At 41.4% G+C, this 66,450-nt stretch overlaps 5 protein-coding genes and 1 long non-coding RNA gene across 6 annotated transcripts in view; 1 reads left to right on the top strand and 5 right to left on the bottom strand.

The window, feature by feature from the left end:
- Positions 1-6,016: 6,016 nt before the first annotated feature.
- On the bottom strand, positions 6,017-19,135 carry LOC147336611 (uncharacterized). The gene is made up of 16 exons (XM_086286205.1): positions 18,612-19,135; positions 17,798-17,918; positions 17,552-17,714; positions 17,240-17,432; positions 15,817-15,918; positions 14,866-14,937; positions 14,626-14,697; positions 13,377-13,472; positions 12,421-12,492; positions 12,151-12,252; positions 11,836-11,941; positions 10,076-10,146; positions 8,010-9,975; positions 7,553-7,711; positions 7,418-7,474; positions 6,017-6,988 (listed from the first exon to the last, which is right to left on the bottom strand). Exons 1-16 carry the CDS (start codon positions 18,648-18,650, stop codon positions 6,741-6,743), a joined length of 3,639 nt encoding a protein of 1,212 aa, XP_086142331.1. The 5' UTR covers positions 18,651-19,135; the 3' UTR covers positions 6,017-6,740.
- A 931-nt stretch (positions 19,136-20,066) lies between these two features.
- LOC147336610 (uncharacterized) lies at positions 20,067-26,685 on the bottom strand. The gene is made up of 7 exons (XM_086285525.1): positions 26,539-26,685; positions 25,677-25,773; positions 25,527-25,588; positions 24,260-24,374; positions 23,965-24,026; positions 20,875-20,940; positions 20,067-20,559 (listed from the first exon to the last, which is right to left on the bottom strand). Exons 1-6 carry the CDS (start codon positions 26,656-26,658, stop codon positions 20,914-20,916), a joined length of 483 nt encoding a protein of 160 aa, XP_086141651.1. The 5' UTR covers positions 26,659-26,685; the 3' UTR covers positions 20,067-20,559; positions 20,875-20,913.
- A 2,320-nt stretch (positions 26,686-29,005) lies between these two features.
- LOC147336609 (uncharacterized) lies at positions 29,006-30,493 on the bottom strand. Its single transcript, XR_015128310.1, has 3 exons — positions 30,406-30,493; positions 30,031-30,343; positions 29,006-29,071 (listed from the first exon to the last, which is right to left on the bottom strand). It is a non-coding gene; the product is annotated as an uncharacterized LOC147336609 (long non-coding RNA).
- A 6,157-nt stretch (positions 30,494-36,650) lies between these two features.
- Positions 36,651-38,344, top strand: LOC147336608 (uncharacterized). The gene is made up of 6 exons (XM_086285519.1): positions 36,651-36,742; positions 36,843-36,957; positions 37,319-37,420; positions 37,619-37,786; positions 37,912-38,067; positions 38,289-38,344. The coding sequence occupies exons 1-6, from the start codon at positions 36,662-36,664 to the stop codon at positions 38,342-38,344; spliced, it is 678 nt and encodes a 225-aa protein (XP_086141645.1). The 5' UTR covers positions 36,651-36,661.
- A 5,843-nt stretch (positions 38,345-44,187) lies between these two features.
- LOC147336607 (NACHT, LRR and PYD domains-containing protein 12-like) lies at positions 44,188-60,492 on the bottom strand. Its single transcript, XM_086285515.1, has 7 exons — positions 60,420-60,492; positions 58,512-60,303; positions 56,827-57,003; positions 55,179-55,355; positions 52,845-53,021; positions 50,300-50,473; positions 44,188-46,194 (listed from the first exon to the last, which is right to left on the bottom strand). The coding sequence occupies exons 2-7, from the start codon at positions 60,101-60,103 to the stop codon at positions 46,185-46,187; spliced, it is 2,307 nt and encodes a 768-aa protein (XP_086141641.1). The 5' UTR covers positions 60,104-60,303; positions 60,420-60,492; the 3' UTR covers positions 44,188-46,184.
- Positions 60,493-65,465: 4,973 nt separating this feature from the next.
- The window catches only part of LOC147336606 (uncharacterized), a 3,498-nt gene continuing 2,513 nt past the window's right edge, over positions 65,466-66,450 (bottom strand). Inside the window, exons 2-4 of the mRNA XM_086285528.1 lie at positions 65,952-66,083; positions 65,690-65,839; positions 65,466-65,583 (exon numbers count right to left, since the gene is read on the bottom strand). Of these exons, the coding sequence (XP_086141654.1) occupies positions 65,466-65,583; positions 65,690-65,839; positions 65,952-66,040 (357 nt within the window). The 5' untranslated portion in view covers positions 66,041-66,083. The remainder of the gene's footprint in view (positions 65,584-65,689; positions 65,840-65,951; positions 66,084-66,450) is intronic.

Here is a 66,450-nt window from a genome sequence, read left to right as displayed (position 1 = left end):
CCATCAACCAATCTGGAGGATTCTTGCTACCGTTATTAGGGGCTGCCATACCCTTCATCACCAGTCTTATAGCAAACAGGTGAAAATGGAGCACACACAGAAAATGTTTTTGGTCCCGCAGCATCAGTTGGACATGTTAAACCATCAGCAGCAACAACATACAGGCTCCGTCAGACATGTAGAGCAAAACGAGCGAGACAAAGCTATGGTTGAAGTGCTGCAGCTGCAGATTTGGATGTGTATGAGAGGCTAAAAAGTATTCTGCCATTCTTCAGAGATACCGTTCACTTGTGAAACAAGGCATGAGTGAAAAAAATGTGCTAACACTATCTTTGCCTTCTGAAACCGGTCAGGATGCATCTGACCGCCAAAACAATGTTGGTGGCGACAGACAAAAAGACATGTTTGGGATGAGATTTTGTCCTATATGGCAAAAAGGAGCAGAAAAAATGCAGAGCTTATTTTAACAGCGCTCACTCGTGCATCGGGAGTTTCTTGGAATGATAGGGGTGAGATTATTATTGACAACCAGAGAATCAGAGGTTCGCATCTCTATGATTTGATCCAAAGTGCAACAGCAACACGTAGAGCAACAGATGTTTCATGGCCTGCAGGGTGGTCGACATTTTTAAAAACACTCACCCGCTTAAATGTTCCTCTGTCTGCTTTTCCTAATGCTGAGGTGAGGAGGACTATTAGCCAATATAAAGGCGACACTGGCGACCCGAGTGTTGAAACAAATGGTTTGCACAAGAAGCGGTCACTGAGTGATCAAAGCTTATTTACCACACATAAAAAATTAAGGCAGAGTAGAAGCGGGTGGATCGATTTTTAATGAATTTTAAAATTATGTTTGTTTTTCTTATTCTTGAAAAAAAGATCATTTAGCCTCGCATTTGTTTCCCTTTTTATATACTACTACTTATGTGTGTTTTTCTTATTTATGTCTATATTGTTTTGTTAAACAGATGACAGTTTTACCCTTTTTACTACTTTTTGAACTCTGTGCTGATGTTTAAAGATTGTATTTTTACTAAATAATGTTTTTAGCAATTAGGTGAAAATAAATATCAGATGAAACGATATTCTCTTCTGTTATCTTTTATTATTTGTTACTTGAATCAGTATCCGCGCTGCACACAATCAAAGTTATTTTCAAAACATGCAGAAACAGGTCTTATTTTGTTAACAAAATGACAAACCATTGCATCGTTACAAACAAGGTTATCACTGTACATATTAATTAGTCTTGAATAAGACGCTCCTTTTTGGACATGATATAGAAAAAACACACAGTGTTGTCCGCAGGTTACCGAAAAGTCCTTCTGAACCTGTCTCCCAGAATACAATATCCGAGCGGTGTTTTTAAAAGAAAAAGTTTTATCTCGGGTGAAAACGTATCAGGTGAGTTACCGAAGCTGTCAAAAAAGTACCCTTGCTTGTCTTTTGTGATATTGAACGCCAACCAGTGCTTCCCAGGTAAGTCTGATGGATCTGTATTCACAATGCCCATGCATGGATATCTGATGGGCTTTGTTGGCAGCTGGTCACATGCTAAGACGCCTAGAAGATGAGCCCTGTTACTAATCCTTTTAACAACGCTGGTTAGTTCTATTGTATTCATTTTGAATCTTTAGTAGTCGTCCAGCAGCACTTGTCTCATATTAGATATTTGGATGACTGAATCAAATACAGAGTAACACACCAGGTTCGTTGTTCGGGGTAGCGGATTTCTGAAACGGGTTTCCAGCCTCACGTTCCCTGTTTGAACTAACGATACATTCCCTGAATGTCCTTCATCAGCTTCCAGATTGAAACAGAATAATGTGTAGCCAAAGTCCTCACGTGTTATGGCCAATGGTCTATCCTTTAAATGTCTTCCAGTGGTTTGTATCAGCTGATAAAATTCTCTGGTGTAGTGTTTTCTCTGAAAATTTGGCTGGAATTGTTTGGCCGGATACGACTGTCCATCAGCGTATAAACACATGAATTCTATATCACAGTTTAAAATTAAATGGATTACGTGTAAAAGAACCAGGATAAGCTTCGTTATCCACGAAGGCAATGATGACAAATTTAGGCAACCTGCCCATAAATAAATTAGTTGATATTCTTGCCCCAGCAGGTGTGGAGAAGGTCTTTAAAGAAACTCTGCCTACAGCATATTTTGCATTTGCATGATGCAGCGCCTTGCCGTGTGCCAGCCTGACACTTGGTGAGACACTGATTCTTTTCACAAATAAGCTGGCAGAGACAATTTTAACTTTATACGCGGTGTTAGCTCCAGTCATGAGAGCAAATTCGTCTTTAGAGCGCACAAATTTCAGCGACAGATCGATTCCATTAAGTAATAATTTTTCTTGAAAAAACAGGTCTGCGTGTACTGGAACAATCAATTCAACAATACTGCTATTCGCTGTATAAGTACCTCTGGTCACCAGACCCTGGCTCTCCCCTTCTATACATGCATCATTCATGTGTGAGGCTGTGTCTGTACAGAATAAAGCGCTGCTGAACTGTGTGTCTAAAGTCTGCTTATTATAATTGATAAGACATTCTATTATGCCTCTGTATGGATACGTGTTGGATGATTGGCTCATCAAGCGATCCCCCAAATTTACATCTACCTGACTAAATAAGGTGCAACCTGGATAATTAACAAGTCCCACGTTTGCATCCCTGCCTAAGTTTGTGCCGTCAGCATCTGTGATTCTTACTCGTGTGTAGATATAGGAATCGTTTAGATCCAGGTAATCCTCTCCGGACGATGAGATGTAAAACTCGATTGGACCTCTGTCTGTGATTGCAGAAACTGGTGGAATTTCAATAAAGGTCGTTTTCTCTATGGACGTTTGTGTGTATGGGACAGTAAAAAGATTGAGCTCTGTTTTTAGACATTCTCTGATTGGTTGTGTAACAGAGCCATTTAGAAGATGTCACATGCTGTAGTTTTTGAACGACTGGTTCTGGGTCTTTTCACTCCGCGTGGTTGTCTCCGTTTGGTGGCTTTCCTGGCAGGTTTTGTCGTTTTACGATTTGTAGGCGGCGGCGTATCACACATGCGTGCAGTGGGAGGGGTCTTAGAAGGTTTGGGTGTATACACATACAAGCTGTTGCCATCCTGCTTAGTAGATGTTGGCTTGGTTATGTTGGATATCACATCAGACACTATGCCTGATGCTGCTGTTTTTAGGTGGGGTTTGACTATGCTGACTCCTTTTTTAAACAACAGTACAGCAATTCTAAACAGGCTGCTGAACAAACCTCCCAGACCTGCGCCATACTGGTCCCAATATAACCATTCAATTCGCCACCAGCCTGATTTAAATAACATCTTACATATTTTGCTTCATCTGTGTTGTAGACAGACATCCTTATTTTTAAAAAATGGTGTCTTATGGGTCAGAAGTGGAGCTTGACAAACACCTTCCCGTATAAAAAGGGTATGTGTTGATTTTGGTCGTCTTTCAAATCAATTTCTATGTCATCGATTAAGGATTTCGAGACTGGTGTGTAGTGTGGGCTGTCAAATTGAAGAATGGCTCCCCGACGGTCATCGTCTGTTATATTTATTGCTCTTAATAGCCGCGCATGGGCGTCACCCACAAGCTGGTAATCAACGATATCTGCATAAATAAAAATGTTCTATTTTCCGCCGTATACGTCTGCAGGATGTGGTGCGTATGTGTTTTTATAATGAAGTACAAACGGGTCTTCTGATTTGAATCCTAAGATTCCTGCCAGTCTCCCTCTAAATGTGAGAACTGTGCCCCGAGGGCCCATAACACTAACATAGTTACTAACTTCACTGTATTGTGTTTTAATGTCGGTAGTGGCTTGATGTTGCTGACATTTAAAATTTAATTCTTTTATTATCTGCGCCACAGATGCATAATGCCCCACAGACAGCTCAATCACGGTTATGGACAATGCTCCATTTTTGACTGGATCATACATTTAAAAAAAAAGCCTGCATTGTTGTTGTTCGTTTTATCCATTCCTTCCTTCCTTCCTTCCTTCTTTCCTTCCTCAGTCTTTGTCTAGTGCAGAATGAAAGTATGCAGAGCTGCGGCGTCTCTGTTAATCACACTTCAACGATGTCTTTTTCAGGGATCCATGAATTCAAATGAGAAGGCCAACCGAGCCATTTGACCAGCGCTAACTTTTTTCGGTCCTCTTTTTTTCTGCCAAGTATTTTCTCTATTTTAAACCTTTTGTTTTTGTCAATAGTCACCTGCTGTGTATTCATAAATTACACCTTTCACTGCAGCTCCTGTGAGATCCTCCAGTTTGTATACGGGAGGGTCTCTTCCTAAACGCTCCTTTATGGTAAAGTACTCGTCTGTGTAGGTCTGATGGTAACCCTTTCAGAATATGCCTCGTAGTTTAGATATTCTCACTGTATCGCCCACATTAAATTTAAAAGTCACCGGTTTTTGGGGTTTCATTTTGTACAGGGTGTTAAAGACTGCTTTCTCATTATCTTTGCACACCTCGGTGGGGGTCATTTTGATAGAGCTGTGATAAGACATGTTATAGGACTGTACAAGATCTTGGATCACATTAACATATCTTGGCGAGTTAACTGATGTTAAGTATTTCCACATTTTCCCCTTTAAGGTGCGGTTAAAACGCTCTACCACACATGATTTCATTTCACTAAAGGTTGAAAAATGTGTGATGTTATGCTGCTCCATTAGTTTTTTAAATGTTTATTATAAAATTCCTTCCCTAAATCTGTTTGGAGTTTTTCAGGCACACGGCCCTCTCCCAGAATATCACCAAAAGCCTCAGCAAATGCCTGTCCTGTCTTGGTTTCAAGGCACCTAACCCATGCATACTTAGAAAACACATCTATGCATGTCAATAAGTACCTAACATTATCATTATCCGCAGAATATTCACGCATGTCCACCAAACCAGCTTGAAACTGTTTGTCAATCCCGTTAACCAAAACTCTATTTCTGTATCCTTGCATTTCTGTGTCCTCTATCCTTGCAGGTTTATGAAGAGTATATGTGTCATCTCCTTTTAAAAACGCTCCACGTCAGGTAATGACGGCTTTAAGCCTGTTGCCTCACTGACAGCGATACGGAGCTTCTTTACACTTCCTAAACCCCCTGGGTGTGCAGGGTTGTGATATATTTTTCTCAGCGTGTTTTCCATAATCACTTTGACCAAACACAAATACAAATGACCAGAAAAAAGTGTTAGCATACGTTTTTATTTAATTTTCTGTGTAGTGCACAGTAAGGTTTTTATAACAGATGTACATTAAATCTTGTGTCTCCCAGACCAGTAGTTTCCAATCATGTGGAGCAGCGCTGATTTAACTCCGCGGGTGTGATGATTGGTATTTAGCAGGTATCCGACATTCTCATCAGTGGTGCAAACAATGTGCGGCACTGATCTCAGTTCACACAGAAGACGCTCTGCAGTGCTGATGATTTGTGCTTTAGCCTCACTGACACTGTATGAGCAAACAAACAGACGGATGGCTGGGATGAATCGGGGCGTCCGGAGCTTTTCCATCACCTCATCATAGTAGGTCTCGAAGAAAAACACAGGCAGCTCAAACAGGCAACTGTGTTGTAACTGGCTGGGGTGACCGGATTGGCATCCATAACATATCTCCTGCACGTACTCATTCAGTGCCATCGACAGCAGGTGGAAGGTTGCGAGTTTAATGTTGAGTTCCGTTTCCTCAGACGGGTGTGATCCTGCAGAGTCCTGTGAGCATCCTGGAGAGGGGGGCGGAGTCGGTGGGGTCTGGTGTTAGAGTGAATTGTTAAATGTTTGTCATTTTTATGTTTACCATTTGTACATTGTTTTAACTCTGATGAAAGAAATTCCACTGTCCTTCCCCCCAGATTCTCGAGGATCAAGGTGGGGGGCTGTAGTCTTTTATCACAGACACATCCTTGTGCTTCTTTTGATGTAACCTTCCTGCGTTTACGACCCTTTGGTCAGCAGGAGGTCTGACTGACACACACACACACACACACACACACACACGGGTCTATGTGGTATGGCGGGACTATACTACGTCAATCCGCCCGGTGGTGGTTTAAGTGGACTACCCTTTTGAAAGGACTTAGAGCCAAGGGAGCGAGGTTAAAGTGTTCGAAAAAATCTGAAAAAAATTTGGGTCACTTCAGACCTCATACACTCCCTATAGAAGTCTAGATACACTGATACACACCAACCAGACTCTATTGTGTTTTCTGGAGACATTGTCCACTTGACAACAATGTGTTTTATGAGGTCCAAAAAAAACAATATTGGGTCTTTAAAGGGACAATGATGTAATATGTAAATAGCTCATCATTACCATGAATACACATCTGACAGGACACAGGATTACTGGAACATCATTTTATTAGTGTTCTTGGATCTGAACATTAATTTTAACCATAAATAAAAAAAGAAATCTATGGACAAAAATGCCCACACTTCCCACAGAAATATAAAAATATAGAAAACAGAAAAATTAAAAACATTTAAAATGAATTTTAATAGTTTAAAGGTAAATATTAAGGGGAGAAAATATGCATTTATAATTTTTTATTTTAAATATAACCCGTCAAAAAAAACCCTAAATAAATTAAATGTAAAAATTATGAAATACAAACTACTTCTGTATTTAACAAGAACTTTTTTTTCTTTAAACAGAACATCAGTGTTAACAACAATTGGCAATCTGACCAAGATGTAAAACCACAGCTCTCTAAACAGTTATTTTAGTTCATTTTTTTCTGCCTTTTTGCAGTTAATCCTCTGTTTCTTACAAAATCTCTTATGTTTTGAACTGTTCTTCCTGCCAACACCGGATCTTCTACCAATTTGCAATGACTGCATTCATTTTTGGTGGCTAGTTTCCCTTCGTTTATGTGGTCTTTAAAATGCCTCATCACTGCAGCAACCTCAGCCTTGGACCACATGTTTTTGGGAGCTCTTCGGGAATTGTGGGATTGAGCAGCATTTTTCTCTGGAAGATATATAAAGTAGTAGTAGTTAAAACAAACAAAAAACCAAACAAAAAAAACAAAAAACATTTGGTGGTTAAAAGAATGGATGCTACCCTGTACTAACTTCTGAAATGTGTTGCTACCATCAATATCAAAACGAGCTAAAATTCTCTTTGAAAATTTATCAAATTTCTAAAATGAGACATTTAGTGTTCCGCTGTGAATAAAAGACTGAATAAAAAGTTGAATAAAAGTCTCTTGATGCATGCTCAATCATCCAGGTAAGTAAATCCCAAAACGTTGATTCTGTTAATCTGGACGTAGCGTTTTCAGTGGGAGAAACATTTTGTCACTCATCCAAGTGACTTTTTGCCACCACTCTGCAGTTTGCCATATGTTGCAAAGTGATGAAACAATAATAAGCTTAGAGAACCAACTGCACCCCTTACCTTCAGAGGGAGCAGCAGTCTCACTTGCTGCAGGCATTGTGAGTGGTCCTTCATCTGCTGATTACACAATTTGATTAAGTTTTAATATTTGTAACAAACATTTTATCCACAGAAACCAAGCTAGTGGTAACTTACCACAATCTACAGTGTCTTGGAGCTGCGCTGTGTTTGTGGAATCAGCTACTGCATGTACAGGCTCACTGGTGCCACACGCCAACATTGTGAGTGCTGTGTCATCATCATCTGATTCACTCTCACTGTCCTTTGTTTCAGCATCACTTAATGCAATTTCATCTGAGAAATTGTGGGAAAACCCCCCCAAAAAACCAAACACAAACCCCCCAAAAACCTCACATTAACAACGAGATATGACAAAATACAGAACAAATACTGGAAATTATAGTACATAGTTTTACTATTTAAGGCCACCACTCTGCAGTTTGCCAAATGTTGCAAAGTGATGAAACAATAGACTTCAAGAACCTTAAATCATGGACATTTAACAGAATGGTCTGTGCTTTTAGGTTTTAATTCGGTTGATAAAGCATAATATTCAACTACTGCCCTAATATTTGCTCCTTTCAATACAAACCTTCTATTTTGATCTCATCCAGTGATTTCCCCTGGATCTGGGAAAGTTGTCCTTTTTCCAGTGTTAAAAGCAGTTTGGAAATCTTGGCCAGCTGTGTTGTGGGAACTGGTAATCTGTAGAATTCGCGGTGAACGCGGATATCATGACCCAGGAAATCTGCAACCTGATCAAGTTCGTTGTTTTTCAAATTAAGGACTTGTGAGAGTGTGGCAACATGTTTTCTGAGCTGTGTCGATCTTAGATACTCAGGCTGCTTTGCTCCACACTGGTGTGCATGAACACGCAAGGAGTCCATTCCTCTGTAATGACTCATTGATCGGGGTCTTGCAAAGAGGTAGATATTAGTGGCACAAATACCACAGTCAGGCCTCCTACTAACCAGTAGTGACAGAGCATCCAGCATGCTTGGTGTTAGCAGAACTGGAACATTTCTGTCCCTTTTTCCCATTATTTCTATTCTACAGAAATAGTTACAGAGTCTCTGTTCCATTTCTGAGAGCCCCATGGCAACATCTGTGTGGAGTGCTGTTTTGTCTCTTTCAAGAAAACTTTTGAGGCGCATCTTTGAAACCTCTCCAGAACGTCTTCGGTTGAACACAATGATTTGTGAGAGTGTAACTTGTGCAAGTTGGGCATAATTCTGAGCTGTGGCTTTGTTCTCCAAGCTGCAAAAGGCACTTTCTGCAGATTTTTGAAGGTAGTGATGGAGAATCCGAACATCTTCTGTAAAGGGCAATGTTGATGGCTTGTTAAACTTTGCCTCACTCAATGTGTTCAAGGCACGGTGAGACACCATCTCAGACCATTTGGAGACATACAACTTCTTGAACGCATCAGTGGACTTGATTAGGGCTTCATCCTCTGTCATGAGGGCACGACAATGGATAATGTCAGACATTTTATGCAGTGTATGTCCCAGTTTCAGCGCAAGGCTTGGAGTTTTGTATGACAGTGTCTCTTCATCAAAACCTGAAACTTTCTTTACTGCTTGCACAACTCTCTGGAAATTAGCAGGCTTAATAGCTTCTTCCATGTTATGCACTGAGAATTCTGTGCGCAGACACAACAACAAACGTCCCGCTTCACGAAGCTTCTGTCGTATATAATCATACTTTGTAGGGTCTTGTCCATGTTTATTGTAGAGGGACTGGGCAAACTGAATAACAGTAAAGTCATTTCGCACAGCTGAGGCAATCTCATCTTGTTTCATAACAGCAAGAACCTTCCAGACTCCACTTGACACCTGCGGATAACACTGAGACTCCAGAGTTAAAGCCAGGCCGAGTACTTTGGTTCTTCCAGGTTCTTTATCCGTGTCATCTTTTGGTTTGTTAGGACATCTGCGGACATGTCTCCAAAGATCCTTGCGAACATACATCCCTTGACAATAAAAGCAATGAGCAAACTTTCCCTCTACTGCTTTAATCTTGGGTCTTCTCTTCACTTTCAGTGGTCCCACTCCACCATGCAAAACTGCAGCATTATGCTTAAAATTTCCCTTATTTCTCAATTTCTCTAACAGACTTTTACGCTCGTTTGAGTCTCTAGGCAGGGAAAATGCATGCACAACATCAGGAGCCGTTTTGTGCGTTTTCAGGTGGCGGGAAATTTTAGCTTGTGGTTTGCCACAAAAATAGCAGTAATTTCTTTTACTTAAAGTCATTTTTTCTGATTCAGTTTCGCAAAGCTCACTTTTATCTTGTGGCTTGTCCTTTGTCAAGTTGTGGATTAAATTCGTTGAATCTGATTGTTCATGCGCTTTGGAGATGTCATCTTGGCATAGCAGACCTTTTGATGTGCTTGGCAATAATGAGATGTCTTCATCTGAATCTTCATCATATGACTCTGAATCTGGCACATATTCTTCTTCTGATATGCTGTGGTTGCCATCATCATCGCTTGATATTTGATCCAGAACTGAATGTGGCAATCCATCCTCCCCTGAATATTCAGAAATTTCTTCTTTCTGGAATGTAAGAACAAAAGTTTTTTTAATTGATCAATACTTTAGACAGGTAAAAAATAAACTGAAAAAAAGTCAAGCCAAATATGAATGGGATACACACCTGTGTTGACTGGTGGCAATTCTGATTTGCCAATTTTGCAAGGCAAGATTTGTGCCAGACCCCTAAACAAACTGAAACACATTTTGATAGACTTAATTTAGCTTTGCAGTTCTATTTAAGTGAAGTAGTTTTTTGTCAAAGCATTGCAGTAATGTCAAATGCTGAAAAAACAAAAAAAAACAAAACTGTTCACATTAAGGATATTTTAATGACTACACATACACTGCTAATCCCCCTCCCCCCCCCAAAAAAGGACATCCCAGATGTGAATGAAGGAATTATTCTTATTAAATACTTTGTTCTTTAGGTAGTTGAGTGGCATGAAAGTGTGTAGTTGAATGTGTGTGGCCTCCAGATGCCTGTACGACTTCCCTACAATGCCTGGGCATGCTCGGGATGAGGTGGCGGATGGTCTCCTGAAGGATCTCCTCCAAGACCTGGACTAAAGCATCTGCCAACCCCTGGACAGTTTGTGGTGGATGGAGTGAGACATGATGTCCCAGATGTGCTCAATTGGATTCAGGTCTGGGGAACAGGCGGGCCAGTCCATAGCATCAATGCCTTTGTCATGGAGGAACTGCTGACATACTCCAGCCACATGAGGCCCAGTGTCGTCTCGCATTAGGTGGACCCCAGGGCCAAATGCACCAGCATGTGGTCTCACAAAGGGTCCGAGGACCTCATCTTGTTACCCAATGACAGTCAGGCTCTCTGGCAGGCACAGAAATGCCACCCCTCACCATTACTGACCCACTGCCAATATGATCATGCTGGAGGATGTTGCAGGCAGCAGAACATTCCCCACGGCATCTCCAGACTGTCACGTGCTCAGTTTGAACCTCCTTTCAGCTGTGAGGAGCATAGGGTGCCCGTGCTGAAGTTGCCAAACTTTGTGTTTTCTGGCAAATGCCAAACATCCTGCATGGTGTTGGACTGCAAGCTCAATCCCCACCTGTGGATGCTGGACCCTCAAGTCACCCTCATGAAGTCAGTTTCTGACCATTTGAGCAGACAGATGCACATTTGTGGCCTGTTTGAGGTCATTTTGCAGGGCTCCTCTTGTTCCTCCTTGCACAAAGGTGGAGGTAGCGGTCCTGCTGCTGGGTTGTTGCCCTCCTATGGCCTACTCCACATCCAGGTAGCACCTCCATGCTCTGGACACTACACTAACAGACACAGCAAACCTTCTTGCCACAGCTCACATTGATGTGCTACGCTAGATGAGCTGCACTACCTGAGCCCCTTGTGTGGGTTGTAGACTGTCTCATGCTACCACTAAAATGAAATCACCGCCAGCATTCAAAAGTGACCATAACATCAGCCAGAAAGCATAGGTGCTGAGAAGTGGTCTGTGGTCACCACCTGCAGAACCAGTCCTTTATTATGGTGAATTGACTATAATTTCCACTTGTTGTCTACTCTATTTGCAAAACAGCATGTGAAACTGGTTGTCAGTGTTACTTCCTAAGTGAACAGTTTGATTTCACAGAAGTGTGACTGACTTGGAGTAACATCGCATTGTTTAAGTGTTCCCTTTATTATTTTGAGCAGTTTATGTTATGGAATGGGGAATTGAGGACAATCCCAAGTATACCATTTTTACAAGGTCCTGCACCAATGAGGTAATACTGCATTTCTTTAATTAGACGTGACCACCCATTAATTAAAAAGGGAGCAGTGTTCATTTCAGCACGTCTTAACTTGTTGAACTCTATTAATGCTTTTTACTATACACTGTACCTATTCACTAAATGTCTCACCTTTGCACTTAAAGCCAAGCCACTTGAGGGAGGAAACCGGTCCCACACACTGAATGCACTTGTCCAAAGATGATATTGTTGTGCACACCAGACGATGATTGTGACACTGTTAGCAAAATATTGCAACATTTATTTGTTTTGGACAGTTGGAAAGGTGTGTTTTCAATTCAGTTGCAGATATCAACTAATAAACTTCGTCCATGTAAATCACATCACACCCAGGTGACTGCCAAACACACACACACACAGCATCCATAAAGAATGATGATAGATTAAATTATTAGTTCATTAAGTGGTACACTGGATTATATTTACCCTTTCAGGCTCTGGATGTTTCAGGTCCAGATCATTGTTTGGAAAGCTGTTTGGTTGCGGCTTTAGGCAGCTCACAGTCTTCTGAATCTGGCTGGTCTCAGTCTTCGTGTGTAACAGATAGAGAATGAAGACAAAAGAACAGTAATCTGACAGTTACTAAAAATGCATCACTCAAGAGGATGAATAGACCATTTCACTATTGGCAAATAGCGTAAGGTACACATCGTGCATGAGAAACATTCATTAAAATCTGTCCTAGGTCAATGTTACCTCTTCAAAATCTTGCACTGAAGAAGAATGCATGGCTTCTGAGCCTTGCTGAGGCATTTCTTCATCAAGATCCTGCAACAAAGAAAAGATGGCACAAAGATTAGACCAAGTGCTCTTCTTGCAACTGTACTGGGCAGTCCTGTGCTTCTGTCTTTAATTTGCATGTGTGTGTGTGTGTGTGTGTGTGGGGGGGGGGGGGGGGGGGGGGGGGGGCTTTCCACTCAAGAAATGTTTTCTTCTGAAAAAAATACTGGCTACAATAGTTAACAACTGATTCCTTTGCAATCATCCATCCTCTTCCACTTATCCTTATCAGGATTGTGGGGTAGCAGTTTTGGGGCCTATACCAGCTACCATAGGGCAGTACAACCTGGACAGATCACCAGTCTAACATGGAAGGACAAGCATTTGCATTCACACCAAAGGGCAGTTTTGAATCACCAGTTAACCTAACCCCATAAGCTACATCTTTGGACTGTGGGAAGAAGCCAGAGTACACAGCGAGAGAGCCCATGCACTACCAGCAGTAAAAAGTGCCTAAAACAAGTTAAGTTGTATAGTACTATCTATCTTAATGTTCAAGCCTGAGTTTCAAACCACATAGAAACAAAGCACATGTAGTCAGTTCTGCATGCTGTAGGTCAAACTGTCAAGAAATACGAGAAGACCCCTCCTAAAACCAGAGTGATGTCACCATGAATCAAACTTTGACAGAGTCTCCCAATAACAGTGTGGTCCTCCTAAGTCACATTTGGGTGGTTAACACACACACACACACACACTCAGATGTTATCCAGACTTGCACTTTGAAACAATGAAAAGGACCTACAAGCCACAGTCCATGTAAATCACATCACACCCAGGTGACTGCCAAACACACACACACACAGCATCCATAAAGAATGATGATAGATTAAATTATTAGTTCATTAAGTGGTACACTGGATTATATTTACCCTTTCAGGCTCTGGATGTTTCAGGTCCAGATCATTGTTTGGAAAGCTGTTTGGTTGCGGCTTTAGGCAGCTCACAGTCTTCTGAATCTGGCTGGTCTCAGTCTTCGTGTGTAACAGATAGAGAATGAAGACAAAAGAACAGTAATCTGACAGTTACTAAAAATGCATCACTCAAGAGGATGAATAGACCATTTCACTATCGGCAAATAGCGTAAGGTACACATCGTGCATGAGAAACATTCATTAAAATCTGTCCTAGGTCAATGTTACCTCTTCAAAATCTTGCTGAGGCATTTCTTCATCAAGATCCTGCAACAAAGAAAAGATGGCACAAAGTTTAGACCAAGTGCTCTTCTTGCAACTGTACTGGGCAGTCCTGTGCTTCTGTCTTTAATTTGCATGTGTGTGTGTGTGTGTGTGTGTGTGTGTGTGTGTGTGTGTGTGGGGGGGGGGGGGGGGGGGGGCTTTCCACTCAAGAAATGTTTTCTTCTGAAAAAAATACTGGCTACAATAGTTAACAACTGATTCCTTTGCAATCATCCATCCTCTTCCACTTATCCTTATCAGGATTGTGGGGTAGCAGTTTTGGGGCCTATACCAGCTACCATAGGGCAGTACAACCTGGACAGATCACCAGTCTAACATGGAAGGACAAGCATTTGCATTCACACCAAAGGGCAGTTTTGAATCACCAGTTAACCTAACCCCATAAGCTACATCTTTGGACTGTGGGAAGAAGCCAGAGTACACAGCCAGAGAGAGCCCATGCACTACCAGCAGTAAAAAGTGCCTAAAACAAGTTAAGTTGTATAGTACTATCTATCTTAATGTTCAAGCCTGAGTTTCAAAAAATTTCAACATAGAAACAAAGCACATGCAGTCAGCTCTGCATGCTGTAGGTCAAACTGTCAAGACATACGAGAAGACCCCTCCTAAAACCAGAGTGATGTCACCATGAAGCAAACTTTGACGGAGTCCCCCAATAACAGTGTGGTCCTCCTAAGTCACATTTGGGTGGTTAACACACACACACACACACACACACACACTCAGATGTTATCCAGACTTGCACTTTGAAACAATGAAAAGGACCTACAAGCCACGGTCCATGTAAATCACATCACACCCAGGTGACTGCCAAACACACACACACACAGCATCCATAAAGAATGATGATAGATTAATTAGTTCATTAAGTGGTACACTGGATTATATTTACCCTTTCAGGCTCTGGATGTTTCAGGTCCAGATCATTGTTTGGAAAGCTGTTTGGTTGCGGCTTTAGGCAGCTCACAGTCTTCTGAATCTGGCTGGTCTCAGTCTTCGTGTGTAACAGATAGAGAATGAAGACAAAAGAACAGTAATCTGACAGTTACTAAAAATGCATCACTCAAGAGGATGAATAGACCATTTCACTATCGGCAAATAGCGTAAGGTACACATCGTGCATGAGAAACATTCATTAAAATCTGTCCTAGGTCAATGTTACCTCTTCAAAATCTTGCACTGAAGAAGAATGCATGGCTTCTGAGCCTTGCTGAGGCATTTCTTCATCAAGATCCTGCAACAAAGAAAAGATGGCACAAAGATTAGACCAAGTGCTCTTCTTGCAACTGTACTGGGCAGTCCTGTGCTTCTGTCTTTAATTTGCATGTGTGTGTGTGTGTGTGTGGGGGGGGGGCTTTCCACTCAAGAAATGTTTTCTTCTGAAAAAAATACTGGCTACAATAATTAACAACTGATTCCTTTGCAATCATCCATCCTCTTCCACTTATCCTTATCAGGATTGTGGGGTAGCAGTTTTGGGGCCTATACCAGCTACCATAGGGCAGTACAACCTGGACAGATCGCCAGTCTAACATGGAAGGACAAGCATTTGCATTCACACCAAAGGGCAGTTTTGAATCACCAGTTAACCTAACCCCATAAGCTACATCTTTGGACTGTGGGAAGAAGCCAGAGTACACAGCCAGAGAGAGCCCATGCATTACAGCAGTAAAAAGTGCCTAAAACAAGTTAAGAAGTTGTATAGTACTATCTATCTTAATGTTCAAGCCTGAGTTTCAAAAAATTTCAACATAGAAACAAAGCACATGCAGTCAGCTCTGCATGCTGTAGGTCAAACTGTCAAGACATACGAGAAGACCCCTCCTAAAACCAGAGTGATGTCACCATGAAGCAAACTTTGACGGAGTCCCCCAATAACAGTGTGGTCCTCCTAAGTCACATTTGGGTGGTTAACACACACACACACACACACACACACACACACAGATGTTATCCAGACTTGCACTTTGAAACAATGAAAAGGACCTACAAGCCACGGTCCATGTAAATCACATCACACCCAGGTGACTGCCAAACACACACACACACAGCATCCATAAAGAATGATGATAGATTAATTAGTTCATTAAGTGGTACACTGGATTATATTTACCCTTTCAGGCTCTGGATGTTTCAGGTCCAGATCATTGTTTGGAAAGCTGTTTGGTTGCGGCTTTAGGCAGCTCACAGTCTTCTGAATCTGGCTGGTCTCCGTCTTCGTGTGTAACAGATAGAGAATGAATATACAGTGCATTTTTGAAGAGGCTTTTGAAACATTAAATAAACTGTATGAGAAAGATAAGTTTCAAGCTATTGTCTTTAAAATATTCACTGTCATGTATAGAGAATTTAAGGCCCTATGATTAAGAGACAAATAGTCAGTGTGATTTCTTTATTTTTTAAGCCATTGCTAAAGGAGTAAAACAATCACCTGTAGCAGCAACGAACTGTCACTAGGGCCCATTTATCTTCAAGGGACAAAATTTAAAATGAATCTAACTAAAGAGGCTACACAGCAAAATCTCCAGTGTTAAATTAACACTAGAGAGTGTCTATATGGGTCCACACAACACTGTTGAGTGTTGAATTAACACTTTTGACAGTGTTATATGTTTAAAAGTAACCTAGTCAGTTTTGAAGATTAACAAAGACTAACACTGAGCAGTGCTGATTTTCTAACACTGGAATATTTCTAACATTTTGAGTTATTTTCCAGTGTTAGAAAATCAGCACTGCTCAGTGTTAGCCATTGTTAATCTTCAAAACTGACTAGGTTACTTTTAAACATATAACACTGTCAAAAGTGTTAATTTAACACTCAACAGTGTTGTATTTAACACTCAGAGGTGTGGACCCTTATAGACACTCTCCAGTGTTAATTTAACACTGGAGATTTTGCTGTGTAGAATCACATTAAACATCAATCACTGTTAAAATTTAGAAACCGAAAGCCATTTTTTATTTCTGCATACCTGCTGATATTTTTTTAGTGCTTTTAGAGGGCTTTGATGTGGCAGCCATCACAATTGCCTGTTTTCCATTAGTACCTACCCCTGTTTTTCCAGTAGGTTATAGTACCATGTAGTTTTTCAGTAACTACTGCACCAAGGTTCCAAGTGATCCAAAGTGATCAGAAAATTTGACATAGACTGAATGCCACCAGGTGGCTGGTCAATGGTGTCACTCGATAAGTTATGAGTGCGCCTCCTTCGTGAAAATCCAAGCCATCATTTTTGAAACTCTGAAATGTTTGAAATAGCGACCAAAATTAACAGCGTGATCCCTGAATTGAACACTAAAGTATAGACTGAGCAGCAGGCATTTTGTCACCTTGACGTCCATGCTTGCTGTGGCATTTATATCACTGGATGCTCGGCTGCATTGCTATAGTTACCCCAGGCACAGTAGGTGATACTCAATTTCAGTGAAAAACTAGATGCCCTAAGTCACGTTAAGCCAATTTGAGTAGGTACAAATGTAAAAATGGCTTAGGGTATGCAATTTATCAGTTCCAAAAAGTACAATTGTAGAAATACCTTGCATCTCCAGAGCCAATCCGAGTCACCATAATTATAGTCTATTTCTTCGCCTGGACTTATGTCTCTGCTTGCAAATAAGCATAGATGGGGCTTTCCATTGATATTTAATATTTTCATCTTAGCACTTGGACTGATGTGGTTGTCGTTGACAAGTCTGCCTAATGACCCATCTTCTTGAGATGCATCCACACTGTGGGGTTAGGCAAAAAAGTATTAGCTTAACTAGTTAGTTAGGAAGCTTTTTTTTTTCATAAATCAAAAGCAATGTGTCATTTAATCTTAATCAAACTACACTGATATAATACGCACCACCAGAGTTTTCCATCAAACTTGAATTCAAACATGAACACCTTCAGGCTGTCATGATAAACTCTGTGTCTCCGCTCACATTCTTCTTTTGTTATGAGTTTACCTCTGTATTCCAAAAGAAAGTCTCCTTTTTGGAATGGAACAGTCGTGAAAATGCCCCGACCTGAATTGCAGAGGCATACCAAGTGAGTGACAAAAGACAAAGTGACAAACTCCAAATCTAATCCAAACTAAAGACCAACTTACCTTTGAAGGCATTTATGTAGTGGATATCAAGTCCCAGTTTGTCCCTTCCAGCAGAAACATGACAGACTGCATCCTCCCGTGGAGGAATGCGTCTCCTTCGCATGTTCTCCTGTACGATTGGCTGTATTACCAAAGCATATAAAGTATTACGATTATCGTCATCATTGTCATCATCATCAGTAGTAGCAGAACTAGCAGTAGTGTAGTTTACAGCATAAACACAGCTGACTTATTCATAGTGCTAATTTATGCCTTCTTTTAAAATGTTAAAGGCCTAGTACTCAAAATGGCGACATGTGACATTTCTGTAATGGCGACTGCAGAGAGTGATACAAGTACTGAGAAAGCTTAGGCATCAAAACTGTAAGAAGTTTTTTCTTCAGGCATATAAATAAATACACGACTAAATACACTTATACCCTTGCTTTTATTTTAGGGCTGTCAGCAGAATGACAGACATTGGACAAACTGCCCGAAATTAGCTAACAGCGACATCAGGGATTTTGACTCAGACTGCGCTGGTTTAATTGTTAATCGCGTTAGTCGCGATGTCGGCATTAACACGTTTAAGCCACAATAATGCTTTAACACCGAGTAAATCCTAACACGGGTTAGCCCGCTTTATCGCGTTGACGCGGTTAGTCGTCAGCCCTATTTTATTTACTCAATGACAAACGCTGGGGCCGTTTTACTTCTTCAAAGACTCACTAACAGTCCATAAAGCATAAATTAAACCAGTTTAATATAGGCCTGTGCACCTATAATTTCATATAGTATTAAAGTCATGGTGCATTTTACATTAAAAAAGGCTTACCTTTGTGTTTTTAATCCGTCTTCGTATTGCCGTCGACATACACTTGTTAAAGGGCACGCGCGCGAAAGTTGTGGCGCCGTTTCCTGTAGGTACCGCCTATATATATAGCCTACCAATCACAATGACTTCCGGCCGTGTGTATTGAAAATGTGTATTAAATTGCAGTACCTACACACATCCACTCTAACTCGAAACGTCGCTGTGCAATACACTGGAATACACAAAAATCAGGTGAGGGGTATAGGTGGACTTTTAAGAAAATCAGAAAATCTTTTAATTATAGTTTAATAAATGAATTTACACTACAGTTTAAGCAAATACAGGTCAAAAGATAAATAATGACCTCATAAGAAGTAGAAAAAATTATTATTTAGACACTTAAAAATGCATTTACAAGTCATGTTTTAGGGGGACACATGAATACACAGCAAAAAGTCGAAATGTCCCCGGAGCCCAGGTACAGCGCAGGTCAAATGTCAATCCATACCACATAGACGCACTCACACACACACACACACACACACACACACACACACACACACACACACACACACACACGTTTCTTGGGTTAGAGGGACAATTTCTGAAATTTTTGGCAAATCAGACTGGACATAGGGCTATGGGGACACCGGGTTCCAGAGGTGCTAGAGCTACAATATGCATATCAAAAATCATGAAAAAAAATCAGCAAACCTATACACAACTTAAAATGTAAACATTTTCTTTGCTCGACTGAGATATAAAAAAGGCTATTTTTTCAGACATTCTGGTGGTTTGTAGAGACTTTTCTGTAGCTCGGTCTATAAGGACAGTCTGGTGTACAAGGTCAGTGATGTCATCATACATATACACAAAGTATAGTCTGTTCTGAAGGGACACATGGTGTGTAAAGCCAGTCTACTGTACACACACACACACACTGATTAAATCTGGTTTAAAAGGACACATGGTGTGTAAAGCCAGTTCACTGTACATATACTCACACATGCACTAAGTATAACCTTCTTAGAAAAGAAGGTGTATTATAAGACTGTGACTGATACATCATTATAGTAAAATTGAATAAATTTGCTTAGGCTGCTGCCCCTGCGACCCGGCCTCGGATAAGCAGTTGAAGATGGATGGATGGATGAATAAATTAAAAAATAATAAAAAGACTATATTTTGGTTTTCTCTGATGAGCATTACAATCTGACATACAAGCTTACATAAAACACCACAGATCATATCTGTTGTGATCTACTAACAGGTGGTCAAAGTGTCATTAAAACAACTAGAAGCATAACACAACAGTGCTTGCATCAACTAGAACAAACTATGTATTATAGAGTTTTTCATTGTCCTGAAGAAACTGGCACTGAGTGGCTGACCAATAAAACAGCACCTTTGCACACCAGGGGTGAGTCGGGCTGACACCATGACTTATACATAAGACTTATATCAACACACAACACATTTGTTGAATTACTGAATTATATTTAATATAACCAACTCAATAATCAATTCCTTAAAAGGACAGCATTGTAACAATTATTGAAGGAAAATAAAAGTGAATCCTGGCATTAAAAGACTCAGGCTAACCACACATCAAAACAAAACACTGCCTGTGAGCACAGTGAAGTCAACTACATACTTTTTGAATGGAGAACACTAACCTTGAAATCAGGCCCAGAAAGGTAAAGGCTCAGACTGTCAAAAAGTGCATTTAGTGTTTAACATTTTTTTTTTTTTTTTTTAAAGGCCAGTCCTCTGTTGCGCACAAAATCTCAAATGTTTTGAATAGATCTCGTCTCCAAGATAGGTTGTTCCTTTTCTTTGCACTTCAGACACTGCTGGTTGGTGACAGTGATACCGTTTTCAATAAAAGGCTTCATATGTTTCATCACCGCTCCTATCTCCTCCTCAGACCATGGTCTCTTCACACACCGCCTTGATGAAACACGTAAACCTGTTCAATAAAACAAAACAAATTTGAAGTTTAAAAAGATCATGTGAGATGCACTTGTAGGTAGAGATGGTGTTCAAAACTGTGAAAACAAGCTGGTACTTGTCTAAACAAATTGTGTGTGATAATAAATAGACTGTAGACCTGATAAAATTTAAAGTTTGATTGTTTTCATTAACATGATAGTTCATCACACTGCTTGGTAAACACAAAATACATTCAGCTTCTTTATATGTTATATAATGTCTAACCACATGATGTTGGTGTTAACTGCACATAGTGCCTAGTGATGGACATGGCATCTGATTTATATCATACCTTTAGTAACTGAGTCAGGGACAGGAGGTGAACCAGAAGTCACACAGGCATCATTCCCCTGGTCATCTAAAAAATATTGCACAGTATAAATGTATGGGCTTAAAGAGGCTTTCTGCCTACCAATCAAACACCATGAGCACAGAGGGGACAATGACAGCCAGTTCTATTATACTAACTATACACATGGCAATGCTGCTGAACTGGATGAAGTCAACAATACCTTGGGTAATAAGTTTACTGGGAAATGATGTAGATTTTGCACAGGCCAAATCTTGCTTGGCCAAAACTGATGAAGCATCAAAATACTAGTCATAAAGCATTAGTGTCACAATTAGGAATGGAACAACTAACAATCGACCATGTAAAAATGTACTGATGGTTAGTAATATTGTTCTATACACAATCCCAGGTTATCGTAATCAGCATAGTAGTGTTAATAGTAAAGTCTGATTTCATTTTTGATGCAATGAAAAACAGAGATGCAAGTGGCATTAATGAAATAAGAGAGCATCGTTATCATACGTGATGTGCGCTGTTAAAATACATTACTGCATATTTCACTGGATTTGTCTCTGAACAAGACTAACTCACAGATCCCAGCTCATTACATAAGATATGTTGGGCAAACTTTGAGTACAGCATTGAAAATGTACCTTGAGCTGCAGTCTCGGAGAAGTGAGGCAAATCAGAAGAGAGATATATATATATATATATATATATATATATATATATATATATATATATATATATATATATATATAGCGAGTTCTCACACTTAGAAATCATGGAGGGCTCTGAAATTTTCATCATAGGTACATGTCCACTGTGAGAGACATAATCTAAAAGAAAATTCCGGCAATCACAATGTATGATTTTATAACAAGTTTTTTGTATATTTCTTTGTAAAATAAGTATTTGAACACTTGAGTCAAACTATATTAATATTGCCTTTGTTAACAATTGCAGCGGCCAAACAGTTCCTGTAGTTCTTCACCAGGTTTGCACACATTGCAGAAGGTCTTTTGACCCACTCCTCCACACAGATCTTCTGTAGATCTGTCATGTTTTGGGCCAACACAGACTTTTAACTCCATCCACAGATTTTCTATTGGACTGAGGTCTGGAGACTAGTGAGGCCACTCCAGAACCTTGAAATGCCTCTTACGGAGCCACTCTTTGGTTTTCCTGGCTGAGTGCTTCAGGTCTTTGTCTTGTTGAAAGACCCAGCCAGAACCCATCTTCAATGCTCTGACTGAGGGAAGGACGTTTTGGCCCAAAATCTCACAATCCATGTCCCCGTTTATCTTCTCCTTAATACAGTGCAGTCGTCCTGTCCCCTGTGCAGAAAAACAGCCCAGAGCATGATGTTTCCACCCTCATGCTTCACTGTAGGATGGTATTATTGGGATGAGACTCATCCTTCTTCTTCCTCCAAACCCCAACAATGGAGTTTAGACCAAAAAGTTTTATTTTGGTCTCATCTGACCACAGGACTTTCTCCCATGACTCTGGATCATCCAGATGGTCCCTGGCAAACTTCAGACGGGCCTGGACATGGGTTGGCTTAAGAAGGGGAACCTTCAGTGTGATGAATGATTTTAAACCATGACGTCTCAGTGTATTACTGATAGTAGCCTTGCCAACGGTGGTCCCAGCTCTCTTCAGGTCATTGACCAGCTCGTCCCGTGTAGTTCTGGGCTGATTCTTCACCTTTCTTAGCATCACTGACACCCCACGAGCTGAGATCTTACGTGGGGCTCCAGTCCGAGGAAGACATTAGCCTCTTCCATTCAGGGGCGCCTGCAGGAGTCTTGCAGAGGGTACGCACAGTCACCTGCACGCGCTCCATCGCGCACACGCACATGCGTGCACGCGCACTGTCGCGCACCGAGCTGCTTGGCAGTGGCTCTGGAGCCCTTTCCAGCTTTGTGAAGGTCTAAAGTTTTGTCTCTTGTGTCGTTGGAAAGCTCTTTGGTTTTACTCATGTTGCTGCAACACTTTTGACAGATTGTGGGGTGCACATGTGTCTTTATAAAAGCTAACGGCATCAAACAGGTGCTGCTAAATTAGAATCATGAGCAGAGTGTAGTTGGACTGTTTAAAAGCAGAATAACAGGTATTTGAGGGTCAGAAATCTGCATGATAAGCAAGTGTTCAAATACTTATTTTAAGCAGTAATATACAAAAATATTTTAATAAAATCACACATTATCATTTCCAGAATTTTCTTTTAGATTCTGTCTCTCACAGTGGACATGTACCAACGCTGAAAATTTCAGATCCCTCCATGATTTCTAAGTGGGAGAACTTGCAAAATAGCAAATACTTACTTTCCTCACTGTAAATGGTATTAACTACACAGCAAAGTACAAACAGAACTGCAATAACAACCAGAAGGGATGCTTGCGATCTTTAGCTGGGTATGACAAGTAGAACAAATATTGCAAACATCTGGCAGCTACAGTGGAAATGTATTTAATCCACTACGAGTGGTCTTTTCTAACCAGTGTCCCCTCAACCCATGTGTTTTTCTGAGTATGCCAAACACTGGAGATGAAACAGTGAAAGACTCAGTTTGAGCTCAGATGTCAGGACAGTGTTCTCACATACCTTGAGTTTGTCTGTGTCAGACACACACACATAGTTAAGCATTTTATGTTTCACCTTCAGTTAAATACAGTTCTAACTCTCACCCTAACTGCAAGGAAACAGAGTGATTAACCCTTACCTAGTTAAGTGAAGCCAAAGTAAGACAATACTAAGAAGCTAAAGTGACTGTGAGTAAAAGGTGCATGTATATGTCTGACACAGAAAAACCCAAGGTTTTCAAGGACACTGTCCATCAGCCTCATAATGACATCTGAGCTCAAACTGATGCTTTCACTGTTTCACCTCCAGTGTGTGGCCACTCAGTAAAACACACTTGTTAAGGGGACACTGTGGTTAGAAAAGACCTCCTGTTCTAAATAGAGGACATTTCCACCACCGCTGCCAGATGTTTGCTAAAATACTCAAAATGGAGTTTCATGTAAACACCATAACACTTCTAACCATTGGTCAATTTTAAAACAAAGGTCAATTTCAACTCACCTCACAAGCAGAGTCGTTAGGCACAGCTCTGGATGATTGTGGCACCTCTTTCGATTTGCTCTCTGTACAAGGGAACACAAGGAGATTCAGTGCTTGACTTTCGTTAAGTCAAAAAAACACATCTACGCATAACGCAATCAATTCACATCCCTGACTGTTACAATTCTACTCAAAATATCCATCAAGACACTATAGAATCATCAGAAATGTCCCAATACTGGCACATTTTTCATGCAGCAAACCTTCAGGCATGTCATGCATTGCCAGAAGTTAACAACATTTACTCAAAACTGACCACTGGTAAGTTCTTCTGAGAACGCTTGGGGTGACAACTCCTGATACTGGACACCAACTTCACCAATTAACTCTTTCAGAGAAGAAGTGCCACGCTGACCTCCAACAGAATGCACCTAAAGAGATGCAAAGATGAACAAGCATCAATGGTACAGTGTCCATCTGATCAAGAGGGACACTCTCAGTCAAACCTTAAAACACCCAAATGATGTTGAGAGGGAAATGCACTGTTAAATGATGACTACCTGTACTTACAATGATTTAAAGACTGTACATGCAGTATAATTGTAATCAATTGATAAACATGATCTTTACAAACCACACTATTTACCAAACTACACATTGATACAATCTTTAGTAAACAGATGAGTAGGGATGGGTATCGTTTAGGTTTTATCCGATACCGGTGCCAAATCGGTACTTTTGAAACGGTGCCGGTGCTCAAGCCGGTGCTCAAACCGGTGCTTAAAGAATGGAGAACACAAAATTGGTCCAAAAACCTCTCATGTTCAGCTGTTTATTTGTAAAAAGATAACAATGTTAGCCTTTTCTGCAGCTATGGGGCATATATGGTATCACTCTTAGCTGGAAGCAGTGCTTAAACAATGGAAAAAACACAAACTTTGTCCAAAAACCTCTCATGTTTAGCTGTTTCCCTCTTTTTCTTTGGTCATTTTAGCCTTTTTGGCCAGGGTGAAGGGAGCATCTGCCATCAAACAAGAAGACAGCCGCATGTAGCTATAATGATGTTTGCTAGTTCACCTTACATGCATTAATGTAATAACGTGGTTAGCCTACTCAACGTAAAATTACACACGAACAACATTAAGCTACTCACACAGAGAAGAACGGCTGCTGCTGCCATCAAATACGGCGCATTTCTGGGCTTTTAAAAAAAAACCCACTATGCGTCGCCAGGTGTTTCATCGGATTCGAGGTGTTACCTCCTTTGACAGTATCACAATATCAGCTTAAAGCACTTGTTGCTGCTGAGTTTGCATATTTTGCTGTGAAGTACAGCCAGACTTTTGACCGCTTCGCCTTGGGCATTTTTAATCTGTAGCTCTGCATAAAAGAACGTACGTACCTGGCCCCGCCTACTATCCTCGGAAACGTAAAATGATTGGCTAGAAGTGTATCACAGCTCAGGAAAAAAAGCACCGAAATGTGTGCTGCTTTTTGGTCTGGTTACTACCGTTTATGTCAGAACCGGTGCCATCATGGCACCAGACACCGGTACCCATCCCTACAGATGAATCCATGCTAACCTCATGCTCAGAGTTGTCTGCTGTAGGTCTAGATGACTGACACTCTGCTTTTAATTCTCTGTCTGTAGAAGAGAACACAAGACATGGAGGCATAGTGCTTTGCAAGACCCCAGGGTTTAACAGGTAGTGCTTACTCAAGCAGGGACTCACCTGTGAATGAGTCTGTAGAGATCACATGGTGCTCCACGTCATGGGCAATAGGCTCTGCAACACACTGTAGACCAGAAGGGATGCTTGCGATCTTTAGCTGGGTATGAAAAGTAGAACAAATATTGTAAACATCTGGCAGCTACAGTGGAAATGTATTTAATCCACTACGAGTGGTCTTTTCTAACCAGTGTCCCCTCAACCCATGTGTTTTTCTGAGTATGCCAAACACTGGAGATGAAACAGTGAAAGACTCAGTTTGAGCTCAGATGTCAGGACAGTGTTCTCACATACCTTGAGTTTGTCTGTGTCAGACACACACACATAGTTAAGCATTTTCTGTTTCACCTTCAGTTAAATACAGTTCTAACTCTCACCCTAACTGCAAGGAAACAGAGTGATTAACCCTTACCTAGTTAAGTGAAGCCAAAGTAAGACAATACTAAGAAGCTGAAGTGACTGTGAGTAAAAGGTGCATGTATATGCCTGACACAGAAAAACCCAAGGTTTTCAAGGACACTGTCCATCAGCCTCATAATGACATCTGAGCTCAAACTGATGCTTTCACTGTTTCACCTCCAGTGTGTGGCCACTCAGTAAAACACACTTGTGGAGGGGACACAAAACAGATAAGCTTGCAATCATCACTTGGGAAAGTCATACAAATTCAAGATTTAGTTAAACCAGATTGAATACCACCAAGAGGACATTTAAATATTGTGACTAGGGCTGAAACAACTAATCGATTAATCGACAACTAATCGATTATTGAAATAATCGTTAGTTGCAGCCCTAATTGTGACATCTAGATATGTATGTTTTAAACAACAATTCATAGGGGGAAAATTTTTTTTAAATGACCCACCTTTTTCCGCCAGGGCCATTCTTTCCCACCATAGTCATAAGTAATTTCACTTCCTGCCGCAATTTCCTTCAGTGCAAAAAGGCAGAGATGTGGCTTCCCTTCTGCTTCAATCAACTTCATTCTGCAATTTGGTGTCCTGTGTTCATCGTTTACTAGTCGCCCAAATGACACATCTTCAAGTGCTCCATCAATACTGCAAATTTGGAAACATACATTAAACAAACATTTATAGCGACATGCCTATGAACTATACTATAATTTTTAAGCACCAACACAAACACAACATCCAATACAAGTTTAGTTGTTAAATGCATAGTTGATAAGTTAAAGAGGGTCCATCAGTCAAGGACGCATTGCTTTCTGACTGAGATAAGTGTTTGCGCTTCTACTTGTGCTTAGAGCTTAAACGTGGTTTTGTTGTACTGTTGCGCTGACCTAGTAGGTGTGGCTGTGGCTGTGGCTGTTACTCTTCTCTTCTCTTCTCTTCTCTTCTCTTCTCTTCCTCCTTTTGCCCACTACCTGCTCTGTGCTGCTGCTTGCGCGTGGCCACTGATTAGACCTTGTGCAATCTACAGCTAAGCGCAGCCTGGTGTGCACTGCTCTGCCAGGTGAGTTGAATTAGAGCAATCAAGGGCGGGCGTGCCTAGTAGACCTTAAAATGCATGCAGCAGTCATTTGACCCGAGTGCGACATACTGAGAGGACAGCAAACCAAGCACAATCCACTTTCCACTGTGAGGAAGACTTTGAGTTAGACGGGCTATCGGTAAGCTCGGACTCATATTTGCTGCTTATATGTTTGGGAAATATGGAAGCTCAATTGTGGAAATGTATTTATGCTTTGGGAAATAGTTACTGCATTTAAGTTTAAAAAATTATATTGATATTAAAATAAATGTTTAAGTTTGAATAGATTGTTTATGTAGATAGTGTTTCCCACACATTTATGTTAATTAATACTAAAAGTAATTACCCCAAATCCTTGGTTAAATCTTAAAACTAGTGTAAATATGTTTGGTTTAATTTAAGGAAAATAATTCTTTGTAAAAGAAAATCCTTGGTTAAAGTCTTTATTAAAATATTTGTAAACTCTAAAATGTATACTTTAAAAATGTAATTGTTACAGAAAGTGTAAAAAATGCAAGGTAGACCAGTTTATTTCATCTTCGTTGTTTGAAATTACTCACCTCTGATTCAAAAACTAATGAATGTAAAACTAAAACTAGGATAAATGATAGTTTAGACAAAAGTGGCTTTACTGAAGTGTATATTTTTGTTATTTCATTTGTCTTCTGTATAATGCATTTAATTTATCTGAATGATTAATGACATGTTCTTTATTTGTGTTGAAAGGTTTTTCACCTATCCATCAAGCCATCTACCTACCTCACAGGCAGAACACTTGACATGTACTATTTTGGCATTGTACATATTATACAGTAGTTTTGGACACAGTAGAACAGTGCACGGGTCTCCGTGTCCACATGTGCCAAATGCGCACAGACACAGGGGCGCTCATTCAGCCCTGGCCATTTGAATTTTCTCTTATTATTTTCTCTATCTCTATATTATATTTTAAATCTTCACAGCAGCGTGAGAACACTGTCTTAGCTGTAAAATGTAGGCTTATATTATTACCCCTCTAACCCCGTACATTACGCCCGTGAGTGTGTATTAGAGAAGGCACACACAGGCTTAATACGGGGACTAACGGGCCCTCAGCATATGTGGGAGTCCCGTCAGTCCCCAGTACCGAGAGTTCCCGGGGACCACAGGGTCACCGGGAAATGACGGAGCCTTAGTAAGAATGAGATCCTGCTATTCCACGGGTCCGTCACTCCCCCTTCTATAGATTCTGGGGACTGACGGGGCCGGGTACTAGAGGTAAGGACTCGTTAAAGAGCAATATGAGATGTTTGCTTCAGAAATCCTGACCTTGCAATAGAAATGTAAACATTCAGTCATTTTGAATTTACCACAATGTCTTCTGCTTCCATATGAATTCAAACATGAAGCCTGAACATGCGCTGGGGTACAGGTTACGTCTGTGTTCAGCTTCAGTTGCATCAATAAGCTCCCCTCTATACTCGACCACAAAGTCTCCTTGTTTGAAATTGGCTAAAGTGAAGATGCCACGACCTGAAGAAACAACCATATTAGAGACACAGGTGTGGCAGGACTGCAAATAATCAATTCATTAAATATGTATATCTGTAAATAACAAGTATGCAATGTTGTGCTTTTTTCAATTCTACATATATAATAAAGAGAACATGTCAAAGTGCAGAAAACATAAATAGCCAGGCTCGCTAATAACTAAATTATTAAAATACCTTTAATTTTAATTTATATTGATGTTTGTACAGGTCACCACTGGTGATGCGTAACCCCTCAGTCTAGCCTGCAGTGTGTCGAAGTCACTCACCTTTAACTGAATTAATAAATTTAATTTCTAACATTGAATTCTTGTCTCTTCTTGCAAGGATGTGATTAATGGCATCCTGAAGGGGAGTAGTTCTCCATGACATGATTTGCTAAGGAAATAAGATAAAAATGTAAACAACATCAAAACGTCAAGCCTTTATGCTTACAAGGGCATTAGTAAAGCCTGAATGAGAAGCGCACCCCCCCCCCCCCCATGTTAGTGTACTATTAGTTTAAGGTTATTTTAGTTTGATGAGTGCTGGAGGGATTCTGATTAAAAGATAAATGGATGGAGGCAAGGCTGTATTTGTGCAGATTAACTTGACTGTGTTCCACCTGTGTTGATTAAGTCAAGTATCTGACATGCTCCACCCAATTTTTCTTATTTCACTAATAGCATGGATACTGAAACTGTTTCAATTGAGTTCTATGCTTTCATTACATTAACATAACAGACACAGACAAGGCTGATGTCTGAGTTGTTTTAACAGAAAGCATGCACTTGCAGATATTAAAGATACTTAAATGTCCTAATTTAACTAAAGCCTAACTCTGACTTAGCCTAAACCTGTCTGTCAAACTAAGCTTTAGATCTCTCAGGAATCATGTGCTTCATCAACACAACTATAAGAGAGCAAAACAAATGTGTTGTTTGGTTTTTTTTACAATATTTTATAAACAAATGTGTGCAGAGTGACATCAATACTGTCTCAATTAAATTTCATGAATCTAAAAAAGTTTATTTGTATTTGCCTTCCAATGTTTCCTTGGTATTTGGGCAAAGATCATCTTTTGATATCTTAAATAATCATCTCAGAACAGAACAGAGGAAAACAGCTCCAACTACCACAAAAAAGACAGGTGTGAGTACTACTGCTAGTACAACTGCATCTACTACAACTACTCCTACCATTAGTACAATAGGTAGTAGTTACTAGTTACAGAAGTAGTACTTATAGTAGTTGTAGTAGTAGCAGCCATTTTACATTAAACAAGTGTAGTGATCTTGTAGTGAAAAAGGCCTTCTTTCAAACTCAGTGAAACATCACACACTTGTGTAATTTCTTACCTTGAAACAAGTGATGAGATTAGGCCAGGGTAAAAAAAAACATCCCGGTGCTTGGGACAGTCCGGGAATCCCCGACCAGCGTGTTGCTGTGACCTCCGTGAACCGTTCCGCGTGCTCCGGCCCGCTCTGCCGTCCTCACCTCGTCGTGGTCCGGTCCCCGCGGTGCGCTCTCCGCCGTCCGCTCGTCGTGGTCCGGTCCCCGCGGTGCGCTCTCCGCTCGTCGTGGTCCGGTCCCCGCGGTGCGCTCTCCGCCATATGCTTTCCACCGTACCTCGTCGTTCCCTCACCTGCCGCCTCACCACGGCTGTGCCTACTTTGAAGCACTGTGTCTGTCAGAACGTCCGTCTTTTAAAAGTTTTATAATTACCTTCTTACCTTTTCTCCAAAGCGTGTCAAAACTCTGCCAAAATTGGGCGCTTCCTATTCATCCATCAATCAGTCGGTCTAAATCATTGATGTAAATATCAATGGTGTAAATGGGTAATGTTAAAATGCGCATGCGCAGCTTCCAATTTCGCGCCATGTGTATAATTTCCCGCGCTCGTGTATAATTTCCCGCGCTTGTGTGTGCGGCATGCAGGGACAACTCCAACCGACAGGGGTCAGTGGCGGACACACAAATATACAACATATGTCAAGTTTTTGGTTTACAAAGACTTTTGAGAAAAACACTTTTTGGGTATTAAAACATGCCCAGAAACCATTTTAAAAGGTCAATTTTATGAGGACAGCAAAATGTCCTCCTGTAACAGAGGGTCCTCATAGCTCTTTGATTTGTCTTGAAAATTGTCCTCCTAAAACAAAAAACACACACACACACACATTCTTACAGAAGTTCACACATATACATACAATGCCTTGTCTGGGCGTGGCTTTGTTCTGACGTGTTTTGTGTGAACGGTCTCTCAATAAAAGGCAGCAGGAGGAGGAGGATCTGGAGGTCATTTTCGTGGTGGCAATAATCGATCGATCGACTGTCATGTTTTCTTCATGATGAATAAGTCTCTAGAATTCGCGGGGCTTGTGGAAACACAGACCCAACATCTGGATTAGCAGTGCTGGAGGGGGAGACTCTGAGCGGTCCACAATATGGCAGATGTTGTCTGTAAAAGAAATCCACACATTGCATTTTTTAAAAATATCGAGTATAATGCCAACGTCTCTCACACAGAGACAACCTACCTTTTGTTTTTTCTTTTTTCTGTCCTCAGGGTTTTTGATGATTTTTGGCCTGAACATGGCAGAAGGTAAACCAATCTTCGGGCCATGTGCGAGCTGATCATATACAAGACGCTTCCTAATATTCTCATAAGAAGAGTTGACCTTGTCTCTCTTGATAGTCTTATCGACCTCATTAAACACCCGCTGCAGTGCTCTCCAGTCTGACCACTGAATGAAAAACAAATCCTTAAACCATGATAAACGTTCTTCAAGGGTGAGGGGGTATGGGTTCAACCTCCAGTTTTCAAGGCCCCAGAGTAAAACCTCTGTAACGTTGAGGTTTCACCCGGTGCAATTGTGGCTCTTGTAACCATAAATGGTAAGTTGCTCTTTTGTCACACAGTACATACACAATAGATGTGTTTGCAGGTTTTAGTGCAAATTGTACATTGCTACATTGTTTTGAATTACCCTCGGCCCGCAGTATATGTGGGCACCTGTCAAAGGTCATTTGGATTTACCAGACCGCTTTGAAAACAACATGAAATCTTCACAACACGAAAAAAAATGAATGTCTTTGTTGAGCCATGACTGGATTTCTCCTTATCCTTCCTAAAGGCCGTTATAACCTTGCACTGCCAGTGGTGAGCTGCACCAGCTGTGGCCTAATGTGGTCCCCCTCAGTTAAGGACTTCCAGGGTGGTGGATATTGGCCTGGCACCTTAAATTTCTGCACCCTGTTTTCAATGGATGTCTTTCAGTCTTTCTATGACATTAAGAAGCTGCAGCAGGGATGTCACTTAAGGCCTTTGTCAAAGTGCTGGATGAACGAACAGCCCATTTTGGAAGGGTGAGTTTCTAAATTTGTCAAGTTTAAGGAAATTGTGCAAATCAATGTTTATGATGACTGTCCTTGAATATTCTGTTGTTTGTCCTCTACTTAAAAGACTGGCCGAATATCAGCTGATGCCTTCAGTAAAAGTTTCTTGGAGTGGAGTGCTGTAAAGTGTGAGGTGGACAGGATGTGCAAGGAGCCATGCTTTAGCTGCCCTGCCTGCACTCCAGACATGCTCGCCCTCTCAGTTGATGGAAACCGCAAGCTTTATCGCTTTCAATCAAATGCAAGGTACGTTATGCATTGTGGACATAAATCAAATATGGATTTGTACAAAAATTGTATTTTGATGTTTCTTTTCAAACAACTGTCACCGTGTTCGTTCAGCACTTCAGAGCAGGGGAACTTTGAAGGTGTCTTCATTGAGAAAGATGAGGAAGTTGCTGAGTTTGTGAAATACATCCAGAGACACACAAATGATGTAAGATACACATATATATCAGTGCTGTCAGCGTTAATCTTGTTAAAATGACGTTAATGCCATAACCATATACTCATACGTGTGTGTGTGTGGATACATATTTGGATGGGTGGATATTTATTTTGTTTTTCTCTTGGTGTTGTCGTAATACTATTTACTTGACTTTATCTTAATGCATACTTCATTTTGTCACCATGAGTATTTAAAAAAATAAAAACATGGTTTTTATGAGGTGTTGTGTGAACGTAATTCTTTTGCATTAGTGTTAAAAAGTTTGTTCCTGATAGGGCACAATCACGTCGTGTCTTTGAGTGTGTAGGTCCCAGGGAAAGGGTTGTGTGGATCTTCATCTTGGACCGCAGCAAAGGAGTCGAGCAAAAAGTCCACTGGGAAGTTGGATGAAGAGGGCATGGAAAGAGCTGTTTGTTTGCTGTTAGTCCTCCTAGCTGCAATGAACATGTTTCGAGGGGAGATCTTTGCTTACCCCCTTTTTCTCCAGAGGAAGTTGGCAGCTAACGTCCCAGGACATATTATGTTCCTTTACTCCGATGTGGCCTGTAAATATTTCCCATATTTAACCAGCGTGGCTCAGCAGTATGGAACGCCAGGACTGCCATAATGAATTAATTAAATACACCATTAAATAATTAATTAAATGTGGCAATAATTAATTAAAATTGGAATTAATTAATTAAATAAATAGTTATGATATATGTAATTAATTAATTATTGACACATTTAATTAATTATTTATGTATTTCACGTTTTAATTAATTATTGACACATTTAATTAATTATTGACACATTTAATTAATTATTTAATGATATATTTATTTATTTCATTTTGGCAGTCCTGACGCCTGGCTCTCATCATGAAATAATTTTATCTGTCAGCCTCACCCATCAAACTCAGGGGGCGGGGTTAACGCTGATCGAGTCAAAACCATTGCTTTGGCCTGGTGGCCATTGTTTCTAGCACACAACAACCGGCATGTGGAAGCTAACAGAACTGAGCTTTGAAAAACCCTGTTTGTGTGTTACCAAATACCGTTTTAATATTTTTTTAGCCGAGAATGTAGTGGTTTAATCTTCATGTGTCTGGTCGGTTTGTCAAGATACAGCCTCTTTGCAAAAGTGTTTCGATGATTTCAGAGATGTCGTCCCAGTCTCACGGCAAAGCGTGGGATAGACCCGCTCGCCTCGCAAGCAATCCCACCGACAAAGCGCAGGCCCCGGTACACAGCTGTAGTAACCCCCGCTGACTTCTTTTACTGAGGTTATATTTATCGGTGTTTTATTTCCTGATGTTCTTATGTGTCCTACGTGTTTCAGTCGCCAATTCTGAATTATAACTAACATTAAAAACATGTTTAAGGTGGAGAGAGAGCAAATAAATCTGTTTAACATCTGATCTTTGGGTTTTTGTTCAGTAATCAGCGTGACCTGTGTATAAACGCATAAAAGAGATAACGTTGGTGTTTCCGTCATGTAGTAACTGCTGGCTTTAACTGTACAAAGGTTGTTCGACACTATGAAACACATAACACATACAGACTTCATGATGTTCGGCTAATATTTTTATTGTGAATATTAATCATGCTGACCTCGCTCTGTACACCACGCAGCGAGGTCAGCATATCCACGATATCCTCAGCTCCATGAGTTAACACAAAGTTTCCCAGCTGACTATCTAACTGCCAACTATTCCAGAGATGTGAAAATATACAGCATAAAGAAAAGTGTAAGAGACTCAGCAGCAGATTAGAATAACAGTTATACATTTAATAAATCACCAAATGAATCCAAGAAACGAGCAAACCTGTTCCGACAATTTGAATTTGTATTCCCTCAGCTGCAGACTCGCTGCTGTTTAAATGTTTGAAAAGGAAGATTAGATATAAAAAACGTCAAACATAGACTCAGTCTGCCTTCACATTTGATATGAGGCCAGCACGTATAGTGGCCTCAGCAGGCTATTACTGAAATACACGTGCTATATCTTAAACTATGATATAAACAGGGAGGTCCTATTAACATGTTTAGTTTTAAAGGACACCTTCCTGCCTTTAGTCTCATTCATGAGCAGTATTCGTTTTCTTCTAACATCCAGAAGTCTGCACAATGTGTTTCATAGTTTGTAACAAGCCTTTGACATGTAAACATAACATGACCGAAAAAGCAAAAAAAAAAAAAGAGAGAGAGAGAGAGAGAGAGAGAGAGAGAGAGAGAGAGTGTTGAGATAAGAAGAGAAAATGCTCTCAATTATGGAGACAGGCAAATGGTTCATTTATGTTTGATGTGTGTTTATTCCTCCCTAAATATCGTCGGTGAAGTTTGCCATGCACGTCAGATTTTCCTGCGCATTTTTATACCTCTGCCAACAGAGAGAGAAAAAAAATCACATTCTAACAGACAGCTGGTGCTTAGAATACAGTTGAATAACTATTAAAAAACAGATGATATTTAGATGATAGTTCAGTCTAACACATGTGCCAGTGAACCATTAAACGTCTGTGAAACTATGCAGTTATGAAACGTAACTTTAACCTCAGCCAAACCGATTTGCTCAGTTGTAAATAAAACAGCGAAGTAAACGTGACCCGACAGACAGAACCTGAGTGAATGAAGTCCAGCGTTTAACCACTGAGAGCTAAAACTCAGCTGAGGTTTCAAAGCTGTGTGCCGGTGATTGGACATCAGCCGCTGATAAAGCTGTTCGCCTATAAAGTGCTCTGTAAGGAAACAAGCTCCAGCAGCTCTGCGCTCGGGGAAAACACTATATTTACTTATCTTGTGCAGAAAAATGCGCTGACATTGCGTTATATCGAGCACCGGCTGCCCAGTTAAACTGTGACTATCACCAGGTAACTAGGCGTGTTTCTTGAATTAGCAGCAGGTGTTAAACAGCTGACAGATGAGGAGGAGGATGCATGCAGGTAAACTGAGGGTCTGCTGAGCTGATCGCTGGTTTCGTGAGAAAAATGTCAGCTCGTTCTTTATGTTACAGAAGCACAGAGACACAAGACCAGGCGGAAAGAGACGATCGTTCGGTGAAAATGAGAATCTGCGAATGCAACATGTGGAACACGGAGAGTGGAATATGTAAACAAACCGGTTAACGTAACCCCCTCGGTGCGCTCTGCATGCTAACTGTTAGCAGAGCTAGTGAAATCTCTGAAAACATCTGAGCACTTTTGCAAGCATGTTCTATGTTGACAACCTGACCAGACATACGGCGCGACATTCGCGGCTAAAACACTGTTAAAAGTGTAGCTGGTGACAGAAAAACGGGGTATTTTAAAACTACACCACCACCATTGCTGCCTGTGATTTGATCTGCATTCTGGGATAACTGGCTGCCCCAAGTCTACACAAGCAATCGATTTTCTAGGATCGACCTGTTTTGACTTACTTTGCACGGCAACCAATCAAATGTTAGAGAAGCTGCATGGGCAGCGTTAACCCCGCCCCCTGAGTTTGATGGGTGAGGCTGACAGATAAAATTATTTCATGACGAGAGCCAGGCGTCAGGACTGCCAAAATGAAATAAATAAATATATCATTAAATAATTAATTAAATGTGTCAATAATTAATTAAAACGTGAAATACATAAATAATTAATTAAATGTGTCAATAATTAATTAATTACATATATCATAACTATTTATTTAATTAATTAATTCCAATTTTAATTAATTATTGCCACATTTAATTAATTATTTAATGGTGTATTTAATTAATTCATTATGGCAGTCCTGGCGTTCCATACAGCAGTGCCCTGAGCTGAGGAATCTCTTGTCAATGCGTCCTTTTCTCTCCGTCATGCATGCTAAAGCTCACACTTGGATATGCGAGGTATACTGCAGCTTGTAGTCTTGGATACGTTTAAGACATTTTGTTATAAGGTTGAATGAATTCAGCAGTCATGTATTGTGACCTCCTTTCTATAGATCAAATGGGGAGGTGCGTTTCAGGATGGGGCCGGTTCTACAGTTGGAGAAGAGGTGGAACAAGTAAACAGTTTCCTGTCTAGGGCGGCCATCACAACGAAGTACACGTCTAAAGCAGGTGTGTGTCCGTGTGTGAGATTCCACTCAGTCTCCTGCTCATTCATTCTTATTTGTATACTAACTGAAATGCAGGGCGAACAGACATGTTGAGCCTCCTGGCTTTGGGCTGGAACAAAAGGAAAGTGGAACAACTGGGCCGCACTTTGAGCCAGAGATATCTAAAGGTCATTTTTTCAACACCCATTTTAATGTGTGTGTTAATGGGGGAAAACACCAGTACTCTAAAAATGTCCATATGAATGACATTTATTAATGTATTCTTAGATCATAAGGATCCTTAGAGAACAAGTGGAGAGCCTGAATGCGAGCAGAAATGAGCTGGGTGTGGATGACGACACGCTGCAGCAATGGGTGGCCGATGTGCAGCAATGGGCTGAAGGTGAGTCTCACTATAATGCACTCGTGTATAACAACAGGACCCACCATGGCCTCATTAAAGAACTTAGAGTTAAGATCTTTCTGACAGTGTCAACAAACAATGAAAAATAAGCTTGTAAAAGCAGAATTGATGGCAGAGTTGTTGCGTTTGATCAAATTGGATTGGACCTGGGTTGAAGTGATGTCGTACTAGTTGGTTTTATAAAGCTGAACACCAACATACTTGTTATCTCATGATAATGCAGCACATGAAGGCTCCAGATGTCTTATAATGAATATCATCAAGTCAGTGATTACAGAGTCCACTGTAGTTTGGTGACTGTTACTCATCCTGTGTTCTGATTAATATTCCTCTCACTTAGAAACGGATCAAACTGATGGCAGCCTTGGAGCGTTGCAGGCACGAGTAGAGGAGCTTGTCGTCATCATCAGAGTGCGAACACAAAGTCTTTACAGACAAAATGGTGTCACAGTTTCTTTGAAACGGACCGTTTGATGCTCAGTTTGTACAGCTCGTACAGCTACTTTGTAAACAGAATAAAATCAGATCCAGGTTTGTTTAAGCTGGATGTGATTTGTTCTAGCAAACGAATTGATGAGTGTAGATTAAAATGTAAATATATACATTATGTGAAGGTGTTCCTTTTTTTGATTATTTACAGATAGCAACAAGAGGCGACACAGAATTCACAAGGTCGTCTTAGATGAGAAGAAACGCTTGGCGGCTGCTGTTGACGACTACAACAAGCTCTCTGAACCAACAAAGCAAATCGTATCCAGTGATGCCCTCATGCAGACTGACGTTTGGCCCTGGCAGAGCACAAGTGAACGTAAGCTCTTGATTTCTAAATATCCTTTTTAAACAAACTCCCAGTATCTGAGCAGCAGTTGGATGTGTTGTTCTTGAACCATAATATGCTACTATGTTTTCCCATCTGATGCTGTTAAACTGTAGCTGCTGCTGACCTCCGGACAAAGAGAAAGGTCTTTGAGAAGGTGATGGCTGTGAGGCGCCTGAGAGAGGAGGAGATGATCCTTTGCAGGGAGATGCAGCATCACTGGACAGTGTTGCGAATGCGATCTGTGGTGTTGGGGACAATCTCCTCAGACTGTAAGCACATCTTTTATTTATTTATACATTTGGTGATGAATTGATTGAAAATAATAGCAGATGCTAAAGTCTTAGTGGATCTTTTACCTATATTTGGGTTGCTAGCTAACACTGCCTTCTCCCTTAAAAAAATAAGTTTAATTACATGATCCTAATTCCTTGTGTTTATGAGGTTTGTTTGTTTGTTTTACTTATATTTAATAGTTTTGTTGTTTTTACAGCCTCCCTTGTTGGCATGTCGGAGGATGCACAGAAAGGACTCCATAGCCTGGTTTAAAACAACAAAGTGAACTGAAAGCTGAAACGCTCAAAGTAAAGTACGTGTACAAGAGAATCCTCAGCCACCAACCACTCCTGGAAATGGACTCGGAGGAGGAGGAGGACGTTCCAGACGATGCTGCTGAGAGTGATTTGAGCACTTCTGATGAAGACTGATTGTGTCATCATTGATGTTATGTTTGCTAGAATAAAAAGTTAATCACATCTGTTTAATGTGATTTTTATAATGTCTGTTTCAGAAATTGCTTATCAACAGACATTTAACATGTTGAGAAGAAAAATGTAATTCCCTTGGTGCAGTTGTTTACCCTGAATCATTCTTTCCCATCTAATTTAATGACTAGTGCACATGTTCAGATACAATAACATAATTTAATTCATGGGATGCTTTCTGGGCATCCTCTTCACATTACTTAACATAGTGAGTTTATACTATGTTTAATGTGCATTTTCTTCATCAGTCTAGAACATAACATGTTAGCGCTCCCTGGTTCTTTTTGGAGACAGATCCTGAGACAGCAGGCAGCTTTGGAGAACTCATGCCAGCTGTGGTCATTAAGGAATACTTTGATTTAATATTGATTTCATGACAACTATCCTCAGGCACATATTCCTGGATATACACAATGACACGAGTAAACTCCCATTTTAGAATCATGGCCTTCTTCGATCTGACTTACTGCCTCAGACTTTGGACCTGTGTCCCCAAAACTACAGAGAATCCATGACACTGGGTAAGAGGCCTTGATCATGTTATAAGTGAGAGAGTTTGGTGTAACAGTGGTTGAACATGACAAATCAATCCACAACATACTGCCATTCCCCAGCTGTAACCTGCATATGCATCAAACCAAAACCCAGTACCACAGCCACATGATAGACATACAGATGAGGTTAAAGGTTAAATATTAACAATAAAAGTAATGTTACATATGCAATATGCACACAATAATGATGTGTAAACAAACAAGAATAATAGAAAAAAATGACAATTAAAAGAAAAAAATAATACCCTGTATATAAAAACCACATATGACCACGACTCCAAATGTGCAATTGTCACTGCATCTAAACATGACAGATGACATATTACAAACAGGTAGAAATGTATAATATACAACATGTTGTGAAGCTGGTACTGGTGCAGTTAGCTTTGCTTTAGGCTCCCATACACAGCACTGCTGACCCTAATCACCTCATACAAGATGTTACTTACTTTACGTGCAGTGCAGTATTGCTTTACCTTGTAATATGTTATAATAAGCAAGTCACTTCTATATTTATGAGCATGTAGACAATAATGTTGGCTGGTATGTAAAACTATGAGATATCGAGTGCTGGGAAGATATTATTGATGGATCAGATTCATGAGTGTTTTATGTACTTAAGCCACAGTTAGAGAGTGAAACAGAGACTGACACTGGTTAGAATTGTACAGTAATCATTTTATTTTGAACTTTTATGCTGAACTACAAACTGTGAACTGTGCGATCTCTGCCACCTGTGGTGCCTGGTTTACTGTGTGTAAAACTGCGCAGGTTCCCATGTGTCATCCCACACTTTGCCACTGTCAGGAGAAAAAACATAACAAACAACAACCACACACACAAAATAGGATCATTTAGGTTGTGACATATGACAATTTTTTAGGATGAAATATCTTCTATATTCACGTCATGCTTTATACACCTTCATTGTAATATAAATGAATCAAATCAAGTCAGAGAGTAATAATATATGAAGCAGACGTCAAGCAGGACCACAGCAGCAGCCACGATCCTTCAGAACCTGCTGGATGAGAGAGCACAGAAACTCCAGGGAAGAAGTTTAGTTAGTAACATGCATGAACTGCATTACTGAGACATGTGTGTTTACAGATGGTGGTGAGGGAGAGGGGGAGAGTTTTTAGTAAAAGGAGACGGGACTGCATCTTCAACCAATACTGAGCCTGCATAACCCTGAAAGAGACAGACAGAGGGGGGGGGGGGACACTAACCCCCAGCAGTCTGGTCCTATGACAGCATAACTAAGGGCTGAGCTGAACCAGCCCTAACTATAAGCTCTACAAAGAAGTAAAGTCTTATGCCAACTCTTAAAAGTGTTGACCATGTCCACCTCCAAAACTCATAATGGACTTTGGAGGTGGACAGCTATCAAGCTCCTCACAGAAGAGCAGCTTGACAGCTAAATGCTCCCAATTTACTTTAGTCCAAATACATGAATTCAAATTGAGGTGATAACTATTTATCAACAGTATGAATGTCTGTTCCCGTCCAACAAAGTTGTTACTACATACCATGTTGAGCAGGGCTTCCACTTGACTTTAACTTCTTCTTTTTCCTGAAAAACATGATATAAACAAACATGTAGTTAAGAAAGACATGCAAGTTGCATACAAAAAGGAGCCTACAAACATTTGTGTACTATTGAATGGCTCAATATATTATACAATTAGTTTACAAACACATAAGAACCACTACAATGCTTGTACTGCCAGCATCGAGTGCATGTCAGCAAAGCAACACTGCTTACATTGTGGCTCACAAGCAAAACTAACTGAAGCAGATGTTACTGAATGGGAAGGAGCACCTCCACATCAATCACTCCTTCTGAGCATGATGTCAGGAGGACTTTAAAGAACGTAAACATCAGGAAGGCAGCACGACCAGGTCGTATCAGGTGGTATGTTCCTATTTAATGTCCTATTTGGAGCGAAATCCAGACTCAGTGGCTGAATTAGTGAAGATTCATCAAATACAAAAGCTTATGGATAGTCAGTCAGGCACAGTTCAAATCCGGGAAGTCCAAAGATGCAAACAAATCTGCACAGCAGCAGGCTAAATTACTTACATTTACAACTCTCCTGTCTACTATCTCTTCATATTTGAAAATCTTCTGTGTACGGTGTTTACAGGATTCTGAAAAATAACAAAGGAAATATTTACATGAGGTCTGTAAAACTGGAGAAAATGAAAGAATGAAACAAAATGAAAAAAGAAATCTTATCAAACTTAACGAACCTGTCATGTGTTTTGTACATTTACAATAACATAACGTCTAACCTTTCCTTTTCCTTTTTTTGGTTGGGACATCCGAGGTATACGCCGTAGAAATCGAGGGAGATGCAGGAAGTGGAGATGGAGAGGAAGATGCAGGAGGACGCAGAGATGAAGAGGAGGATGCAGGAGGAAGCAGAGATGGAGAGGAGGATGCAGGAGGAAGCAGAGATGAAGAGGAGGATGCAGGAGGAAGCAGAGATGAAGAGGAGGATGCAGGAGGCTGACAGAGGAAGATGTTGGTTCAGGCTCTAAATGAAGAATAAATTCCTGGTTTAGAGCTTCTGGGTCTGGGACTGGTCCAGCATCCACACTGTCAGCAGAGGATGGTCCAGCTGCTGGTGGAGAACTTTTAGCAGGAGGTGAAACTTGTAATTCTGCAAAATTTTAAATAGTAAATATTCATTAAAAGGGGTTGAAAATGTACAGTACACATAAACACATAATAAGTAGTGATTTGCATGTTTTCAGTTAGGTTTTTACTAAAGTTACAACTTGTAAATATTGGCATCAAGTAAGTCATCTCACACCCTCACTGACCCAAATCATTCAGTACAAGTGCCCTCGGGGGTAGTGTGACATCTGTAGTGCTTTTCTACATTGTACATTAATAAATTAATGAGTGTGACTATAAATCCAGAGAGCTAATGACTTTTATCCTCTGATGACACTACTTTCCTGAATTTGTAGTGCACAACATTTGACACTTCAACCTAGTACTGTGACTTAAGAGTTTTGTACAGTGGTGATGCTAACGACCTCAGGGAGGTAATCAGGTGACCTCTTAAGAAGTATATAAGTGTATAAGAATCTTTGTGTTCATATTGGTAACATGTTGACATATGTACTTGTTATACTAGAAAGTCTCAAAGAGAATTATCAGGTGTGGTGTTCGAGAAGATTTGTACAATTACATTTGTATATACATGAGTGTGAAAGACCATAATACACACACACACACACACACACACACACACACACACACACACACACACACACACACATATATATATACAAAATTGTTAAGTCAGGTAACAGCAGAGGTTCACGATGGCTAGCTTTGGTGATGTGAACACCACATGGGGAGGTAATAAGGCATATATAACACTATTTTCATGTTAGCCACAGGACATGTAGGGCAGCTGTCACCTCACAGCAAGAAGGTTACTGGTCTGAACCTTGGCTGAATAATATAATAGAACAGAATGGAGTAGAGTAGAATAGAATAGAACAGAATAGAGTGGAGTTGAATAGAATAGAACAGAATAGAGTAGAGTTGAATAGAATAGCTGGTGACTCTGAACTATCCTCGTCTTCACCATCTTGTTTGTCTCTATGTACCTCGTGGTGAACTGCCTACTTATCTAGGGTGTACCATGAGTATCACCCAAAGACAGCTAGGATAGGCTACCTGATAAGGACACCTGGTTACAGATAATGGACAAAGCATATCTTACTTCTCAGAAGGTGTTCATAAAGCTTCCTCATCTTCATGAGGATGTCACGTGCAGCACCTTCCGCTGGTTCGATGTGAGTGATCACGTCCCCTACTATACGGCCCTTACGGTCAAACTGTCCAAGAAACAGAATTGGCTGGTAGCCCAGGGCGTGTAGTTTTGAAACCTGCAAGAACAACAAAGAAAAACATGCAGCCAGTCTTTCATGTAAGCAAACGGATGTATAACAAACCTTTAAGTTTCACATCTTTGTTGTTTTATTGTTGTAGATAGTTAAAAAGTATTTATGGCGACCAAACCTGTAAATGTATGATCAAATCCATCTTGAAATGTTTTGTCTCTCAGTTAATAGCTGATTAAATTAAAAATCAGAAGTAGCTTAAATAAAAATAGTTGAAGTTTTTTCTAGTTTGATGTCTTTAGTGTGATGATGTTATTCTGATGTGAATAACTTTTTTATTTATGCTCTTTTATAAATTAATATTTTATGTGTATATACATGTCTTGTTAGTTTCTTACTTCATGATATACAAGAAAACATTGACAACTGTGATTAATAAAAAATTGTCTAGCAGACCAACCACTTATTAGATCAGAACTTTTAAACTTACTGACAACTGGGCTGAATTAACCACCCTGCTGGCATTTCTGTTGTTTTTAACAGAGGCAGCCCAGTTGCTGTTTTTAAACTCTTCTTGTTTTTTTTTTTCAATCCCTCCTTTAGGTTCAGGACCTTTCGAATGAGGCAGGCGCAGTAGATCTCCTGGGGAGGGAGGCAAGAGAGGTCCCTGCAATCCTCTCCACTGCTCTCACTACCCGTTGTCATATTTTTCCTGCAGGACCCAGTGCAGGAGTCATACCACACAGTGATGCAGTTGGTGAGGATACTCTCAATGGTGCTCTTTAGAAGGTGCTTGATAGGTTTGTAGCTTGAACCTCTTCGCTGGAACGTTGAAGACAATATAATTACACAGCAAAAGCATTGAACACCAAGTAGGCAAAGTTCTTCGTGTTACTCATGAATGAGGGAGACCTGCCTGGATTCAAGTGTCGTTCCACCACTTGACCTCCGTCAGACTCTTTCCATCAGTTCCCAATAGCACTCCTTTTATTGTGGTTCCATGAATATGCATAGGGTCATTAACATATAACATCTTACATAGGTATACAACAAAGAATACTGAGTGTGTGTGTGTGTGTGTGTGTGTGGGGGGGGGGGGGGGGGGGTCAGAGTGTGACCCCATAAAGACTTCCCTAAACCTGCTGGTCTCAAAGTCCAGCAGTTCCTCAAACCAAAAGGCACTTAGACTAAGACAGATATAGCTACGTTTATCCTACCATAAACCAACAAGATAAGAATGACGACTGAGTTGGAAGATTGTTTTATGTTTAGTCAAATCTTTCCTACATGAAGTCGGATTACAAAATCATCCCCTAAGTTTGTTGTTTTATTCAAGGAATTGAAATTATAGAGAAAATCTGTGAAATGACTTAAAGAAAACAAACCACAAAAACTCTATGATGCTCTAAACCCCCTGGTTTAGGTCGGCAACCTTTCTGATGATGAGTGCATCTAACATTTCCTCAGAAGTCAATGTGCCATATGATTGCATTAGCAATAAATTACACACTTTATAGACCAACTTTATAGGATTATATTTGTGCGCAGATGTTTGCAGCTATCAGCGAATAGTTATCAGCTATTTTGAAACAAAAACAGACTTTTTATCCATAACAGCAAATGAACTGTACAACAGAAAATACAAATGCTATTTATGGTCTCCTCACAACAATGATAAGAAAAATAAACTGGACCAATATGTCATGTTTGTTAATACAGGGACACACATGTTAATGTGATCTCTGGTCTCCTCTGAGTGGGAGTTATTATAACTGACTGTAAAAAGTCAGCACAAGGAAAATAAACTCCACCTAAACTTGGTTTATATCTGACCCAGACAGACTGCAGGTCATAACTTCTTACCTGAAGTTCAGTTCACCTGACACTCGGACCGGCGGCCGCCTCGGGTCTCTGCTCCTCCTGCCTCCCCTTTCCCTCATCCACCTGCTGCCTCTGTGGAAGCTCCGCCATAGCCACCACCAAACAACTGACTTATTTTTACACATCGACCAGCATCCGGCCAATCCGCCATCTTTCATTGTTTATACCGTTACAAGAAAATAAAAAAACATCATCGGCCCATAAAAATGAAAAATCACCATCAGTATGCCCGATGGCCAGTCCAGCTATGGTCGTGCCATCAGTTTAACCCTTCACGTGCCAGCTGTGACACGCGTGCCCAGGGTTGCCGACCCCTGCTCTAAAGCATCTGATTTGGATTCCTGAGATCAAATATATTTTCCTTTGGCTTTGTTTTCTTCCCATTTGTGGCTTTAATGTAGTGTTACATCCTGTTTGTTTGCTTCCATCTGTATACATGTCCAGATTCACTGTTATGTTTCTATTCTTACATTGCTGTGTGATCACTGTTCCCTCTGCTGACTGATGTGACCTTTTGTATCTCACACTGATACTTGTCATATTTGTATCTGTGCCTAAAAGATAAAAAGTTTTCCATGCTAAAACACAGCTCCACCTCCTGCAGTTCTCCCTCTGAACCACTAGATGTCTCTGTTATCTAAATGAAGACGTGCAGCACAGCAACCACAGCAGCGCTCAGATCACACGTGTCCTGTTATTATGTATAAAAGCATGAAACAGGTGAGACAGGTGGGATCAATATTAATGTTGTGGGAATATATGAAAAAGCAACAGAAGAGTGAAAACATTTCGTGCTTCTAGAAAGATCTTTCAGCTCACAGCTGCTCACAGACTGTATTTACAAGTGACAAACTGCAACTCTACAGTACATCTACAGTATATATCAAATATATTCTGTATTCAAATCTATTGAGTGATGTTTGAAAGTCTTTCCAGGTGAGTTTGATCCAGGAGGGTCTGAAGCCAGAGTCAGACAGAGACTGTGCAGAGACTGTAGAAGGACAGAGCAGCAGCAGAGCAGTCCAGATACACTGATGATCCTCTGTCAGATCCAGAGGGACACACAGGGGTGATGCTGGACTCTACATTGTGTCTGACAGTGGAGCTGTTCTCAGAGCAGTTCACTCTGCAGCACTGACAGTCATCTGCACTTCTTCTCATTCCTCTGTCAGTCACTGCTGGATGAAGCTCTCCTCTCCACCTCCCAGTAACATGGCCCAGTCAGAGCGTCTCTACACACAAGCTGCTGCTGCTTCAACCTCTCTGGATCATCAGGACACAGCTCCTCCTCTCTCAGCACACACACCGTCCTGTTTACCATCATCACCTCCACCTGCAGAGAGAAGAAGGAAGAGCAGAGGAGATAAACGAGTGTTTCCAGAGACTCTTCATCAGCTGTCAGTCAGTGATGCAGCACATCCAGTATAAAGAGCAGCAGGGACTTCAGTGCTGGGACTGTACTAGGACTCATTGTTGCTTCACTTTTTCTAATCTTTGGATTTTTATTGAAGTTGATGAAAATGTTTTTCCCTCCTAGTTTGAGTTTGGACTTTCATTCATTAGAAGAACCTTGGTGTGTCCACTCTGAGCTCTGTAGGAACCCCAACAACAAGCCCAACAATCCAGATGGACGGTTCCAGCTGTTAACTGGAGGAATTCCATCCAAACATCTGCTCTCACTAAATTCTTCCTCACCTACAGACTGTGTTCTTCACTGCTTTAAACTTGGAAATGAATGCAGTCATTGTTGCTTTGTTTTGTCAATGTTTGTTCAGAGAGCTGATTGGCTGTTGACAGTGTTTGATCAGAGCGTGTCAGCCGTTACTATGGTGACCATAAAGGTCAGAAACAGGAAGTGTTTGTGTCCAATCCTGAAGCCTGTCACCATTCTCCTCTCACAGCTTCACTGAGAAGCTGCAGCTTTACAGGAAACACTGGATTTTTTTTCATACTGACTGTGTTTAGTACAATTGTTAAAAGTCCGCTTGTTCACTGTAGCTGTTTTTATACTACGTTACCCATGATGCACCTCGGTATCTGTACTTCCGGTTGGGAACTTGTTCAGCGCAGTTCTGCAAAGATGAGAGGTGTGTTGGAGGAGTAACGTATTTACTTGCATTCCTGTGTGAGTTAATACTGTGTGCGTGCTTACCATGTGAGTATTGTAAGATGAGAGTGATGATTGTTTGACAAAGGAGCTTGCAAAGAAAAGCGTCTGGACTTCTTTAAGTTGCTTGAAGACGTTTCACCTCTCATCCGAGAATTTTCTTCAGTTCTAAGGTCAAATGGTGGAGAGTCCCAGATATAAACCTAGTGGGAGTGACCCCCCACAGAGGGACAAAAGGACCCCCTGATGATCCTCTAATCACCTGAGCCAAGGTGTGAAATTGGGTGTGGGACCCAATCAGCCAGAGTTTCGGGTGTGTTCATTGTGAAACCTGGCCCCACCTTGTCATGCAAATTCCTGAGGTCAGATGGCCCAGGATGTGAGTGGGCGTTAAGGCGTCTGGGAAGGGATCTCAAAACTGGATTATAGATGGCAGAGAGTTGGGGTCGTAAACCCCCGCCTCTGTTCAAAGATGGTCGCTCACAGTGGACATAGATGGCTTCTTTCACTCCTCTTTCAAACCATCTGTCCTCTCTGTCCAAAATGTGAACATTGGCATCCTCGAAAGAGTGTCCTTTATCCTTAAGATGCAAATGGACTGCTGAGTCTTGTCCTGTGGAGGTGGCTCTTCTGTGTTGTGCCATGCGCTTGTGAAGTGGCTGTTTGGTCTCTCCAATGTAGAGGTCTGGGCATTCCTCGCTGCACTGTACAGCATACACCACGTTGTTAAGTTTGTGTTTTGGCGTTTTGTCTTTCGGGTGAACCAGTTTCTGTCTGAGCGTGTTGCTGGGTCTGAAATGCACCGGGATGTCATGCTTGGAGAAAACTCTCCCGAGTTTTTCTGATACACCGGCTACATAGGGGATGACAATGTTGTTGCGTCTGTCCTTCTTATCCTCCTTCGCTGGTGTCTGGTCTTCTTTTCTGTGCCTCTTTGCTGACTTTAAGAATGCCCATTTAGGATAGCCACACGTTTTGAGTGCTTCCTTTACATGCGTGTGTTCCTTCTTTTTCCCTTCAGGCTTAGAGGGAACATGTTCTGCCCAGTGGTGTAGGGTCCTAATTACTCCAAGTTTGTGTTCCAGAGGGTGATGGGAGTCAAAGAGGAGGTACTGGTCCGTGTGTGTGGGCTTCCGGTAAATTTCGATGTTAAGTTTGCCGTTCTCTTCAATGTGCACGGCGCAGTCCAGGAAAGGCAAACAGTTGTCCTTTGTGTCTTCCCTGGTGAACTTGATGTATTTATCCACAGCATTAATGTGCGCAGTGAAGGATTCCACTTCTTGTGTCTTGATTTTGACCCAGGTGTCGTCCACATATCTGTACCAGTGGCTGGGTACTCTTCCTTTGAAAGAGCCAAGAGCCTTTCTTTCCACTTCCTCCATGTAAAGGTTGGCTACAATAGGTGACACGGGGGAGCCCATGGCACAGCCATGTTTTTGTCTGTAAAAGCCTTCGTTGTATTTGAAATATGTAGTGGTGAGGCAGAGGTCTAACAGTGTGCAGATCTGATCGGGTGTGAAGTTGGTCCTGTCCTCCAAGGAGCTGTCTTCTTGTAATCGTTTTCTGACCGTCTCCACGGCCTCCGTGGTGGGTATGCAAGTGAAGAGAGAAACTACATCAAAGGACACCATGGTTTCATCTGGATCCAGGGTAAGTTTCTGGACCTTGTCGGTGAAGTCGGTGGAGTTCTTGATGTGGTGTGGGGTGTTCCCCACGAGAGGCGCAAGGATGGTAGCAAGGTGTTTTGCAATGTTATACGTGGCTGAGTTTATGCTACTGACTATGGGTCTGAGTTGGACAGTTTCCTTGTGGATCTTCGGAAGTCCATAGATGCAGGGTATAGCATCCCCTGGGTAAAGGCGGTGATATGTAAGGCGGTCAATAATTTTGTCCTTTTCAAAGTCTTGAAGGCAAGCTATAACTTTCTTTTTGTAGCTGCTTGTGGGGTCTCGCTTTAGGGCTTCGTAGGTATTGTTGTCACTGAGGAGAGTAGTGATCTTTGTATGGTAATCTGTAGTGTTTAGGACCACGGTGCATCTTCCCTACCTCTACATTGGAGAGACCAAACAGCCACTTCACAATCGCATGGCACAACATAGAAGAGCCACCTCCACAGGACAAGACTCAGCAGTCCATCTGCATCTTAAGGATAAAGGACAATCTTTCGAGGATGCCAATGTTCACATTTTGGACAGAGAGGACAGATGGTTTGAAAGAGGAGTGAAAGAAGCCATCTATGTCCACTGTGAGCGACCATCTTTGAACAGAGGCGAGGGTTTACGACACCAACTCTCTGCCATCTATAATCCAGTTTTGAGATCACTTCCCAGACGCCTTAACGCCCACTCACATCCTGGGCCATCTGACCTCAGGAATTCGCATGTCAAGGTGGGGCCAGGTTTCACAATGAACACACCCGAAACTCTGGCTGATTGGGTCCCACACCCAATTTCACACCTTGGCTCAGGTGATTAGAGGATCATCAGGGGGTCCTTTTGTCCCTCTGTGGGGGTCACTCCCACTAGGTTTATATCTGGGACTCTCCACCATTTGACCTTAGAACTGAAGAAAATTCTCGGATGAGAGGTGAAACGTCTTCAAGCAACTTAAAGAAGTCCAGACGCTTTTCTTTGCAAGCTCCTTTGACTACGATGACCTGGATGACTGAGAACCTTCACAGACACGATGATTGTTTGACTTCATCTGTGTAATTTGCTACGTAAGAAGCTAGTCCCGTTGCTATCGCTAAGATGCGTTTTTTGACCTACTACAGGCAGCCTTGTGTTCAGCCCATATTTCATTCCATATACGACTTACTGTCAAGCATTGTGGTTGTAGGTGGATGTAACTATTTACTATGTTTATTCTCTGAAGCGTTGTAAATCTGCAGAGGTCTGGTTTGCCAATGTATATACGAGCCAGAAATTCATTTATGGCACTCTAGTGGCCATGAGGTTATGGCAGATTGTATAACATTACGCTGGAAACCCACAGTACTGTATAAGGGGTACACTGCTATCCATAGTGGTTAATACAAATGTTTGTTCTTTCTGTTTACAGATGACCACACACACACACACACACACCCATATACACACTCACACCCCCTTTACCTGCATGTGAATACTGTAATGCCTCCATACCAACGCTGTACATCCTGTTGATGTCATCTGCCACCTCCTTAGTAAAGTTATTTGAACTACATCACTGTGGAGTACCATTCCTTCTGACCGAGGACGACTCAGTTGAAGCGTGATCGGCAATCAGTGCAAACATACATTACAACAATACTGCTGACAGCACCACCCACTCACTCCATCACTCTACTTACAGCAGAGTCTCCAGTCTGTAGTCTGGACTCTGCTGAAGATCAGACAGCTGCTTCACATCTGGATCCTTCAGGTTGTTTCCTGACAGGACCAGCTGTCTCAGATGGGAGGGGTTGGACTTCAGCGCTGCTGCAAGATAATCACAGCTGATCTCTGACAAACCACAGAGCCTCAATCTGTATAAAGAATGAAAGATGTAAGTTTATTAGACAAAGTGTGAGCTTGAAATCATTCAGTGTTTCATCATCTGTTCAGAGCTGAAGAAGGTTCAGAATGTAGAAGTTTAGAAAATGGAAACTCCAAACAGCTGAAGCCAACAGGAAGCAGCTTCAAACAGGAAACTGTGCAGAGTTTCAGACTATATGTCCTGATGCAGCCAGTTGGATTTTGGAGATTTGAATCTCTGTTCTGTGACTAAGTCCTTGAATCATTTCTTCCAGTTGGTCCAACAAGACAGACTAAGTGTTGGACATGTGTTGTGGCTCCATTAGGGGAGCTTCTAAATGTGATGTGATGGCCCCTCTGGGTCTGTCAGGTCACAGGACTGAAGAGAGCTCAAACTGGGCACACAGTTGTTCCAGTCTGGACCAAAGACTCTATACTGGGACTGAGGGACTGCTTTGACTGCACCCACTGGGACTTTTTAAAGGCTCATGTTCTCACTTAGATCATCGATTTCTACTTACTTTTCTTTCTGGGGAAAATGGGGATTACTTTGGAAACAGGAAGTATTTTCCCCAATAAGCAGCCCTGGATTAGTAAATCACTCCAACATGTTCTCAGGCAGAAGAAGCTGTCTTGTTATGAGGGAGAGAAGAAAAAGATTGAGGCACAGAAACTTGTTGAAAGAGAGATAAAGCAGCTAAAATCAGGTGTAAAAGTAAAGCAGAGGATGAGCTGAATAAAGGACACTCAAGGCTGGCTTGGAAAGGAATGAAGTCCATGGTGGGGATGCAGAACAAGGAGCAAAGATGAATGTGATGCTGAATCAGCAGAAGACTTGGACTCATTTGATTGCAGCTTTGATATCATTGATTTCAATGAAGAGCTTTGTGATTGTAGCAAAGGGCTGGTAGCTCTGAGAGTCCCACTGATGAGGTGTTTGTGTGGAAATCTCTTAGTGGGAGCAAAGAGAGAAAAAACCCTGGTCCTGATGCTGTGGGAGGGAAATGATTGAGGTGTGCTGTGAGGAACTGACTGGGAGATTTTCCACACATTTTCCAGTCCTCCTTGGAACAACAGGAAGTTCCCAGCATATGGAAACAAAGGTTAAGTGTCCTATGGCACTCAGTGATGATGGTGCTGTGGCCCCACCACCTCCACCTCTTTGTAAAGGAACTAACTGTAATCTGAAGCTTCAAATGGAACTAAGACTTCCTCCACTAGGTGGCAGTGTCTGATGAGAAAGTGTTAGTGGAGCTGGCCTGGAGTCAGAAACAGGAAGATGCAGGATTTGGGCTGAAATGGGGAAAAGTGGTTCGCACTAGTGCCTTAAAGCAAGAAGGTTGTAGGTTGAAGCTTGTTGGCCTTTCTGTGGAGGTTGGATGTTCTCCCACAGTCCAATGAAATGCTGCTTAGGTTCATTGGTGCTTCTAAATTAGCTGTAGGTGTGGATGTGAGAGAGTGCTTCTCTGTCTCTCTCTGTTGGCCCTGTGATGGACTGCTCACCTGTGCAGGTGGACCACGCCTCTTGCCCTATGACAGCTAGGGCACAGGCTCCAGCCCTGTGAGCCTAAGCTGAATAAACAGTTAGCAAAAAGGATCCATAGATGGCCTGAAATCCCCCAGTTAGCAGTTTGGTAGATAGCTATGACATGCTAATCCCATCCAGCAGCTGTATTCTACCTGTAAGCTGATCCCTGCTGAGCCAAAGCACTTTTTCATATACAAATTACAACCTTTAATAGAAACCTATTGGTCAGCATCTTATTAGCCTGCTGTTAGCTTCATTCCACAGAAAACTGAGAGAAACTAACAGAGTTGATAAAGAATAAAGAGAAATGTGCTGATTTAAAGCCTTTGAAGTGCTTCAGATGATCTCTGTCCACTTCTGTCCACTCATTCATTCATGTAAGCTTTCTAATGCAGCTTTGATCTTCACAGTCTGCTTCATGAAACTCATTCTAACCCTGAATGTCAGAGTGTTCCTCCTTCTCTTTTCCATCATTCATGCTGGCAGTGGAGGAGATTTGGATGTTGGACTGTGTTTTGGATGATGTGTGTATGTTTGTGTTGGACTGCTGTCTGTAAAGCAAACGCACATTTTGCTTTGGATTTCAGTGTCAGACAGACTTTAAGGTGGAATGAAGAGTTTGAGAGTTTCACAGTGAATTATCCAGTGGAGGATTTTTCTTCTTCTTTGAAGGTTTGAAATGTGAACATTGTTCTGCTGCAGTCAATGGACTAAACCAGAGAAGAAGAAAACAGACTTTACCATGAAGATCCTCAGTGTGGATCAGTATAATATCAGCCTGATGTCTGCAGTTTAGTGTCAGCACAACTTTCACATCATATTCATCTCAGCACAACTAAAACATGCTGACTGACCTCAGAGTTTCAAGTCCACATCCTGGACTCTCCAGGAAACCACACAGATGCTTCACTCCTGAATCCTGCAGCTTGTTGTTGAAGCTCAGGTCCAGCTCTCTCAGATGGGAGGGGTTGGACTTCAGTGCTGCTGCCAGATAATCACAGCTGATCTCTGACAAACCACAGCTCCTCAATCTGTATAAAGAATGAAAGATGTAAGTTTATTAGACAAAGTGTGAGCTTGAAATCATTCAGTGTTTCATCATCTGTTCAGAGATGAAGAAGGTTCAGAATGTAGAAGTTTAGAAAATGGAAACTCCAAACAGCTGAAGCCAACAGGAAGTAGCTTCAAACAAACACAACAAGAGAAAAAACTCTGAATGTTTCACATTAAAGTCGTACATTTATCATAAAAACAGGACAAAGACTTGAAAAAGTCGTGTTTTTCCTTCCAGGAACCACAAGGCTTCACTTTTAAAGGTGAAGTGTGAAAGAAATGGACATATTTGAAGTCCAACACCTTTTTCCAGTCACATTATTAAAGCAGACAAACTACAAGCTCATTTTCATTCCAACAAGTCATCTTCTGACCTGGACTAACAACACTGGTCTCTATGTGCAGCTGGCTGTGAGACCAGTGCTCAGGGAGCGTCTACAAAGTGCAACACTGAAAGAACATCACACACTCTTTTGCTTCCAGCACTTTCACACAAACATCTACTGTCATTATTGTCACCAAACTCTGTGGATCCTTTATTGCAAATTCAAATGGGATCAAATGGTCAGACAAAAGAGGGTTATGAGGAAATATGATGAAATGTTGTGTATTAGCAGCAAGTTATTGAATCATTTTCCTCAGAAACCAAACAAAATGATTGACAAACATGTTTTTACAAACTCAGTGTTGGACTTGGATCAGCAGGATAAGCTGATGTTTAAAGGCATTTGAGTCTCGCTGTATGAGAGTCCAGTTATTACTCAATATTTATGGATGATGTTCTTTCAGTGTTGCACTTTGTAGACGCTCCCTGAGACTCACAGCCAGCTGCACATTGACCAGCTGACATTACCCAGCATTAGAGGCGGCTGTAAAAAAAATGGATTTTCCTATTTAAATGGTTTTAATTTGAATAAAGTGATGTTGATTCATTCAATCCTGAATCGATTTTTAATATAAACGTATTTTGCCAGAACCTCAGGTTAAAGCTCCCAAAAGTATTTCAACAACAAGCAAACAGATAAAACAGTAAATGAGAGCAGCTAAACACACAAAGATGGAAACACAGAGCGTGGATCGTTCACTCGACGGCACATACACGGACACGCCGTCGGGGCTTAAAGTGGACAGCTCACAGATCCTCAAGCTGCAGGTTTCATCTGTCTCCAACCAAAACTGACTGAACCAGCAGCAGAAGAAGATCCAAACTACGCTTTACGTTTGATGAACATCGTCATGAATTCTCTCTGACTTTGACGTTTACTTCCTGCACAGCTCTCTCTCTCTCAGTGTACTTCAAGAACAGTTTACCATCAAAAATCTGTTTCCTGCATTATTCACTGCTTATTACGCACCAGTCTGCTGTTGTGTTCACTGCTGTCGGCCTCCGAAAACAAAGCCTCATTTCTGCTGTTCAATACTGAAGAAATTTAAACCTTTTAAAATTATGACAGATTACAAACTCTCAGCTGTGTCTGTAATCAAACCTCTGTAACTTTGCTTCCCTTCAGCAGCATCAGCTCATGTTCACATGTTGATTCATGGTTTGCTTCAGTTTTTGATGGACTGCAGAATATTTTGAAGGTTATCTGCTATAAAAAGCCAGAACAGGAAAATCTGCTTCATGTGTTTCTGTTTGATCCTCAGTGACTTTGACACAAAGGCCTCTGCTGTGATGATCACACCTCTGATCAAGTCTCACAGTGTCAGCTTTGTTTTTATACATATGGATATGTGCTGATAAATGATCAGAATTATAATATTTCCCACTGTCTGCTGTGTGCCGTGACCTTTGACCTGCTAAAGACAGTCAGCTGTGGATTATTCATTGTTGTGTCTGATACTTAGAACTGTGAGGAAGAACACTACACAGTTAATCAGGGTCCCCTCTCTCTGAATCAGGAAAGGTGGGCAGGCCGCGTGTGGGCCGCGGGCCATACGTTGAGTCTCACTGTTTGAAATGTGAACATTGTTCTGCTGCAGTCAATGGACTAAACCAGAGAAGAAGAAAACAGACTTTACCATGAAGATCCTCAGTGTGGATCAGTATAATATCAGCCTGATGTCTGCAGTTTAGTGTCAGCACAACTTTCACATCATATTCATCTCAGCACAACTAAAACATGCTGACTGACCCCAGAGTTTCAAGTCCACATCCTGGACTCTCCAGAAAACCACACAGATGCTTCACTCCTGAATCCTGCAGCTTGTTGTTGAAGCTCAGGTCCAGCTCTCTCAGATGGGAGGGGTTGGACTTCAGTGCTGCTGCCAGATAATCACAGCTGATCTCTGACAAACCACAGTCCATCAATCTGTATAAAGAATGAAAGATGTAAGTTTATTAGACAAAGTGTGAGCTTGAAATCATTCAGTGTTTCATCATCTGTTCAGAGCTGAAGAAGGTTCAGAATGTAGAAGTTTAGAAAATGGAAACTCCAAACAGCTGAAGCCAACAGGAAGCAGCTTCAAACAAACACAACAAGAGAAAAAACTCTGAATGTTTCACATTAAAGTCGTACATTTATCATAAAAACAGGACAAAGACTTGAAAAAGTCGTGTTTTTCCTTCCAGGAACCACAAGGCTTCACTTTTAAAGGTGAAGTGTGAAAGAAATGGACATATTTGAAGTCCAACACCTTTTTCCAGTCACATTATTAAAGCAGACAAACTACAAGCTCGTTTTCATTCCAACAAGTCATCTTCTGACCTGGACTAACAACACTGGTCTCTATGTGCAGCTGGCTGTGAGACCAGTGCTCAGGGAGCGTCTACAAAGTGTTACACTGAAAGAACATCACACACTCATTTGCTTCCATCATCCAACCTGAAGAGGAAACAGAGACGCCTCCCCTTCAAAGTAAAAGCTGCTCCTTTTGGACACAGTATCAAAGAAAGTCTACAGTATAACATAGAAAAGACAGAACAAAGCTTTGGCTTATTTTTTAAATTGTGCAGAAATGAAACTACACTAAGCTCAATTATGTGACAGACATTTCATCCCATGTCAGTTTGGCCTCATCCTGGGCCGGATTATCCAGCACACACTCTGACCACAGGCCCAGGGGCGGAGAGAAGAAGAGGAGAGGGAGGCCACCCTGACCATCACTCCAGCTGAAAACATCACACTTCCATTAAAGTTGGTGAGAAAATGTTGAGCAGGATGAGCTGCTGGCTAATCTGGAGGCTGTAGCAGCAGCTCACAGTCACAGTGGATTTCCACTCATGAAAAAGCTCTGGCTGCTTCATTTCTCATCTCATATCAGAGACTTTAATGCTTCACTGAAGCTGTACTGTGATGCTTCCATATCCCAGTGAGGCCTCCATAATGATTTCAGCTGTTCTGTACACACACTGTGTGCCCTGTATGGCTCAAAGTCTCTGCAGCCTGTTTTTATCTGCTATCATCAGATCTTCATCATCCTCATTCACATCCCTCACACACTCTACAGCCTCATCAGCACTGACTTCATCTTCACTGACTGATGGAGCACAACATGAACCTGTGGAGGCTGAAACACTGTCCTGTAAAGCATCTCCCTGTCACCACTCCACTTCTGTCAGCCTTTAAATGAACCCTGCTCAAGTCTGTCACTTCTGTTTGGAGCCAAAAGAAAAAACTGTTGTTCAGTCGTTTGGAAAGACAACATTTCTGAAAGCACTCAAACTTCTTCACATTTGTCTTCAGACACATCCTGAACATTTAGGAACTAAAGAAAGTTTCAAACATTAATCAAAGACCTGAAATATAGAAAAACAACAACAGCCGCAGTCAGTGAACTTACCTCAGAGTCTCCAGTCGACAGTTTGGACTCTCCAGTCCAGCACACAGAAGCTTCACACCTGAATCCTTGAGGTCATTATTTCTACTCATGTCCAGCTCTGTCAGATGGGAGGGGTTGGACTTCAGAGCTGAGGCCACAACTTCACAGTGAGACTCTTTGAGTCCACACTCAGTCAGTCTGTGATGATAGAAAATATAAAATGTGTTATTATGAAAGCAGAAAATCTGCATTATAAACACAGACTGAATGTATATGAAGACAAAACAGAGTGAGGTCATAATCTGATGAATCTGCTCTTCACATCTGTGCTTCAGCTCCTCTTACTGTGTTTGACATGACACAACGATTGAGTCTCTCTCAGACCTGCAGACTTTTAATGAGCATCTTTGTTTGGCTTTAATCTGCAGATGAAGGAGGAAGATGGTGTCACATTTAGGCTTCCATAATGTCCACAGTCTGTCACTGAGATCTGATCCAGAGTCAGAGTGAAGAGACACATTTGGACTGTTTCCTGTTTTGACTCCAGAACATTTTGAATGAGTTCAGCTCAGTGAAGAGTTCCACCTGGAAAGATGATCTCTGTTTGCTACCTGCTGTCAGGTACGACTGTTCACGTCCACACGCAGGAAAAACCTGCTGACTGTTACCAAACGGAGCAGAAATCTCATCACTGGACAATAATGATGAATGAACTCAGAGCTGCTGATATCAGATCTGATTTCAGGGGAACTAAACACAGAAATGATTGGCTCATTTGAGCTTTCTGAGCCATTATCTGCTGGTGTGTCGCTAGTTGGCAGAAAATGATTTGTATTCCTGTTCAGGGCTTCAGTGTTTATGAGTCCAGATCCAGGTGACAGCAAGTCAAAATGATGTTACCTGTCTGTGTCCAGCAGCAGCCTGTATTCACTTTGAATATTGTTATAACCTGACATGGATCAGTTTGTCTTTGATTGGTTTGTAAATGTCACTGTTTCCATTGGACCTGAGTGACGTACAAAGACAGAGAGGGAGAGAAAGGAGAGAAAGGATGGAGACAGCAAAGAGAGAGCAAACACAAACAGGTGAGAGTGGACAGGTGACCAAGGTCAGCAACCAATCAGAGAGCTTGTTTGACCCACAGTCACTGATGATGACTGCACATAACCAAGCAGTGTGTTACTCTGATATCAAATATGGATCCTGCTCTTATAATAATGATCATCAGATGATATTATTGTGTTATTTTGTAGCTGAATACAATGTTTGTGTGATTATCAGTGAAAGAAGCAGTGAGGAGGATGGAGAGAGAGAGAGGACAGAGGGTGAAGTTAGAAACACTAAAAGGATTTTTCATGGATTTCATGGATGATTTGAGTGATTTCCAGCAGGACACTTAAACATGTCAGTGGACGTCCTAAAGAACATATTCACTGATATGAAACGTGTCATTGAACAGGATTAATATCAGTGGAAACATGGTGGAAACAGCTGTGACTGCATGGATGTGACACACTTCAAATCTGTTCTCCACTCTTGGATTTGGGATCCATGGAGCTGCTGCTGAGTCTGTACAATAAAGGAATGGTGTGGAAGGTTGCAGCGTACGGACACAAACACTTTGTGGTTACAATCTGATTTTATTTTCAACATTACACTACTAACCTACACTGATCAATGATGTTAATGATCACATCTGGACTCACCCAGCCTTTCTGCAGTTCCTCACAGCTGGAATCAGTCTCTGTCGTCCCTGCCATGATGTTTTGTACTTCAGCAGGTCAAACTCATCCAGAACCTCCTCTGACATCTGCAGCATGAAGGCCAGAGCTGAGCACTGGATGTCAGAGAGTTCCTTCTCTGATCTGTTCTCTGACTTCAGGAACTCTTGGATCTCCTGATGTACTGAGAGGTCGTTCATCTCCATCAGACAGTGGAAGATGTTGATGCTTCTGTCAGGAGAGATTCCATAACTGTTCATCTTCTTCAAGTTGTTGATGACTCTCTGGATGGTTCCTGGACTGATCTCTGTCTGACCCAGCAGACCTACTAAGAGTCTCTGGTTGGACTCCAGACAGAGGCCATGAAGGAAGCGAACAAACAGGTCCAGGTGGCCATTTTTACTCTGGAGGGATTTAGACATGACTCGTTTAAGGAAATCATCCAGAGAGGACTCGTTGTATTTTTGTCCCAAAAAGTTCTTCAGCACCTTTGTCTTCCTGTTGGTGTGACAGTGGAAAATGTAGACTGCAGCCAGAAACTCCTGAATGCTCAGATGAACAAAGCAGTAGACTGGTTTCTGGAAGATCACACACTCTCTTTTGAAGATCTCTGTACAAACTCCTGAGTACACCGAGGCCTCTGTCACATCCAGACCACACTGCTCCAGGTCTTCTTGGTAGAACATGATGTTTCCTTTCTCCAGATGTTCAAACGCCAGCCTCCCCAGCTTCAGAAGAACTTCCCTGTCAGCCTCCGTCAGCTCCTGTGGACTCGTCTCACGTCCCTCATGGTACTTGTGCTTCTTCCTCTTTGTCTGAACCAGCAGGAAGTGTGAGTACATGTCAGTCAGGGTCTTGGGCAGCTCTCCTCCCTGCTCTGTAGTCAACATGTGCTCCAGAACTGTAGCAGTGATCCAGCAGAAGACTGGGATACTACACATGATGTGGAGGCTCCTGGATGTCTTCATGTGGGAGATGATTCTGCTGGACAGCTCTTCATCACTGAATCTCCTCCTGAAGTACTCCTCCTTCTGGGCGTCAGTGAAGCCTCGTACTTCTGTTAGCCTGTCAACACATGTAGGAGGGATCTGATTGGCTGCTGCGGGTCGGGAAGTTATCCAGACGAGAGCCGAGGGAAGCAGATTCCCCTGGATGAGGTTTGTCAGCAGCTGGCTGACTGATGACTTCTGTGTGACATCAGACAGCAGCTTCCTGTTGGTGAAATCCAATGAAAGTCTGCTTTCATCCAGGCCGTCAAAGATGAACAAAAGTTGAGAGACAGCCAGCTTCTCTGCTGTGACCTTCTGTAATGTTGGATGGAAAACATGGAGCAGCTCCAGAAGACTGTACTGCTCATCTCTGATCAGGTTCAGCTCCCTGAATGAAAGCAGAACCACCACACTGACATGTTGGTTCTCCAAGCCCTCTGCCCAGTCCAGAGTGAACTTCTGCACTGAGAAGGTTTTTCCAACACCAGCCACGCCGTTGGTCAGAACCACTCTGATGGGTCTCTGTTGGTCAGGTAAGGCTTTAAAGATGTCCTGGCACTTGATTGGAGCGTCATGGAGGACGTCCATCTTGGAAGCTGTCTCCAGCTGCCTCACCTCATGTTGGGTATGAACCTCTTCACTCTGTCCCTCTGTGATGTAGAGCTCAGTGTAGATGGTGTTCAGGAGGGTTCTACTTCCTGTTTCATCACTTCCTTCAGTCACACGTTCACATCTCCTCCTCAGACTGATCTTATGTTCATCTAAAACCTCCTGCAGACCAACATCTGCTGAAAGAAAGAAAAACAATGAGACTAAAGAGAAAGAAAACTCTTCAATGTCTGAACAACACAAGAAGTCCAGTTTTCAGAAATGAGTCCATCAGCAGACAGATGTTCAGTCTTACTTTGTACACAGCTGCTCTGACTGGCTGTCTGCAGTCCAGCTCTGCTTCTGGATCTTTCTCCCCACTGTGCAGAAGCTCTGATGGTGACACAGAAAAGTCACAGTGGAGATACTTCTGTCCACCTTTGATTAGACTCATTATAAAAAGGAAAACAAAGTTTGAACACAGTCATGTTTCCAGTTCACTGACTTACATTTATTCCATGGACACTCACTCTAACCTGAACCACAGCTACAACCCAACATTGTTGAGGCCTCATCTCCTCCTTTCCTGTCTGTAGAGGTTAAATATGCAACAACCAACAAATAAAAGAATTTGGTTCATTTCAAAGAAATTCACACGGTGACCAAGTAAAGTAACCGTAGTAAAGGAGCCAACATCCCGTTGATGGTGGGATTATTTGAAAGATTTGCTTTAGTCACCAAATGCAGTTGAACCACCCGTGGATCCATGTTTGACCATTCTACCACTCTGAGCTCTGCTTTTGAATCATTTTATTATTGTCATCATTCATTTATTCATTCTTTGGAGGGGGGCTATTTCCTAATGCCGCCCTAATAAGCTGATGTTCAAGGGGAAATATAACAGAAACTCTTTCAGTGTTATTCATTAATAAATTAACAGATAAACTGTGAAGAAGAAAAAACTGAGATTTAAAGGAGAGAGTGAGAAACTTGATCATCCATCCTCATAATACATGTTTATCAGTATCTGCTGTGACCATACTGCAGTAATAACTACAAGTCTACATTTCTGTGACTGTTGATCAATCACAGCAGGAATCTGAGCTCATCTCTGCACACAGAGCAGCTTCAGCTCTGGGATAAACTGCTCGCTTCACGTCCTTCTCAGCTCACAGACACTCATCCTGATATTTTCCTTTAACATTTGATGGTATAATTCATCTGAGTTTACACTTTATCTGCATGAATACAGAAAAACAGACCCAAACACCATAAACCATCAGTTTCACCATGTAGAATATATTGTTGTTTCCTTGCTTTTAATTCAGAGAAAAACTCTGATTTGGATTTTCTCTGTTCTCTTTGCCACAGCCCATCCCAGCAGCAGCTGAAGCAGCTGACTGTCACAACACTGAATAACACTTTAGGAGGAATTTCAGAGGTCAGTAAAGCTCCAGTCTCAACATCAGTTAATTAATCATAGTTCATCATAAATGTTAACCTGGCTGGCACACATGTTAATGTTAGCCATTTAAATATTAGCAGTTAGCTGAGGCCACAAGAAGAAGAGGCCCTAGAAGAACAATGGATGATAAGATTAGATTTTCAAGACTAGGCAGAGACGTGTTTTCCTTTACTGTCTCTTACAGAGGAGGGAGCAGATACCAGACGAGGTCACGGAGGTACGGGGAGGATTCGCAGCAGACAGCAAGACTGCCACGTCCATGCGAGAGAGCGATGGCTACGATAATCAGGCCCCATCTTATCTTAATGACCTTGTAGTACCATATCACCCTATTAGAGCGCTTCGCTCTCACACTGCAGGCCTACTTGTTGTTCCTAGAGTATTTAAAAGTAGAATGGGAGGCAGAGCCTTCAGCTTTCTGGCCCCTCTCTTCTGTGGAACCAGCTTCCAGTTTGGATTCAGGAGACAGACACTATCTGTACTTTCAAGATTAGGCTTCAAACTTTCTTCTTACTTAACGATTAAGTTCCTGTATTCCACCATTATATGGAAATCAGCCATTATAACTTGTGTCAAATCTACTTGTACCTCACAGTTTTCTAAGCACACAGAGAGCAGTAAACCTCAGAGCAGCAGCACATCAGACTGTGCAAAAAATCTAGAAGAGAAAATATTTCGACCCATTTCTAAATGATTCTTGTGACCATGCTGCACCACAACACCTGATCTCTGGTTTCCTGACCTCTTCAATCCCACTTTAATACTTGACTAAACTCATTTTCCTGTTTAGGTGTTGAGGCAAAGCCACCCATCTACAATGAAGCCAACAGCAAATTGAGCTATTTTTTATTCCCTTTGAGCTTTTTCTACTTTTGTGCTACAAAATGTTCAAGCTGATTAAATTTATTAGAATAAAAGTTCAGATAATTTTCTCATATTAATGTTGGAGGTAGAAATTCAGGTAACTTTGCACAAAAACTGGCAGAAATTTCCTTCAAAGATGGAGTTTTTACTTTAATACTGTGAGTACATTTCAGAGCCTGTACTCTTTTACCTTTACTTGAGTAAAGAAGCTGAATCAGTATTTAAGCTTTAAGAGGGTATTTTAACACAAACATCAGTCCTTCTACTTCAGTATGTTTGACACTTTGTTTACGCCTAAATTAACTTTACTGTTAACGAGTTTTCATGTTTCTGTAATCCACCAGTGTGCTCATGCTTTTTTAAGTGAAAACATATTTTTAATGATCAAATATAATTATGTTTGTTATTTGTGGATTTTAAATGTCCTTGACAGAGGCAGATGATGATCATTATCCTGCACTGTGGTCTCAGGTTTGGTCGAGCCAGCACAAAGAATGGCTATGTTGAACTTCCTCCTGGGATCTACACTAAGAAGTGAGTCCAACATTAGCAGGGTCTCTTTCCTTTATCTGGACTCACTTTAGCATTCACAGTCACGTGAAGCTTGTTATTAACTCGATAAGTCAACCCAGGGTTTCAGCTGAGCGCTCACATGAAACACATGGTGTTGGCAGCATCTGATCAATCATATTCATGGAGACGTGTATCAGCAACAGAGCAGCTGAGTTTGCAGAAGGAAGTCAAACTAAACCACAGGAACAATATGAGGAGATTACACACATAATAAAATACTAGCAGTAACACAGCTGCTGCAGACAAATCAGTCGTGTGATCGTGTGTGAGAGGAGAAGGACTGTAAAGGAGTTTGGTGTTAAAAGCTCTGTATGAATGTGGGAGCATTTGAAGGGCTTTAAAAAGGCCAATATAAAATAAAAGGCAGCAAAATTGCTGAGTGTGAAAGTCACCAGACTTATCAGACCTCTGTGATTAAGACCTGTAAGAACACCTATTTGTACTTGTTGGCATTATATCAAACACACACGTATATTAAGCCTTTGTTTGAACTCTGGTTGAATTTGTTACTTTCAGACTGTGAAACATCACAGAGGCTGCAGCTGCAGATCTTTTATTCACCTGGAAATTTACTTTAAATGTTAGATGGAAAATGTATTGCTCAGTTTAACCAAAGTAAGAACAAGAATCCATAAACCTTCATAAAGACAAACATCTCCCAGAACATTGAGCTGCTGAAGTGTCACTGAAGGGAAAAACTATTTGTCCTCCTCCATCCAGCAACACCTGAAACACCTGAGTGGAAGCTCCTCCCTACACTGTGTTTGAAGCAAAGCACAAAGGAGACACCTGGGGCCCGTTCTTCGTACGTCGCTCACTACATCCAAGATCAAATGACACATCCAAGACCAAACGATCGCGCTAACCGTGAGCTCGCTAATCCGGTTCCCCGAACACACCTGTTGTTGACGATTAGTACAGCTGGACGCAGTAATGTGAGATCACTGGGTGTCGTAAAAGGGGCTACGTATCGATAGTAGAAACATTGATCAGCAACCCTCTGATTGGTCGGGGAAAATGTCGAAGGGGCGCGCTCGGTATTTTCCGGCAGCAGAGCAAGAACTCTTGAGTGCGGGATTTCAGGAGTTTCAGAGTTTAATTAAAATGCAAGGGAACACTGCAAAGGCTGCAAAAGCAAGGAGAGAGGGCTGGCAGAAAGTTGCTGACTAATCAAACCCGTAAGTAATTTAATAATAACAATAATAATGGAGTGGGTTTATATAGCGCTTTTCAAGGCACCCAAAGCGCATGACAATACCACTATTCAGTCACTTTATTATTTATTTATAGATTTATCATATTACACTATATTATCCAATATTATATTACATTATATTATATTGTTATATTATATTCCCTTTCACATTAGAGCCACAACAGGACCCACTAGAACATGGGAACAAGTAAAAGTGGAATATAAGAATATTCTACAGAATGGTAATATTTATCACTTTTTATTGCTTTTAGTCTCTTGGAAAGAGACCCTGGAATAATCTGTTTGTTTGTTCATTACAGCAACCAAGAAAAGGGCAGACCAAAAAAAAGACAGGTGGTGGTCCTGCACCCCCTCGTCAACAAGTTGGTTAAGTGAATAATACCCTCACGGGAATATCGATATCTCTCAATGAGCACACTGTCGCGCTGAGCTAAAGGATCCTGTCTATCCCGCAATATACGCTGGATTCTGAGGACTCTCCTTATCAATCTTGCACCTTCCTCAATGGGTTGGTCGCGTATACGGACAGGACATGGCTGCGACAGACTTCCCAAATCCACCTTCGCTTTTATAGCCGTGGTCTCTCATCTTGATTACACGAAGTAATTTACAATTACTACTCTGAAATATGAATTACATCTGAAATAATCACATACATGTAATAGAATGTTAATAGTACATTTCCCTTTTTTAGGAAATGACCTGTATGTATCTGTGTGACATCAATAAAAGGATCAAGTGCTGCATTATCTTTAGTTACATTGATGTTATTTATTTATGGTGAAACAGTGGTGGAATATCGCTGTTGCTTTCGTATAAATGAAGCGGACATACCTGCGTGGCCGCGATCTAATCCTGTTTACATAAAGTAAACCTGCTCCCGAGCAGGTTTACGCTTACGGCGCTGTTGCTATGACAGCAAGTCCCGGATGAGCTTCGGGGAACCGAACGATCCAAGATCATGCGAAATCGTCAACAATCTAATCCAGCTAACTTACTTAGCGAGGTACGAAGAACAGGCCCCTGCTGGAGCAGCTGGAGTCCTACAGACACTCAGCCTCTTCACTACACAAACACCTCCTACAACATCCACTCTTTCCACTCTGACTGCTGTGTTTGTGGAAACACTCCAACACACACCGCTTCACATACCAACATAGAAATGTGTGTGAAAAAGAGCTGAGCTGATATTAAACATGAGGATTTATTCAAAAATACAGTCAGGAACAACATCTAGACACACATTACCTCTCAGCAGCAGAAGAACATCCTTTAAAGTTTATATAAAAATCCTTTGACACGTTGCTCTTTAAGGAAACACAGCTGGGTTCAGGTCCAGGAGATTCTGGCCTCTTATTGATCCTAAAAGAAAAACAATAAATGTAACAGCTTCATGAGACAAGAAGGAAAAACTGAAAATATTAAATTAAAGACATGATGAACAATCTCATAAAAATAATGTACTTACTCTTTGTCACATAACAGTCTTTTGTTAAAGTTTTCACCAATTTCCTTCGACTCGTTGCTCTTTAAGGAAACACAGCTGGGTTCAGGTCCAGGCTCTGGATTAGTTTCAGGGTTATGTCCAGCTGAGCCTGGTACGCCCCACAGCTCTGGGCTTTAAAACAACACACACAGAGGTATGAGTGTGAATAATGATGGAGCAGTGATGTGAGTGCTGAGCTGTGACATGGAGAAGAGTCATGGACAGTTAGAGATGGTCATCTCACCTCTGAGCTTTGGTCTGGCTCTCATGTTCCCCACACAGAGTGCTTTTAGAGGGAGGGACTCCCTCCTCTCTGTCCTCACACTGATCCATGCTGCTCAATTCACATCAGCTCACACACACTTTCTACCTTCACCTGCAGAGGAAACACAAATCATTCATGTGCACATCAGCTGAGAGCTGCAGAGGTCGTGTCTGATGTGTTGGACTAACATCCATCTGAGACGCAGCTTTCATCAGTTCACTACAAAAAGTGTCACAGAGCCGAGTTCAGCCTTCAAATCCTCCATTACTGTAGTCCTACAAAGCAGCAGGTCAAACATGGCTGCAGAGAGCAGCTTTATGTCAGTAACCATGTCCAGGACAGAGCTGACTGCTTACAGAGTTCATACTCTAACTGCTAGCTGCTCTGCTAGCTAAGCTAACTCAGTAACAGTGACTCTGACAGCAGTTACTGTGGAACAGCGGCCGAGCTCAGGACACATTCAGTGTGTTTAGTCTGA

Source organism: Aulonocara sp. 'chitande type north' Nkhata Bay, linkage group LG3, assembly GCF_057382095.1.
Source record: "Aulonocara sp. 'chitande type north' Nkhata Bay isolate Kocher_YH1m ecotype deep benthic linkage group LG3, A_spYH_male_GT1.1, whole genome shotgun sequence".
Lineage (NCBI taxonomy): Eukaryota > Metazoa > Chordata > Actinopteri > Cichliformes > Cichlidae > Aulonocara > Aulonocara sp. 'chitande type north' Nkhata Bay.
The sequence above is the reverse complement of the archived record's forward strand: the minus strand, read 5'-3'. Positions and strand labels throughout refer to the sequence as shown.

Coding starts and splice junctions, on each gene's coding strand:
- LOC147336611 (XM_086286205.1), bottom strand. CDS start 18,650: ATGTCGACGGCAATACGAAGACGGATTAAAAACACAAAG. Junction 14,698..14,865: donor CAGTGCAAGATTTTGAAGAG/GTAACATTGACC, acceptor TTACACACGAAG/ACTGAGACCAGCCAGATTCA. Junction 6,989..7,417: donor GACTGCTGCTCCCTCTGAAG/GTAAGGGGTGCA, acceptor TATATCTTCCAG/AGAAAAATGCTGCTCAATCC.
- LOC147336610 (XM_086285525.1), bottom strand. CDS start 26,658: ATGAAGTTGATTGAAGCAGAAGGGAAGCCACATCTCTGCCTTTTTGCA. Junction 25,774..26,538: donor AATGGCCCTGGCGGAAAAAG/GTGGGTCATTTA, acceptor TTTCATACCCAG/CTAAAGATCGCAAGCATCCC. Junction 20,941..23,964: donor CTAACGACTCTGCTTGTGAG/GTGAGTTGAAAT, acceptor AATATTTTTTAG/ATGACCAGGGGAATGATGCC.
- LOC147336608 (XM_086285519.1), top strand. CDS start 36,662: ATGTTGAGCCTCCTGGCTTTGGGCTGGAACAAAAGGAAAGTGGAACAA. Junction 37,421..37,618: donor AAGTCTTTACAGACAAAATG/GTGTCACAGTTT, acceptor GATTATTTACAG/ATAGCAACAAGAGGCGACAC. Junction 37,787..37,911: donor CTGGCAGAGCACAAGTGAAC/GTAAGCTCTTGA, acceptor GTTAAACTGTAG/CTGCTGCTGACCTCCGGACA.
- LOC147336607 (XM_086285515.1), bottom strand. CDS start 60,103: ATGGACGTCCTCCATGACGCTCCAATCAAGTGCCAGGACATCTTTAAA. Junction 57,004..58,511: donor AGGAACTGCAGAAAGGCTGG/GTGAGTCCAGAT, acceptor CTATCATCACAG/ACTGACTGAGTGTGGACTCA. Junction 55,356..56,826: donor TGTCGACTGGAGACTCTGAG/GTAAGTTCACTG, acceptor TTCTTTATACAG/ATTGATGGACTGTGGTTTGT.